This window comes from Saccostrea cucullata, unplaced genomic scaffold, assembly GCF_032062105.1.
Source record: "Saccostrea cucullata isolate Sc308-1 unplaced genomic scaffold, CSIRO_AGI_Scuc_v1 ctg741, whole genome shotgun sequence".
Classification (NCBI taxonomy): domain Eukaryota; kingdom Metazoa; phylum Mollusca; class Bivalvia; order Ostreida; family Ostreidae; genus Saccostrea; species Saccostrea cuccullata.
In genome coordinates, this window is record NW_026927006.1 from 1,046 (window position 1) to 73,134 (window position 72,089).

General features: G+C 32.0%; 3 protein-coding genes across 4 annotated transcripts; 1 reads left to right on the forward strand and 2 right to left on the reverse strand.

The window, feature by feature from the left end:
- Nucleotides 1–18,278: 18,278 nt before the first annotated feature.
- On the reverse strand, nucleotides 18,279–27,997 carry LOC134273233 (uncharacterized protein DDB_G0283697-like). The gene is made up of 6 exons (XM_062755428.1): nucleotides 27,874–27,997; nucleotides 24,143–24,210; nucleotides 22,093–22,132; nucleotides 21,014–21,846; nucleotides 19,337–19,417; nucleotides 18,279–18,306 (listed from the first exon to the last, which is right to left on the reverse strand). Exons 4-6 carry the CDS (start codon nucleotides 21,703–21,705, stop codon nucleotides 18,279–18,281), a joined length of 801 nt encoding a protein of 266 aa, XP_062611412.1. The 5' UTR covers nucleotides 21,706–21,846; nucleotides 22,093–22,132; nucleotides 24,143–24,210; nucleotides 27,874–27,997.
- Nucleotides 27,998–39,752: 11,755 nt separating this feature from the next.
- LOC134273218 (fibrinogen-like protein 1) lies at nucleotides 39,753–42,412 on the reverse strand. Its single transcript, XM_062755408.1, has 5 exons — nucleotides 41,959–42,412; nucleotides 41,572–41,652; nucleotides 40,821–41,135; nucleotides 40,284–40,425; nucleotides 39,753–39,991 (listed from the first exon to the last, which is right to left on the reverse strand). Exons 1-5 carry the CDS (start codon nucleotides 42,371–42,373, stop codon nucleotides 39,826–39,828), a joined length of 1,119 nt encoding a protein of 372 aa, XP_062611392.1. The 5' UTR covers nucleotides 42,374–42,412; the 3' UTR covers nucleotides 39,753–39,825.
- Nucleotides 42,413–49,664: 7,252 nt separating this feature from the next.
- On the forward strand, nucleotides 49,665–60,149 carry LOC134273219 (uncharacterized). 2 transcript variants are annotated; one of them, XM_062755409.1, is made up of 4 exons: nucleotides 49,665–49,819; nucleotides 56,586–56,731; nucleotides 56,931–57,437; nucleotides 59,685–60,149. In XM_062755409.1, the coding sequence occupies exons 1-4, from the start codon at nucleotides 49,758–49,760 to the stop codon at nucleotides 60,146–60,148; spliced, it is 1,179 nt and encodes a 392-aa protein (XP_062611393.1). In that variant the 5' UTR covers nucleotides 49,665–49,757; the 3' UTR covers nucleotide 60,149. The 2 variants fall into 2 exon arrangements, with proteins under 2 accessions (XP_062611393.1, XP_062611394.1); XM_062755410.1 differs by lacking the exon at nucleotides 56,586–56,731 and having other exon boundaries at nucleotides 49,670–49,819.
- Nucleotides 60,150–72,089: the final 11,940 nt, after the last annotated feature.

A 72,089-nucleotide genomic window follows, 5' to 3' on the forward strand; every position in this document is an offset into this window, starting at 1 on the left:
TCTGTCACTCCGTGTTACGCAGCTGTCACAATGCTGGCTACATATCTTCCCCTCTCTCTCTAGTCCCCCGTAATATCATCTGCATCTCCCTTAAACTTTCCTCAATCCCGTTATCTAAATATATATGTATACATTAGAAGTTTGTTTACCTATATTCAAAATCGACATTAATCATTATTTTCCCCCGATATAGATCTGTTCGTAATTTATGTCTTTACTAGCCATTTAATATAGTGGATCAATTTTGCTTTTCAGACTGCCTGCTGCATGGATTTAACTGTCAATAAAATTTTAAGGGGGAAACTTGTATTTATCATTAAAGGTATTGTCTGAATTTCATTTCCATGTCCAAAATAAAATAAAAGATGAACACATAGTCACAAACCCATGAATGATTTAAAGTTTTGTTCTGTTTATCACGTACCACTCAAAGCAAATGGACATTTTTTGGGAAACTCATAAAGGAATTAACCATGGATGATATTGTTACTATTCTGGTAAAATAATCCATTTGTTATGTAATATGAGTGTCTTTAATAATATTTTTTTGGACATGGGCAAGAAAATTGCCTGTTATATTTGTGAATTTCAATTTCTTCCTATCTCAACAGCTGATTTTAAAACAATATGTCTAAAGAGCCCATGCAGCTAGCACACATCCTACACTTCAAAGACTGCACCATGGCTAATCAATTTAAGTTTTTAATAATTGCTTAGCTTGTTATTTTCTACTTCTACTTGTCCAGTGTGGGCTTATGGGATGGAATAGAACAATCCTGATAAATAAGCTATGGTCTTGATCCTATGGTTCAAGGGTAATTTTTCTTTCAAGTGTGACACCTAGAATCCATAATTCATATCTCTCACTGACAAAATCTTATCACACATTTGAAAATTTGTTTTTTTGTAGGATTACTTGAAGTTTGAAAATAATTAGGATAACACTTAAATTGTAAAAGTGTTACAAAACTTTTGTTGATATTAAGGCTGTCTAAAATTAAAACTATGTTTAACGTCACCCGCGCGCGTAGGTTTATGAGAAATTCGTCTTTGAAAAAACAAACAATTCCCTCTATGTCGTTCCGGTTTGGTTCTACAATTAGCGACTAAATTCTACTTCCCGTAGTGACAGAAAATGTGCTTTGATAGCCGCAGTAAAGGCAGTTGGTTTTTGAGAAAACTACTGAATTAAAGAGCTTACCCATACCGAAAAAAGTTATAACTTAGTTATAACTTTTGTAACTAAAAAAAGTTACAAAAAAGTTATAACTAAGTTATCGGAGTTTGGAATGGCATGTTTTAAGTGAGGTATAATTTAGTTATAACTTAGTTACAAAAAAGTTATAACTTTTACATAACTTTTCACCTTTTATTCAACATAAATACAGCAAGTATATAAAAGTTATAAAAAAGTTATAACTACAAAAAGTTATACTTATTAAAAGTTACACAAAAAGTTATAAAATAGCTACAAAGTTATACTTTAGTTATACCCAAATAAACAGTGGAAAAGTTACAAAAAAGTTATACCCAAAAAAAGTTATGAAAAAGTTACAAAAAAGTTATACCCGTAAAAAGTTATACCCAGGAAAAGTTATAACTAAATAAAGTTATACCTATTATAAAGTTATGAAAAAGTTACAAAAAAGTTATACCCCAAGAAAGTTATGAAAAAGTTATAGAAAAGTTATACCTAAAAAAAGTTATAACTGCAAAAAGTTATAACTATAAAAAGTTATACCTATTAATAAAAACTTTGTAAAAGTTCCAGTGAAATTATACACTGTATGTTAACCTGTTGTGGATTTACTCAGTTATAAGCTTTTAAAAAGCTACTCATTAAAATTTAAAAAAAAAAGATTTTTGAAATTTATACAAAAAAGATTATTTAAAACATATTAAAGGCAATAACAATTTTACCTAACAAACACGATAAAGATAGCTTGGTTTATTGTCAAATACAACTAAATGAATGCACATGCAATTGTTTTCAAAATTCAAGTGTACCTTATTTTTCATCATGTCATCTACAACAGATTGAAATTTCTCTGGTTGTTTTAAAGAATACATTTTTAGCATATAGCAATTAGGGTCTGTAAAATTACCTAGCAAACTGCATTCTACTCTTGCTATTTGTATAAACAGACATCACTGATTTTTAAATATTAACACCCTATTTATTTTTGATCTAGCTGTATTTCAAAAAAAAGAAAGGTTCTAAACAGTGATTTCAGTTACAGTTTCTAGCTGCATACCACCCTCCTTGCACAGGTATCCTTGCAGGTGTACAGTTGTTTATCTTTATTATTTGAAGATAGGCTGCACCGAAAGTTGGCTGAGTTAGCTGACAGACTTAGCCATCGTTTGACAGGCCGCACTGGTAGTAGACCAAGTTAGCTGAAAAAATTAGCCATCGTTTGACAGGCCACACTGGTAGTTGGTCAAGATAGTTGACGGACTTGGCCATCCCTTGACAGGTCGCATCTGTAGTTGGTCAAGTTAGTTGACGGACTTAACCGTCCCTTGACAAGCAGCACTGGTAGAAGGCCAAGTTAGTCAACGGTCTTAACCGTCCCTATATTGACAGGCCGTACTGGTAGTAAGCCCCTATATTGACAGGCTGTACTGGTAGTAAGCTGAGCTAGTTGACGGACTTGGCCATCTCTTGACATGCGGCACTGGTAGTAGGTTAAGTTAGTTGACGGACTTGACCATCCCTTGAAAAGCCGCTCTGGTAGTAAGTCAATCTAGTTGATGGACTTGGTTGTTCAATGACAGCCGCACTGGTAATAGGCCACAGTTATGTACCAGGACTTACAGGCTGCACTGGTAGTCAGCCGAGCTAGTTGATGGACTTGGTCATCCCTTGACAGGCCGCACTGGGTCAGCCGAGCTGGCCGAGGGACTTGGCTGGTGGTCTGCGTCCCTCATTTTAGCTGGTCAGACGTCTTGGCTGGCAGGCAGTGTGACTCAGTCGGCTAAGTTTTCGTTGAAATATGCTTTCAATTTTAACCTTTTCTTCAATTCTGCAAAAAATTGTGAAGGTTAGAAAATTTAGATTATAGATATTTAGATAGTATATTTCCAGCACTCATTTGCATATCAAATTTAAAAAAAACTCTTCCATATCAATTAATTCAAATTCATTAATTCATCCAAAACATGGAAAATACAAGACTAATTTAAGATCTATACTTACAGGAATCAGTTTTAGATTGAAAGATTTATTGAATTTTGAAATGAAAAAAAAATTTACTTTACCTAAAACAAGTAATATTTTGAAGAATTTCATGTACTCCAGGTCAGGACAGATTCAGCTCATGGAAACATCATGTACCAATATTCTGCTTTATAAAAAAAAAAAGAAAATTAATGTTAAATTACTCATTTCATTGCATTAATTAACGTTGCAGCTGGATCATGTTATTCATGCTTGCGTATAAGGCTTCACAATATTTTAACAGTTCAGGGAATCTATAAACAATTGTGGGAATAAATATGACAAAGAACAACATATTTGATTAATATACTAAATGCTGAAAAATATTATGCGTTTCAAATACTTTCAATTTGTTTACTTCAGTCTTTGTCATTCGACATACCAATCAAAACAAACAAGAAATCTAAGATTCACACGCCTAGAAATTCCCAATATTTCTTCTTTTTGGAATGTTATTCCAGAGGTACTAAGTATACTTTACCAAAATCAATAAAATGTTAGCATAAATATCGCCTTACCAACTGGTTTTATCTCCTTTTTTTCTATCAACACTTTCAACATCCAAACATTCAAATCGTCCATGGAAAAATCCGCGCTCTGTTATTGACCAATCATAGAACTCAAAAACGTCATCAATTAGAAAAAAATAAATAAATAATTAATAATTAATTTATTTTAAATGCAAATAAACCTCATTGTGTAATTTTAAACTTAAATTAAAAATATAAATACCAGTTGGTGTTAAAATTTTGAATTTATCTTAGTATCAACAAAACGGACATCGGAGGCCGCCATATTTTTTGTTGCCGCCATTTTGAATTTAATATTTGTTTATTTGTGAAAATAACTATTATAACTGGGTTATTTAATTATGCAAACAATAAAATCTACATGTACTAGTCATCTGCTTAAATCTTAATATAACTGGCAGTCTTTATTCACAACATCGTAATATATGTTCAACATGAACATGCACATACTCTATGCTGTTGTTTATCTTTTTAGCCACCCATATTACGACTGTTTTTTCTATAGATTTCAAGCAACCTGTGTAGAATTGTACCATTCAGAGATTGTGTAATACCCAAGCTGAAATATTTACGATGTGTTGGCCACAAAGGTCACCTAGTACAAACACCTGTCTCACAGAAAACAATAGGGAAATTTACACAGTTTTGCACACGAAGAATCCGTGCAAAATTCACATGACTTCATGAGATTACATTTCATACTGTTTATATCTCTTGCAGTACATTATGAAATATATTCATTCCCAACTTCAGATGTAAGTGCATTATTATAATTTACAAGACAAATATTATGTCTCATCAGGGTCTCAATAAATACGTATTTTCTAAGAGAGAGAGAGAAGGAGAGAGAGAGAAATTAATTATTCTCAACTTTAGTTGAAACTTACATGACAAATATCAATTTAAATGGACAATAATATTTATTACACACATATGACATGTACTGTGTACACACCCTCAAACACCACAGAGAGAGAGAGAGAGAGAGAGAGAGAGAGAGAGAGAGAGATTCTCATTTATAGATGTAATTTACAAGATTTTATTTCACATCCCTTCTGTTGAACTTGACATGGCTGTGGACAGCATTGTTACAACGCACTTTGAAAAATTACGCACTTTGAAAAAATTTTTCAAAGTGCGTTAAATTTTGGGACCAAGTCAACGCACTTTGAAAAAATAAAATTTCTTTTCAAAGTGTGTTAATATGGACCATATTAACGCACTTTGAAAAACTGTGTATGGATTTGTTAATATTCATGCAAAAGGTATGATAAATAATTGAACCTGTTTGATATTTCTTCTGTGAAGAGGTCACATCAGGATATGAAAGTGAGCGATTTTGATTTTTCCATACTTAGAAAATTCTTTCTCGCTTAAATGCTTTACTGTCCTAAATTTTTTTTCAAGTTTGCATGCATTTTATGTAAACTTAAATTTATTGAAAGTTTTCAACGTCATACCAGTTATGTAAACACATATATTTGGGTGTAGCATAGGCAACAGTACCGGAAAGGGGGCTTACATGTAGGCACATAAATATTTTGCAAAGATATACATAATATATACATGTAGGCATTAAAAATTGGGGCTTACCTGTGGGGTCAACTTTCAATTTGCTACCGACGGCTATGTACAATGTTTAAGAAAAAAAGAGTTGGGATGAGAGACCTTCTACTCGTCTTCTCCTTGTTCTCAATGAGGTTAAATGAGTTCATGTAAATTTAAAAAAGTTTTTCGAAATATATAATTATTACAATTTGATTTCCTCTATTACTAAAATCTAAGTCTAGAATTTTTATTTTCATTCATATCTTTTTTTCAAAGTGCGTTAAATGCCTCCATGGTAAAAAATTATTATGTGCATTCTTAACGCACTTTGAAAAATTTTTTTCAAAGTGTGTTGAGTGTGTCCAAAATTTAACGCACTTTGAAAAAATTTACGCACTTTGAAAATTTTTTTCAAATTGCGTAATTTTTTCAACGTGCGTTGCCACACAGCATATTTATTATGAATGAGAGGTCGATCACTGGTAGTAAACAATATTATTGTTCAGGAATTGACAAAGTTTTCTGCTGCAGTGTTTGAAAAAAAAAACAAAAACATTTTGAACATGATCAAAATTCATTCAAATTAACACTTGGTTATAATGTTATTTTTGAAAAAAAAAAAAAGTGTGTCAAGTAGTATCCATTAAATATTACCCCCAAAACTTGTAAATTTATACTGGTAATGCTTGAAAATGGCTAAGTTCAGAAAAGTTATGTTTTAGTTATACATGAAAATGACAAAGTCCAGAAAAGTTATGTTTTAGTTATACATGAAAATGGCTAAGTCCAAAAAGTTACATTTTAGTTATACATGAAAATGACAAAGTCCAGAAAAGTTATGTTTTAGTTACACATGAAAATGGCTAAGTCCAAAAAGTTACATTTTAGTTATACATGAAAATGACAAAGTCCAAAAAAGTTACATTTTAGTTATAACTTTTTTGTACCTCACAGGCTAGGTATAACTAAGTTATACTTTAGTTATAACTTAGTTATAATTTTTTGTATGGGTAGAACCATAAATGTAAGTAAAAAATAGATGATTTTATGATTGAAGTTAATGACAAAGTCTAGTTTTTTTTATTTTTTGTCAGTCTTCGAATCACATGATTGTACAGACTGACACTCTCAGTTCGTGATTATTGGCTGAACTTTTCATTGTATTTTGGAGAAAATCGAAAAACTTTTTTACTGAGTGGAAAGTGTGTCAAAAACCAATATTTATATACAGTGAAAAGCATCATTTAAATTTTATTTACCGGTAATTTATTTAATATTAAAAAAATATTTCTGTAAAAATCGAAAGAAACAGTAATGAATAAGATAATTGATTTCTTCATAATTCATGTATCAGTACAAATAGCTACAATTTTTGGAAAAGATAATACTTGTCTTAACCATTTGAGCAGGGAGAAGCTTACTTCCAAGATAGGGCCTTTCAAGTGAAGGAGAGTAAGGAAAGTGGTTTGAGGTATTCCAAGACGTGAAGAATCCTGTCTTTTGTGTGGAATTCAAGGTGCAAAGATAATCTAACAGCTATCAGTATGGTCCTAATATATACATGTATTAGTATTCACACTTTCAAAACTTAATGCTAGTAGATCTAGTACTAAGAAAAAATACGACATAATTCAATTTGAGGATATTTCAACATGAACAGTTTTAAATATTATCATCAATAATTTTAATTGTAGATATTGAGCAACTATTCCCACAAAAAGAAGCATTTGCCTCCAGGGTACCATGGACGTGTGGCAATATAAATCCAAAGGACAACTGAGGCCTAGTTAAAAGCCACTTTCCTGCACATTCAGTCATAGACTACATTTTTTGCTAACAATAGGACTCAAACTGATTTACATACTAAGGAAAACTCTGCTAGGAAAATTAATCTTAGGTGTCATATCAATTAAATGCTCATATTACTTAATTGTAATGTTTTTAATGTAATGAATAGGTTAATTTGAATAAATTCACAATTGTTTGAAAATTTTGTTTGTTTATTTTTTTCCTCCCTCCCTCGTAGGTTTTGAACTTTAGATGTGACGTTAAACGTAGAATTAACTTTAAACAGCCTAATTCAAGAAAACAATTTTACAAATATTGAATACGTGATATTTCATTTTTTAAATCAAAGCCCTCTATTCTTGATATTTTACTTTATTATAACCTCCTGCAAAATAATATTGAGAAATCTTTTGCTTTTTTTCCCAAACTCTTGTCATTAATTAAATCGCCTTAATCTTTGAATATTTTACCCCTAATCAAGCTGAGTCTTCCTCCCATGTATAGCTAAGAGGTAAAAAACAGCAAAATATCAAAGTTCCTTCATTTCCCTTTAACTTGTGTATCTCCAAGTCTTTGTTCAATCTGACAGTGCACTTGACCTCTTCAGATTGAGTTTATTACAGTCTTCACGATTATGACACTTGTTGACTCTAAAATTGATATAATTCTTCTTCTGATCCCCTGGTCTTAAAGCAGCAAAGATTTTTCTAATACAAAAAATTCAAAACATACAACTTTTAACATCTACACCCTTGACCTTTGACCGTAGAAGTAACAGGCCCCTGTTTAGAACCATTTCTGTAGCAAGATACTCTGTGCATATAGGCTATGCAAACAGGGGGTACTAACCATTTTTGTAATTTTTCATATAGAAATTCACATTAAATTTAGTTTAACCTATTTATAAGTATTGAATTTGAAAGCATAAAACCAGAAGTTTGATCCCCATTGTCCTCCAGAGACAAAAATTATGAGGAACTTAATAGTATTTGTGTAACATATGAATTGGAAGTCTTAAATGATGACTGAAAATTGATCTTGGCATTATGATACATGTATTGTCTTTGCATTTGAATGCTTTGAATTTGACACTGCCTTAGCCAAATATGATTTTTTTTTCTTCCTCTCAGCTCAATTCACATAGCTGTGAAAAGATTTACAGTCTTGAACAATAAGACAGTTAAAATATATTACAAGTTGTACAGAAAATAAAAAATTAATCCTTTTGACTTTGCCCAAAGGGAATATGATTTTCTTGGGTGAATCTTTTTTTCTCCTTGCTCTGAAGCAATAAATGTATGTATAGCATTCCCCAGTCTTTTACCATACACGTTCAAAATCTATATGTAATTTTTGAAATCAATTTATTTTGACATTTCAAATAAATTCATTCATTAATATTTTCCTCATTCCAAATGCCCCAAAATTAAACCCTTTATCAATTTCTCCTCAATTGATAATTGCTACACATTATGTACCATTACATTTCATAATAAATCTCATTTTTAATCAAAATCTATTTTTGTTGGAGTGACATTTCAATGCAACATATGGAGGGTCTATTGTCACTGACTGATTCAATGACTCATTCTCTCAATACACAAAATCTCAATACAGCTGTTACATGCTTTGCATTTGATATTTTATGATACATGGAAGAATTCAAATAAATGTTCAATAGATAAAATATCAAGGTGATTCTTTTTTTAACAATGAAAAATAAAGGAGATGCTAATATTTTAGCCTTGTTATGTTCCCCAAACGAAGTTGGGGAACATATTGTCATTACTCTGTTTCTTCTTGGGTTAAGGTCTTCCGTTTCACGTGAAGACCTTATAGTGATTCTACTGTTTCTTATTATTCTTATTATTCTTTTTTTTGACAAAATTTTGTGCAGGCGATTTCTCGAAAACTATTCAGCAGTTTTTCATGAAATTTTTACAAAATATGTCTCATTATATGAAGTTGTTACATCCGTAGAGAAATTTGGAAAATTCGCTTCTGGTGCCAAGTTATTGACAATTTCCTGATTTTAAAATGCAATTTTGTCGTGAAATGGCTAAAGAATGATCTGGAGACTTATTGGAGACGATAGTTTGTCACTTTGTGGTTTGCAGAATCACCTTCTCGTGACCTTGAAGTTCCCCAAATGACCTTGGGTCAAATTAAAAAAAATCGTATTTTCTAACTTTTTTGTTTTTCAGTATTTTTAATTTATATTTGGTATGGTAGTAGAAACCCTCCAAATAATGCTTACTTTTCAATTTGTTTGAATGTTGATATATCTAAATTCTAGATATTAGCATTCAAAAATTTTTCTTCAAAATGGCGGCTGTCTCTGTCAACGCCGACATTTCGCAATAGGTGTTTACGGAGGCAGACGAGCGTTTGCTTGAACGAAAGTAACATAAGAATAAATGAAAGACAAAGGAATACATGGATTGTCACGTCGTATTTACGTTGCAGTTCTGTGTCAAACTAACGTCTTCTATAATTAGTTTTGGCTGGTTTTCAAAGTAGAAAAAGAAAAGACTAAATGTGCAAATGAAATTCGATACCTAATATCTTTGTGGGGCCGAAAAACAGATCTTAATCATACTTATAAGTAATACTTTCTCAAAAAAGAATATCAATTAATTTTGTCAGTATAAATATTAACCACTGTTTTTCCTATGCACACTTGTGTCATATTAAACTAATAAATTAGACAAAAATAAGAAAACGATTTTTTTAAAGATCGCTTCATGGAGTTTTTGCTAGCATTCTTGTTTTAAAGACCTGATTCAAGTTATTGAGCATAAATGATCTGGAATACTGACAGTCGTAGGGCGAGCCATATGTTTTCCGGCGAAACTTTTCAACCTTTTTCGATTAACTATTCGGGATAGTTCACTGGAGAGATATGGAAATTATAAAAAATCATATCCGTTTCACCGCTTTAGTGTTACATGCATATATACAATATGGCAATTGTAAAATGTGTTGAACATACTTTCTAAACTTCGAATCTTAGGCTATAAGAACGTTCTTTTTATTAATTTCATTGAAGCTATCACAACTATTTAATAGAACATTCCAAAGAAAAGGGGCGAAGATTAACTCGTGGCTTTGGCGCTAAAATTTGAATAGTGACCCACCTTTCATAATTTGAGAGAGAAGCACTGTTTCCTTGATATATACAAGTAGATTTAGTAGAGGTCCCGATAGCGTAATATTTAGTGCGTTGGAATTTCATGTGGCGATGGTTCAATCCCCCTTGTGTGCAAATCTTTTTTTTTACTTTTCAGCTCGATTTTACGTTTTTTTCCTGAAAAGAAAGATCTGTATCGCAACGAGTTTCATCTAGTTATTATTATTATTTTTCTTCTTCTTCTTCCTGGGTACTTTTTTGTCCGGGAATGATCTTGTAAACTGTTCGTCCGAGGTAGGTAAAACCTTTTTAGGGTAAGTAGACATGTTATGCAGATTTGCGGAATCAAGGTCATTTTGCCCGCCCGTCCTTGCAAGAGCGCGCACGTGCAACACTTGAAATAACCAATATAATAGATATAGTCGGAACTTTTCTATTTTTTGATAAAATGCTTTGAAACTCATAATGTAAGGATACATTAGTGTATAGACAAGATGGCATGGTCAAAATAGCAAGATCTCACGTGCATGCACGTGCGCTTTACAAGTGATTCAAACTAAAGTCTCAATATCTTTCTTGTTTCTTGTCATAATCTTTTGAAATTTTGAACATGGTCCTACATTATGAAGATCTACAGCATGATATATTAAAATTTTAATAAAAGCATGCGCATGCGCGCGTGCTGTAATCTGATTGGCTAAAACTTTAAATGGCTATATCTCGTTTGTTTGACGAAATGCTTTGAAATTTAAAACATAGTCATGCATTACGATATCCTAACATATGATATAGAAAATATTCATGAAATCACGCGCATGCACGGGTGCTGCAATCTGATTGGCTGAAATTTCAAATGGCTATAACTCTTGTTTTTCAACCAATCAGGATGGGATTTAGAACTTGGATAAATATAAGGGACTCCTACAAGAAGGTGTAGTCATTAACTCATTATGCACGTGCTTGCAAGTGAAATGAGTAAAATAAAAAATACACTCGAATGAGTGCATTTTTTAATACTTTTGGATTAAATGCTTTGATATTATTAAAATTTTAGATAGTGTAGACAAGATAATATGGTCGTTACGCACATGAACACGCGTGCAATGCCTATTTTTTAATATATTTTGTATTTTTTTTGGAAGACCTTGATTACCCCCTAAATTCCATAAAGTATTTCTTATTTAATAGAGATAACAGGGAATATGGCACCAAAAGGGAGTTGGGGAGCGTTTGGGGAACATCTGTAACGGTCCCCGTTACAATTAGCACTAGTTATAATCAAAATCATTTGAATAAAAGGAAAAAATTTCCCCCACCATCCCCTTTTTCATTTTGGACTGCATGTTGAAAAATTTAGGTATCATGAATGAAACTGAAGAGCATTCAAAAAGACAATCGAAACTCAGTTCTCACTGAACAACCATTATTTTTTAAAAAATTTATACATTTTTAAGGCTTTTCCTGCCAATTTTCCTATTCTACATATAAATAAATAATATCTGTTCTCTTTCATACCTTTTATTCTTATGGAAAAAATAAGCTCAAAAACTGATCACAAGAAAATGATTTTTGAAGAAAAAGTGCTGAAAGATATATTGCAATGCATATAAAAAATATCTGAAGAGTCAAATTTTCAGAAGCCTTAATTTTTTTTAATTTTGAAACTTGAGCAGGTTTAATAAGAATCAATATGAGAAAAAAAAGAGAACTCATCAATTTTTCACAATCAACCAGTTAAATATTAATTGTCTGTCTGCAAAATAAATATCAATTTCAGTCTGCCCTAACTTCCTAACTGTCACCTTGGTAAACTTATTGCAGTTATCAATACTTGAAGTGAGGGGTTTTACAGTGCACCTTGCAGACTAGGGAACCTGCATGTATTGTTTACAAGTATTAATATATGACAAAATGGGTGTGCACCGGCCGACATTCGAAAAACAAGCAGTATCTACATGCAGTCCTGATTTTTTAAGCACACAATGCATGTTTGTCTAAAATATTAAAACTATATTCTATGAAGAAAATCTGAGAAAATCACAAGAATGGTAAGGATTAGGAGACCTTTATGGTAAAATTGTAGCAAGCTCTGTAAATGATGTTTGGCATTCAACTAAAAGTAGCCCCAGTATTTCTGGGGGTAATGCAATTATCCATGCATCACAAGGCCTGGGGCCCTAAAACTGAGACACTTTTTTTCTTACTTTTGATCTTCGTCCTACTTTTCCCAAAGGCATTAATAGCAGAAAAGTGGACTGCGATCCAAAGAGAAGCTTCTAAGATTTGTGACCTCCAGGCCTGCTGCCCTCTAAGCTACCTAAAGGTCAGGTGAACAAAACTAAGAGCTGTGTATCAGCCATTCAAGCAGTGAATCTAAATTGCAATGAAAATATATGCATTATTCATGCTACAAGTGTCAATATTAAATCAACCAATCTATGATTTAATTGCGAAATCAAGATCTTCAACCTGTTTTAACATATCTATGCATAATGTGCACGATAATTATTGCAACAGTCTTTTCAGTGACAAATTAATTTAGTACTGTACATGTACTTTTTCTTGCAGTCCTTTTCTAACATACTTTCTATTACTATTCAACAATTTGTCTGCCAAAATGTTCTTTGAATCAATTTTGTTTGAATAAAGACAGAAAATAATAAAAGATCATTGTTTGCATATCTGTTAATTCTACTGCCAGTAGTACATATGAGCTTTTTAAGCTTTGTTACAGCCACTAACTTCTTGCTTGAATTGTACACACCAAGCCTTAAAAAAAGTCAGCATATTTGACTTCTAAAGACTATTTACTGCCTGCTAAAGATATTTCCATTTACTCACTGAGGTGCAATAGCCCAAAGGCCAGGACTCAAAAGGACACATTTTTGTTTAATCTGCCTTGTAAAGATGACCAGTCTTCCTTTACTCCTGAATTCAACCTTATAATTAAATCCATATGACAGCACAAGACCTTTGATGCAGATTTTGTTCTCTGCATGCAAGCAAAATGTTTCTCTGCTTTCTAGTATTACCACTCATTTAGAATTAATAAGATCAATCTTCAAGTTGCATAAATGTCACTGACCATATCATATTCAAATGAGAGATTTTCAGAAACTTCTGCCCAAGGTTTGGCATTTCTATCCAATTTCCAGCAGCTTTCAGCAACATATATAACTTTATCTCTTAAATCACTTTGTACAGATTTTTTTCCAAGGATAGCTTTACTTGACTCACTAAGTCACAGCAATGTTCAATCTCATTTTGCCTTATATATCAAAGAAAATCATATTTCAATTACAATCAGGAAGTAATTTTTCTGAAATAACATTCAGAGAGTATTAAAAAAACTTAAAATTTTTCCGAGTTATCTCTCTAGCAGACATATGATGGCAAGATTTCGATATCAATGAAATATATGGAAATAACGAACAGTATTTAAGCTCAAAGGTCAAAAAACAATACAAAATAGGAACAGGGCAAACACAGACCTCAAAAACATCAGAGGTGGGATCATGGTGCCATGGAGGAGTGAGCATCCCAAGTAAAAATCATGTATCATAAAGAACTTTGATAAAAAGAAATCTATGTACTATGAAGTTCTATTTTTTCCCCAATTCCTTATCTCGTAACATTTAACATCTCTTTTTTTTTTTAAAACTAATTAGCATGACTGTTTAATGAAGCATCATTCTTCATCTTCCAAATCCTTCAGATCCTAAATCCATCCTCTGATCTAAATGTGGATCCTATGTCATCCTCATGGACACAAACACGCTTTCTTCCTCGGAAACCAATGGATCGTCTCAAAATCCAGTGTGATCTTCCGTGTTTTGTCTTCAAATTTACGATGAAATAACTGAAAGTCTGCCATTCATGCATACGCAATATCATTGCAGATCAATATCCCTTGGTATTGGAGTCTTGATTCAATGACACTTGCAAGCTTCCTAGATGTAACTGAACATGGACACCAACCATTTCAGAAAGGTTCCATTCACAAAACCTCTGCATCACGCTTATTTTAGAAGTAACTGCTCAAGATCTCATAAGGCGCACTATTTTTTTCCTTCATAAGTTGGGAATTAACATTTAGTACTTACTTTCATTATATTATCTAGCTCCATCCTTTCTCAACATTTGGTATATACTCATATTCAAAATTTAAGTTTAACTCAATTTTTAATTAACAAAGGATTACCTTATTAAGCTCTGTGTTAATTCTCTTGACGACCTTTAAAATTTTGGGACTAAAAGCATCTCATGGTATTTTTTACTGGTAATCCAGGGGGCTATCACTTGCTCCTGTTCACTTTGACGACTAATATCTGCTATTAATTTGTTATAAAAGAATCATTACACACATTAACACAATAAATTGAGAGAATGAATAGCTTCTGAAAGGAATGGGTTAATTCTCAGGAAAGTTTAAAACCCAAATATTAAACAAGTAATTGATTTGAGTCTGGATTTGGGGCTAACCAAATAAATTTAAGATGTACATGTTACACCATGAAATTACCATCTATTTGCTTAGCAAGTTCATAGCAGCATTTGAATTGACCTGGTTGACCTGTTTTACAATGAATAATGACCAGATATATCTAAAGTGTTCCTTTTGAATACACATATGACACATCATTAAAGATGTAGATAGAACTAACAGTTGAATACTGGCATTATAGTTCAAACAGCAAAGATTTACCTCTCAAAGTCAAGGAATACATGTAAAAATGGTGTATGTTGAAAAGTAGGTCAAAGGTCAAATTTAAGGGTCGCCAGGTCAGTGACCTTGGTATTTTACATTGAGCCATATTTTCAAGAAGTGCACCAAGAAATGTCAATACCCTAGCTCTAACATTCTTCAAAATACAAGACAGATAGACAGACCGACAGATTATGCCTGACAAAATGATTTATAGAACTGTTGGATTTGTTGGTATTAAGGATCTCTAGACAGGGGATGTTCACTCCGCCATGGCACCTGAACCCACCTCAGATGTTTTGGAGGTCCGTGCACCTGTTTGCTCTGCTCCTATTTTGTATTCTCTTACGGACTTTTGATCTTGAATATTGTTCGTTATCTCCATATGTTTCATGCTGAGAAATTTTGAAATTGGGCATTTCTGGTATGAATTTTCATAACTGGAGAGATATGGACTATAAATAACTTCATAATATTAAGCAATGGACAGCAACTATCATATATACAGAGTTGTTTATACAAAGAAAAATTTCAATACACCTTCTGTGAAATATATTCATGAATGCATGGGTCCCTAATGTGGTAAAATTGAATGAATAATTGCTTTGACTTTAGCCTAAATCTATGTCTATTGTCCATCTGCATGTTTGAGAATGCAGGCTTCTTGCCAAAGTCTATCCCCCTGGCATAACTATTTATATATGGCTTCATTAGCATATAAAGTTTGTCCATCATCTAATCATAATGCACACTTGATCTTATAGTACAGTCAAGAAAAGAAATTAAGATCTGTACGAAAAACAATATTAGCTTAAATTACCAGTGCGTCCTACAATCTAAGTTGTCTTTTAATTTAATTGAAAGAATTAATATGAACTGTATGCTTACATTTGAAATTATTTTATTTCTCAGTTACCGTTTGACTGAAATCTGTATTGCATGAGAATATTACACATGTTTTTATATATATTTATCTTTTTTCCAACTGTTAAGTGTTCAATTAGCATCCCAAAATATTTCAAATCTACGAGTGATTCAAAGTAGCAGTCCATTGGATGCATTTATAAATGATGTAATATAGTACCTCTAATCAATCACAGGTTTACCCATTAAATCCACAAATGATACACATTTTCTCATCATTTAGAGAAGTTGATCTTATATCATTAAATGATACAAATGCTCCTTCATTGCATTACATCATTAGAACTTTTTAGATGTATGTTAGTCTTGTTAGAGGTTTCATTCGAATTCTTTAAACAAGAATAATTTCACCCTATCCCACCTCAAAGTACAAAGTATTATGGTTTGATTAATCTTAATGGGAATAAAGTTTTGTGGTGTTGACAGAAATTTTAATTTTTATGATATGCACGATTGAACAACTATCTCTACCTTGTCCTACTCTGTAGTTAGCAAAATTTGTAGTTCCCTGGTCATCTAGTTTTATGTCTGGCCAACCATGAAAACAAAGATGGTGACAGCAATTGGGAGTATAAAATTCATGTGATTTGAAATTATGCAAGCCCCCCCCCCCCCCCATTTATAGACCTTTTTTCTTCATTGGTACAAACTTTCAGATATCAACTTACTAATGTGTACTTATCGTTAATTCTCCGATTTTGTCCAGAACAGAATGAGCAAAACTGACCACCAACTATTATATAAACCTTTGATCTCTGACTTAAAGGGTTAGTTAAACATGCTTTATATGAAATAAGTACACTGTTTTGAAATTTTAACCGTAAAGACAATTGAAAATCAATTTTAAGACACTTATACTTGACCAAAAACCATTTCTCCACATTACCATGATAACAAAGCTAGAAACTTACTATGATAGAATGTCTAAACACTTCAAAATACATTCCATAGTTATATATAAGCTTTCTCTCACATATAAGCTAATTCCGGCAGTGTAAACTTGACAGAAATTCCATAATACGACCTTTAACTTTTCACATGATCCATGTTTTCATTTGAACAGGGTAAGAAAAAAGTTTATTTAAACCTTTAAAGTACACACAATAGAGAAGGCCGTATATTTGGGACTTGTCACACCATTCAAAACCCAGGAGTTATTTATCCATTACCTAAAAGTTGGAAAGAACTCAGTTAAGAAATAACTCCCTCTGTTCATGAAGTCACGAAAGCTCAGCATAAATTTTCATTCAGTGCAACAGGCTGATTTTCTGGGACTAAAGCATCAAGGGCCGAAATTGAACTGATATAAATCCAGTATTATGACTTGTGGCACTTTAAAGACGAAGATAATTACCTCGTTTTCCATGCCAGAGTAGCTTATTTAATGACTTTCTGATCCATCAATATGTAATTTCATTTTTCATCATATGAGGAAATGGAGACCCAAGGACCTTCAAAAATAAAGAGCAAAAACTGGTGTTCGTTTCTTTGGCTCAGTGTTTCACATATTCTGTATTCTTTATTAAGCAGACTGAAAAATGTGCTTAAGATGTCTATTCAATATGTAATTAAATTAACCTTGTTCATAGAATATTAATCTAACTAATCAATGTTGAAATTCCATTATACCCCTTCCCCCTTACCACCGACAATTTCAATACCGGCCAGCCTGTCTTTGTTTGATGAGGGCCACCGTGAATGTATACTACAAAGTTATGTATAAACTTACTGTACTGACGGACCTAATTATTTTATTGCCATTGGCGCTCATTGACACTTATTTAGAAATTTGACCCCTAGCTTAAACAGAACTTCATGCTCGGTGTTTTTACAATAAAATTAAAGTAATGGTCTTATTTCAAAATGTGAATATATTCAGTGCAACAGGTATGAACAAGAAGCCAATTAAAAGCCTATCCTAAAATGTGTTTCATTGTTTTTTTATAACTTCTTTTATTTAAATGGCAACATTAAAACAAATCTTTATGACAGCTATTGACTGCAGAATGTAGATAAGCTATCATCTAGCAACATACATGTGAGCTAGATCAGCTATCATCTAGCAACATACATGTGAGCTAGATCAGCTAACATCTAGCAACATACATGGGAGCTAGATCAGCTAACATACAGCAACATATATGGGAGCTAGATCAGCTAACATACAGAAACATATATGGGAGCTAGAGCAAATAATATCTAGCGACATAAGTGGGAGCTAGATCAGAAAACATCCAGCAACATATGTGGGAGCTAGATCAGCTAACATCTAGCAACATACATGGGAGCTAGATCAGTTAACATCTAGCAACATATATGGGAGCTAGAGCAAATAATATCTAGCGACATAAGTGGGAGCTAGATCAGCAAACATCCAGCAACATATGTGGGAGCTAGATCAGCTAACATCCAGCGACATGTGTGAGAGCTAGGTTAGCTAACACCCAGCAACATAAACATCCTGCAACATATGTGGGAGCAAAATAAACATCTAGCAACATACAAGTATGTGGGAGCAAGCTCATTTTGTAAAAACTGCTATTACATCAAGTCATAAAATGAATGCTTTCCAAATATGCTGAATTTAGTTCCATGATAGCTATTACTCTGTGAAAAATTGACAGAATCCTATAAAATGTGGTCTTAATCTTTACCTCTCCTATATACCCTCCAGGGTTCTAATTTCAATCAAACGCCATGAAACTTTAGTTACAAAATAAAACAGAAAAAAGCAGAATTAGCCTGGGTTTCAAATCAATATGAAGAAAAAAAAGAGATCCCAATAGGAAAGAAAGAAATTCTACTGAACTGAACTTAAAGTGAAATAAATTAAATTCTTTCATGCAATATGCATTGTTCAAATTTTAAATCAAATTAATGAAGAGCTAAAATACATTTTTTTTTAAAATAAAGTTAATGCAATATCTTTTTATTTGGAGACCTTTAAAAATTTGTTATAAAAGAATGTCAATTTTTTATTAATCTATACATGTCAGTTCACCATTGTAATATCTGTTAATTTGTTATAACAGAATTAGTTATAACCATTAATTTAAAAATAATTGTTTCCCTGGGGATTCCAAAAAGCTTTGCTATATTATTCCTGAATTCTCAATATATTTATGCCATTACAAATGAGAGAACTACATGTACAAGTATTGTTTTGACCTTGACCTTTGACCTCCTTTTCAAATATTAACCTTAACTATAATACCTTTTGTGCCCAAAAGAATGAGCTTTTCATATATTGTTACAAGTGCATTAAAATAAAAATGATCTTTCCAAAATGTACTATTACTTTTTACTTCATGACATACAAGTTTGACCTATTTTTCAAAAGATTTTTTAAAAGGGGAAGGCGGTGTTTTAAATGTTTCAACATCAAAAACCCAAACTTCTTTTCAGAAACAAAATAAATTTTGAAATGTCCCAAAGTTTTGCCCGATCAATCGCGTCTAATTTACAGAACAGCCCACATACGATTACCTTACCTGAAATCCTGAGTGCTGATTTTACTGGTGTTGGTCATGTTTGTAGTATTGGTCAGGGAATCTCCACTTCTGGCTGGGCTTCTGTAAGACAAGAAAAATGCCAAACAATTATAATTATACTGTACCACTTCACACCTATTATATATACCAGTATAGTCATGTTACTGTTGACAATTGATTTTTTGATTATCACTTCAAATCATATCTTCCCATTTACATCATGGAATTTCTTATTCACCTCAGGTACGTAATTGCATCCTTCATGAAAATGGCATTAGAAATGGTGATGATTATTTAGGGCTTTTCCTATTGGCAATTTGTTCTCAAGATGTTGGAGAGAAAATTACTAAAGATTGGGTCAAAGATCCCAACGATCTGAGCTCATCCCATAAAGTAAAGTTTGGTTGAAAGTATTGCATATTTTTTTCTTCTGACATTTTGCCTAGTTTAATTTCCCTTTAAATTGATTGCTACCTTCTGCATTTTTTTGTTCCTGCTTTTATAAGAAAGAAAACAAATATGTCATTTGTAGTATTTCCACTAACATTTAAAGTTTCAGAGAAAATGAGAAAACTTTGGTATCTCCGAAAAATAAATTTGAAAAAAAAATTGATCATAATGCTTTAATCCTATTCCAAGTCAATAAAGTAATCTTCAATACAGAAAACAGTTTTAATGTCAATAAAATTGCCTAATCTCCCACAGAGGGCCCCCATTGTATGAAATTGAATGACTGGTCTTGCCTCTGGGACTGACAAACTCCTGTTCATTGCGGCCTCCTGTGTCTCTAACAATATTGTGCCCAGTTTCTGGAAATACCTCTTCTGTGATTCAGCCCAAGATATACTATCTACCCTAAAGGTCAACTGGGCATGTTCTTCCGAATTTGGCCCCAGGGACAGAATTACGCATTCCTTGTTTGCATTTTTGAAGGAGACCATACACATTCTATTGTACTTAATGAAAATTTGCATACCAAATGGGTCGTTATCAGTTTTGCAATTTTTAAGTTTCTACACTATTTGTCATCCAATTCTGTATGATATGCAATCTTCAAAATGTCTTCATTCATTAGGTTTTCTTTGAAGTTATACTAGTATCATTTACATGCATTGATTAGTACATCAGAAATTTTTGACAAAAGTCAGAAACAGCACTTTGGGACTTTTAAATTGCTTCAACCTATCAGTATTCAATAGCTTATTAGTTAAAGTTATTTAATTCTAATCAGAAATTAAAATCACAAACAAATAACAAACAATAATCTAGCAAAAAATGTGTCGCAAAAATTAAGTGATATACTGTAAATCACTTTTTATTCACGAGAACTTTATTTTCGCGTAATTACGCGAGACAGTGTAGTCGCGTAAATTTAATTCTCGCGTATAATAGTATTCCTTAAGAATATATAGAGCAATAACCACAATTCGTGAAAATTTTGTCTCGCTTATCAAGAGTCAATGACTATCTCGCGAAAATAAGGTGTCGCGAAAATTTAGTGATCTACAGTACAGTATTTCTGTTGTTACAGACTATCGATTTCTTTTTTAATCTGCCTATTGGTTAACATATATGAAACCCACACCAAGCTAAAAATAAATGAAAAAAAAAAACTTTCAAGAAAGAAGAGGAAGATAATATCCTTCCTGTGAAATCCTAGATGAAAATGGTACCTACCCTCTGTTTGTATAGGAATACTGCCTGCTCTTTCTTGGTCTGCTATTATAAGACATGTGCTCAGATTCTGTGTCACTCCGACTCTGAACATAAGTGGTTTCTTCATCCTGATAGTACTGATCCCACTCTCGACCGAAGTCTCTGTCCTTCAAGTCATAACCACCCCGATGATTGTGCGTATAAGAAGGCCTACGATCCTCCTCCTGATCGTAATATTGCTGTCTCTCTCGACTGCTGTCTTCACTGATCGTTCTATCCATTGAGTGTCGATCTCGGTTGCTCTCCTCGCTATACATTCTGTTACTCTCCTCACTGAAGGCCCTATCATACATCCGTCCTCGACTGGAGGACTCTTCTTCACTGATTGTCCGACTCATCACTCTTCCTCCCGAGTAACTCCCGTCCTCCTCACTGAAGCTCCTCTCATTCAGTTTCGGACGTTCGTAGTCGTCGTACTCCTCCTGGTCGTATTCGGATCCCTGTAAAGAGTAATCCTGATCCTGATCGTAATCCGGGTCATCTTGACTCCTTCTTTCAGAACAGTGCGTCAATTCTTCTTCATCGTAAGATTCGTTATCTGGCTCCGGAGATAAATCCCGCTGATAAACATCGTGGCAATGATGATCGTTGTACGACTCCTCTTCGTCAAAACTTTCAAATCGGTCGAAAGATCCTCGCCGATCATCATCCATACCCCCTCCGTCAAATGAATCAAACTGTCCATTATAGTAGAAATCTCGACTAGGTTCATGGAGAGGAAACTGTTTGACGGACACATTGTGTTGGTGAGGATATATTGTCACTCTTATAATCACTATCTTCAGACATCCCAGCTGTCAAATTAATGTTACAAGTTATATATCATATGCAAAAAAGAGATGGCAAACAAATAATCAATTGACTAATATGACAATACTTTAGAAAAGTTAATTTTTTTCAATTCAATAAAATTGACTACGAAACCATTTTGAATAAAGTGATTATTCTGCTTGCAAACATGAAAGCTTTAGATGCTTCTTTTTCTTTATAAACTACAGATTGATTTAGGAAGATTTTTCCTACATATCTGTCTACTTAACATTGAGTGGAGTAGGTATTTTGGCGCTGTATGGTCATTAACTGCAAAATAACACACAAAATACCTGTAACAACTAGATAATAGTGCTAGTTATCAACTTTACACAAAGCAATCCTATAAGGCTGTTAATCTTTCACAAGGGTATAAATATTAATAATTATCACATTTTAATTTGTTCTTGTTTCACTCATATTGAAATTCAAATGAGAATATACATTTCATGACTTCAACAATATGGAATACAATTTACATATTACAGTAATTATATTACAACTTAAAGTAGAAACTGACAGTTACCATGCTGGTAATCAATACTATGTGTAAATCATTTTTAAATTGAAAAAATATCATCTTCTTGACAAGTAAACTTTAGCATTCAAGTATACATGACCAAGTTATGTAACCTTTTGTACTCTTGTGCCATGGATTAACAATTATGTCTTGATACATACCTCTAGAATTACAGTGTTGGAATTTAATAAAAACTTTAGAATGGAGGACTCAACACTTTACTATCTAGTCACTAGTACTTTACTGAAACTGATTGACATATACTTCTTGGTATCTAGTATTGAGAATTTATCACATATCTCTTGGTCTACCTACTCAGTCTATAGTGTTCAGGACTTCACACATACCTCTTGATCTGTTGTGTTGAGGACTAAACGCATACCTCTTGATCCATAGTTTTGAGGATTGAGGATTAATGCATACCTCTTGGTCTAAAGTGTTGAGGATTGAGGACTTAACGCATACCTCTTGGTCTATAGTGTTGAGGATTGAGGACTTAACGCATACCTCTTGGTCTAAAGTGTTGAGGATTGAGGACTTAAGGCATAACTCTTTAGTGTTAAGGATTGAGGATTTAAAACATACCTCTTGGTCTATAGTGTTGAGGATTGAGGACTTAAGTGACATACCTCTTGGTCTATAGTGTTGAGGATTGAGGACCTAACACATACCTCTTGGTCTATAGTGTTGAGGATTGAGGACCTAACACATACCTCTTGGTCTATAGTTTTGGGGATCAAGGACTTAACACATACCTCTTGGTCTAAAGTGTTGAGGATTGAGGACTTAACACATACCTCTTGGTCTATAGTGTTGAGGATTGAGGACTTAGCACATTACCTCTGGGTCTATAGTGTTGAGAATCGAGGTCCTAAGACATACCTCTTGGTCTATAGTGTTGAGGATTGAGGACCTATCACATACCTCTTGGTCTATAGTGTTTAGAATTGAAGATTTAACTGACATACTCTTGGTCTATAGTTTTGGGAATAGGACTTAACACATACCTCTTTGTCTAAAGTGTTGAGGATTGAGGACCTAAAACATACCTCTTGGTCTATAGATTTGAGGATTGAGGACCTATATAACGCATACCTCTTGGTCTATAGTGTTGAGTATTGAGGACCTATATAACGCATACCTCTTGGTCTATAGTGTTGTGGATTGAGGACCTATATAACGCATACCTCTTGGTCTATAGTGTTGAGGATTGATGACCTAACACATAAAATTGTAGCTTTGAGGATTGAGGACCTATATAACACATACCTCTTGGTCTATAGAGTTGAGGATTAAGGACCTAACACATACCTCTTGGTCTAAAGAAAGTTAAGACTTAGCACATACCTCTTGGTCTATAGTGTTGAGGATTGAGTACTTAATGCATACCTCTTGGTCTATAGTGTTGAGGATTGAGGACCTAACACATACCTCTTGGTCTATAGTGTTGAGGATTGAGGACCTATATAACACATACCTCTTGGTCTATAGTGTTGAGGATTGAGGACTTAATCACATACCTCTTGGTCTATAGTGTTGAGGACTTAATGCATACCTCTTGGTCTATAGTGTTGAGGACTTAACGCATACCTCTTGGTCTATAGTGTTGAGGATTGAGGACCTAACACATAACTCTTGGTCTAAAGTGTTGAGGATTGAGGACTTATCACATACCTCTTGGTCTATAGTGTTGAGGATTGAGGACTTAAGTGACATACCTCTTGGTCTATAGTGTTGAGGATTTAGGACTTAACACATACCTCTTGGTCTATAGTGTTGAGGACTTTTAGTTTATTCTCCAGCTCAGCAGCTTCAGCCTCTGGGAGATCTTCAAGTAAAAAAAAATTAAGAATCAAACATAAATAAATTATTCAGTTATTATCAATTTCTATTTTTTTAAAAAAAATTCAATGTGCAGTAACTTAAAAACTACAGTACACTTGATACTACAGTTGAAACAATTCTGACTCTGTGTCCATTATTTTTTCCATAATACATGTATCATTTTTGAAGTCTTTCACCCTTGTAAATTGAAATTATACTGATTCCACAATAGCAATGCAATTTTCTACGTTCTTTTTTTCAGTGAGGGTCTAACATAACTGTCTTTCTATCCCCTTTCAATTTTTAGTTACATAACAGTCATACACTTCAAAATCAGAAATGTTACATTTATCTGAAAAATTACACATCACTTAACTTCCTCCAAAAACATTATATGCATCAAACATTAAAATATTAATCACTTGCAACTTACCCTGAGAATTCAGACCATTATTTTGTTCTATAAAAACTGAATTTAAATCATTATTGATTAAAAGGAAATTCAAACTGGTTTTCTAAAAAATTTGTCAGGCCATAAATATTTCTGTATCAATAATGCATGGGATGTTGATTGGAACAATCTTATATTAATGCACCTGTTTATATGAATAAGTCTCGTATTAACTATAATAGCTATGGGAATCACATTTATGAAAATTGATATCAATATTTTTATATTTAGCTTCGTGTGGAAGGGGTTAATAGGTCTATAATGTAAAATCATTATTTTTAACATCCTTAAATGGACAATAGAGATAATCTGTATAAGCAGATATATTGTGATTTTATTGATGTCACAGGAGAAAATGAATAATTTACATGTAGACAAAAACATAAAGATGTAATGTCATCCTTAAAGCTCAATCAAGATAGACTAAGTAACAAGGTAAGAGGGGGGAAAACAGAATTTGATCAAAGTAATGTATTTTTTTATGCTCTGTTGCATTTTTATTGAAACCTGTGTCTAAACAGTGTTTTTTTAAAAGTTTTACAAACAAGTAAATGTTCAAACAGCTATCAAAAAATACAATTACTAACTCCTCCTCTTAAAAACCATAACCTCCATATAAGAAATCTGAAATCAATACATGCATGAAACAACTAAGGTAATTTTTCTAAAATATCCATTTTACTTTAACCTCAAAGTGTCTCCAGAAAGGTCATGAAAAATATATGCCAAAGGTTGCATTTATACATGTTCAATAGAACCTAACTCAATACCCCCCTCTAGCTTGTATATATTAGACCTGATTGTACTACACAAAAGAAAACATCAACAGCATATTGATAAACTTCTATCATCCTTGGCTAATGAAACAGAAATCCAGTCTAGACAAGCAGTCAAGCAATCAGACTTAGTTTCATTGATTACCATGTTCAACTTTATCCCTTGTTGGTCTTAAGGGACAATGCTTAAATGGAAATTTATGCATACATATCTAACCCAATTCCATCTGTGGGCATTATATAGCAAATATTATAAAAAAAAAAACAATCTTTTTTTGAAAAGGGACCACAGAGAATGTTCTGTTTTTTCTCAACTACATTCTGTAATGTTTTCTATGGGAATCTGGTCAAACTCAAATGGTCCCTGCAGAAAATTGTACGCAAGCATCTCAAACATTAATTGCCCATTCTAAGGGAGTTTATCTGGGGATCTCAATGACCCACTCAATATAGACCTATATGTCAAGAAAATTTTTGACTTTCAGGGAAATTTTGTCATATTGCTAAGAAAATGCATGAAATAAAGCTTTTAAATTATGTAAATTAATTCATTTAATTGGCAAGTTTCATAATTACTATTGATAACCTATATCTGTGCTATAACTAAGTAGATTGTTGATGGCTTAATTATTGCATATGTATAAAAGAATTAAGGAAATTTTTAAATAAAGTTTTTAATTTTACTTTTAATTTTAGCTCTTCAAATTCTTTGAAAAACTTGAAATTCAGTAATATGTCCGTGTTTCCAATTTGATCTCTTTATAATTAAGAAAACAAATATCAGTATTTATGCTCATAGCATATGCACCCTAAGCAATTCCAGTTGTGGAAGATGCATGTATTAATGGGATTTTTTTTAACACAGACCCCCCCCCCCTTAACCTTAATTGTATAAATACACCCTGTCTCAATAAAGTATTTATCAGAGACATGAAACATTCAGTTCTTTCATTTCTATAACCCCCTTTTCCCTTCCTTTTTCTTCATTTGCTCTGAAAAAAAGGTCCATATCTCCTTTCATTCTCTGCTTATCTTTTCCCATTCTGTCTGATTACAGACTCTAAATGATAGCATCCTGTTCTTGAAAGGAACTTGTTTCAATACATTAACAGAAATCTGTAAGAGTACACAATACCAACTTTCCACAGATGATCATTATAACTTAATCCTAATTGCTTTTTTATGAATTACTGCATCTGATGAAAAAATGGAAGAGTTTACCAAGAATTTTCAGATCAATATTTTACCATTTGCTGACCTACATATTGGGCACCAATGAAAGCTGGGGGAAAAAATTTGCATTTCATCAGAGAGAGAAAAAGTTCTATAGTTTATTTTTCTCCCGATTTCTTTTTCCCATGACAGTCATGAATCTGTCTTGCACAGTTTGTTATGAAATTACAAGCCTCAAAATAAATCCTTTTTTGCTCTGTTAATTTATGAAGAAAAAAATCCTTCGTCTTCCTAAATATGGATGGTATATTATTTTGTATGGTTCATTGGGGGACTCCAAGACGATAATGAATAATAGTAGGTCAATACTTCATTCCAAGAATAATTCAACCTTAAGGCACTGACTACTAAGTGCAGACTAATACATGAAAATGCACTATACAGGGAAATATAAATATGTACTATCTTTAATGATGATTGCATTCAATCGATTTTGACATCTGCAAGTGGTATGATCTGTCTTTGAATACTAGACCATTTACCTATATCACTAAAAGTTCAATCAGCAATACAGCTCTAAATTCAGGCTGTATGTTTAATTAAAACTAAATTTAAATATACCTAATAATGTGATTTTTTATGTAAAAAATTGAGGACGAATGTAGAAATGTTGCATAATATCCCCAAAAATATAGAAAGTGATGCATCTAACAACATATCATGTTATGAAATCATACAACGGACACTTTAGAAGGTGGCTGAAAACTCCATTTAGATCTTATATAACTGTCAGGAAAAAAGCTTAAAAATTAGATCTAATGTAACATTTTATTCTTCTAGTCAACATAAGTATCTAATATCCAAAATTGTATAGGCCAGATTGTCATATTTATTAATTTGGGGGGACGGGGTAGTATTACACTACAAAAGTGGCAATTTTCTATTGAAGCCATGCAATAGGCATGAATTTAAAATTATCATAATGTGGTTGAAAATTTAGTTGAAAATTTTAATTGTAAGCTGGGCAATTATTATTTAGGCAAATTTAAGCTCAATACAACTTGTAAATATAAACCATATTATATTTCTTTTCTTTCTATATCAACACTGGGGTATTTAAATCTTTCCTATTTGTTACACCTGGTTGCTTTTAACTTATAGCTGCTCTGTGTAGTATAACTCAGTATCAATTATCCTTTTTGAATCTGTGCAGTTTATTTATGATTCTCCCCAAAAATATAACCTTATTATTTTTAAAAAAAATTACCATAAGGTAATTCAAATCTGGCATCTAGAAGTATTGTGTGGCCGGTGGGGAACCTTGTTCCTGTGATTTTGCCGCTTCTCATTATCAGCTCACTGTCCAAGGACAACCACCTTCCTTCTCCTTCCTGAAATGTAAGAACATCTGTAACTAGTGCTAATTGTAACGGGGATCGTTACAGATGTTCCCCAAACGCTCCCCAACTCCCTTTTGGTGCCATATTCCCTGTAAGCTTCATTAAATAAGACAAACTCTATGCATCTGAGATTTTAACAACATTTACAAAGAAGTGTACAAAAATCATTTAAACTTTAGCATTTCACGCGTGCACATGTGAATGCATTTGCGTCATGACCTTATCATCTTGTCTGCACAATCTATATTTTATTACACTGAGTATTAAAGTATTTAATCCAAAATTATTAATAAAATACGCTCATTCAAGTGTATGTTTGATTTTACTCATTTCGTTAGAAGTCCATTACATCTATCGATGTTCTAAATCCCACCCCGTTTGGGTGAAAACTAAGAGAGTCATAGCTATTTAAAGTTTCAGCCAATCAGATTGCAGCACTTGTTCACACACGTGTATGTATGTGCATGGTGAGCATACCTACTTGTAGAAGTCCATTATATATCTATGTTCCAAATCCCATCCTGTTTGGTTGAAAACCAAGGGAGATATAGCTGTTTAAAGTTCCAGCCAATCAGATTGCAGCGCACGTGCATGCACGTGTTTTCATGATAATTGCTTTATTTCTTGTTGTAGGATATCCTAATACATGGCTATGTTCAAAATTTCAAAGGATTTCGTCAAAAAACAAGAAAGATATTGAGACTTTAGTTGCAGCCAATCAGAGCGAAGTGCACGTGCATGCGCGTGAGATCTTGCTATTTTCACCATGTCGTCATGTCTATACTACTAATATATCCTCACATTATGAGTTTCAAAGCATTTCATCCAAAAATAGAACAGTTGTGGCTATATCTATTATATTGGTCATTTCACGTGTTGCACGTGCACGCTCTTGCAAGCACGTGCGCGCAAAATGACCTTGATTCCGCAAATCTACATAACATGTCTACTAACCCTAAAAAGGTTTTACCTACATCGGACGAATAGTTTACAAGATCATTCCCGGACAAAAAAGTTCCAGGAAGAAGAAGAAAAATAATAATAATAATAATAATAATAAGAAACAGAGTAAAAACAATATGTTCCCCAACTTCGTTTGGGGACCATAATTAAAAATCAACAACAAATGTAATGTAATGTCTTATGTAAAAAGAAAACCCCAACCAGATATACTGGGGTGAGCTTACAGAATGAAACCACTACCACAATCTTCTGTAAATTGCTGGATTCAATATTTCTACTTTAGACAGTTACAGAACCAACATAAATTATACATTTTTTTCTGCTATTGATCTGAACTTGTCTTAGTGCCCTTGAATTAAGGTAGTAAAACATTTTTAGGACATAACCAATATGTGTCAATTACAATATAATAGCTTCCAAATCTTTTCACTAACCAGAATATGGCCAGGACAGGAATTAAGCATATTTCTAAATGTGACCTTGAACTTGTACAGATGACCTTGAATCATGACAGCCAGAGACCCTCTGGTCATAACTATATAATGTGTATGTGTTAAGTGTGAACTTCCAGTGATTCTCCACTAAAAAGTCATGACCAGCTAAGATAAATTATATACTTTTTCTGTCAATAATCTTGAACTTGCCAAAATTACCTTGAGTCAAGGTCATGAGATATTTCTGGTTATAATGAAACTTGCACAAATATGTATCAATGTGTGTGAATTTGATTAAAATATCATGAACCACTGAACTCAATGTATTATGAAAAGTCAGAAGGACTGGGAAAAACTGAAGACAAACAATACAAACTCTACATCCCACATTAATTAATGGTGGAACATGAAAATAAAATTCCAAAGACATTGAACTAAATTAGTTAATAAAATTCTTTCTGGACAGGCAAAGTTGATATCTAAATAATTCAGTGAACACCCACACATTAATGGCAAGACCCTTATAATGCTACTTAAACAATTTGATACCAAGTGGGCAGTATGGAAAGTGGAAAGGTGTCAACTTTTGGACATACTATGACACTTTTATATTGTTTTCATAATATGAGATGAACACTCTTTATGGATATAAATTTAAATTTTTACAAAAAAAGAACTTTGCGCGTAATGGCCTAATTATAAAGATTTTTCCTGTATTTCCTGTGTATTAGTGTTTACTGAGTAAGTAAATTTACGGGAAAGGGGTGCCCATAAAAATTTAAGAAATTTAACCCCCCATCCCCCATCAAAAAAAAATTTAAGTATATCTTTAAAAGTCTGCTATTGTTGTTGTATAGAGAAAAAAAATATTCTTAATAGTTTGTATTCATGGAGCAGTGGTTCGAGTACTATTTGCTCTAGAGTTGAAGAGTAAGGAGTTGATCTTGTGTTGCTGGTTTGAATCCCACTGCAGGACTTGGTTCTTGGGATATCACCATATCAATTGAGTTCTGTGACACAGTAGGTGCTGGCACAATTAAAAAAAACATCCTGCACTGCTTAATGGCCCTGAGTGCTGAATCTTAAGTTTGTAGCCCTCATGGCATCTCAGTATGGGTGAAAATTTTATAAAAGGGATGTTGAACAAACAAACAAGTAGGGATGTGCGATTTTATCGGTATCCGGTATATCGCGATTTTTTGTTGCGCGATACGTATCGTGATACGGAGACCTAAATACCGGTCTTAAGGTACATATTATTAAGTCTAGAAATTATTCATTTATTTGTTCAATCTTTCAAATTACAATTACAGAAAGTATAAAAAATGTTGTAAAAAGTGAAAAAACGGCATTTTACCGTCCAAACATAATTGACTTTATATACATAAAATTTTCAAGAAAGTAAAATTTTGTTTTTCTAGCATATTTTTTTAGAAAAATAATGACTTTTCAAGTAAAAACATTGTAAAAACTGCTTTAAAAATATCATGATATTATCGTGATATTGTGGGAAAAAATCATGATATATCGCGATACGAAATATTTGGCGATGCCCATTCCCTACAAACAAGTTAACTAAACAGTGGAGTTGGATATATAAATATTTTGATGAATCTATGAGTACAGTCAAACAAGTTAATCAAATGATTGATTGAATCAATCCCATGGTCCATTAAACTGGTTAAGTTTGGGTCTAATAATATTCATCAAATCATTAATTACCAGTGACATTAGCTTGGATATGTCAGAAATGGAACCTAATTCCAATTAACCAGACTCTATAGTGAGTATATAGTTGTATTCATATAAATTGTTTGACAAACATGATCACTTTGGCTTTTCCATCGTCAATTTTCTTTATTTATGTAGTCGTTATAATTAATACATGTTCGCAAATATTACCTTTTAACTTGATCACATGTGTTTGTCCTACCAATTGTTAGACCTATGATTTTACACTGAATTTGAAGGAAATATATGGAGATAAAGAACAGTATTCAAGATCAAAATTTCATAAAACAATACAAAATAGAAGCAGAGCAAACACAGACTTCTACCCCAAGAAATCAGGAGTGGATCAGGTGCCATGGAGGGGTGAGCATCCCCTGCCGACAGGTCACACCCGCCGCGTGCTCCTTGTCAAAATCGGGAAATAACGGGATTTTCCGTCTGTCTGATCTATATATTTGGCTCAGAATGGGTGTGAACAAAGTGTACTCCTTCTTTGCACCCGATTCTATATCTTGAAATTTTTGAAGGTTAACTAATCAATCACTGTTCGTTAAAATATCTTCAATTTTTCATTACTTTTACTTTCATATAGAATAGTTTAATTCTATGTCTCTCGACCAATAGAATTAAACTATTCTCTATGAAAGTATAATACTGAAAAAGTTAAAATATCTTCAACTTTTTAAGTATTATACTGTCATCTAGAACAGTTTAATTTTATCTGTCGAGAGAGGGCCAAAAGCTATATTCTTTAAGGGTAATATTTTCTAGCAATGATAAACATAATTTGACAATGTAAAATATCATACACAAGGGTTTTACTTTGCATAGGTAAATAAGGGCTTATGGTTTACGGCATGAATTTGTACACCAAGCATGGTAAAATAAAAAGCATTAAAACAACACATCCTCACTTAAAAAAAACTTTGCCACCTCATTTGAGAAAAATCAGAGATGATTTCAATATACATGCAACAATTATGTAATGGCAAAGTAGAATATTTGTCAACGTTTTCGAAAGGCTAAATGTTAATTCTATATTTCTATAGGAGTGCGCAATTGAGTACGCAATCCTCTTAAAGACCAAAGACAGTTTAACTAAAAAATGCAAACATCGATGTAGTAATAAAAGACCACATAAGAGGAAATAGAATATCATTAATGTATGATTAAATACAGCGGTTTTTCTGATCGTCATGGTCAGTAAACAAATGATGTCCTAAGAAGGAAAAAGTCAACAGAATTCCGAAAGTCAACACTCCCACATAAGGAGGGGATAAATTAGCGAGTTACTCAGAATTAAGTCACTTTGTTGACTTGTACTTATATTAACACACAGGAATAGTTAGTAAACTTTATATACGTAAACTGGTCTCTAATTTTTGGGATGTCAAATTAAAAATAAGAATAATAGTTGGAACTAAAAGAAAACAAAATATCCATGAACTTGAGAAAGTAGGATTACACATTTAATACAGATGAATATATAATTAAAAAAACAAAATTATGGTCAAACTTTGTATGAAAGAAAATTCTAATCACCTATTTGAAGCACTTAACGGGAAATAACTCTAATATGTTTTAAGCGAGTTAATTGTCATACATGAAGAGTTATTTTTTGGAGTTATTGTTCTTTTTTTTATATAGCTCCAGCTTTAATTTGTAGACTTTCGTTCATTTAAAAAAAATTGATGAACCTGTAAAAAGCTACATACCCACTCATAGAAAAAAGTGAATGTTTCTTTCTCGATGAACTGGGATTTAATTATACTAGTGTTAATCAATCTTATACCCATAGTTCCCTTTCTAAGGAGAAAATTCTTTAAAATCATATATCATTTTTAAATATTTTTCATATTCCTAACAACCAAAATGAATTTGAATCACTATAGTTAATTTGATTCCAAAACTTCATAAAAATCCTCATAAACAAAGATACAAAGTGGTTTTCAGTAAATATGTTACCAAGCCTTCTTTACTATTAACTAAAATATTAACGGTAGTGAAGGAGAAACTTCAGGAGTACTGTGCATCAATATATACAAAATGTGGTGTAAATCAGATGTGAATACTAAAAAAGATCATAGGAACTTCTGGAAAATTTGAAATCACAAAATTTTACCAAAATCAATGGCATAAACATTAAAGACTTTTCAACTTCATATACAACCATTCCAGATTATAATTTAAAAAAAAAAAATCAGGCTTTTTGATATTAATGACAGCTGCTTTTTCAATAAAAATTGAACTCGTAAATTTACTAACCTTTTCATCGGTCATTGCTTATTTGAAAAATTATTTTGTTGAAAAAAAACATTCTTATTGTACAGACAAGTACACTGAAGTTGAGATTTAAAAGATGCTTGATTTTCAGATTGACAATATTTATGTGGTTTTCGGAGATCCGGTCTTCCAACAATCTATTGGAATTCCCATGCGTCCCGTTATAAGCAGACCTACTTTTGTATTCATATGAAGCAGATCTTATTGTGAAAATAAGAAACACTTGCTGTGGCCTTCAAGTCGACATTTAGATACATATATATCGAACATTTTGTCAAATAACAATGGTTATTTCGATTCTTATGCCGATATAATATATGCCGGTGAGCTTGAAATAAAAGATACCACAGAGTCTGACCCATCTGTTTCAGATTTGGATAATTTACTTGAAAAAAAAACGTTTATGGTAATCTAACAAACCAAGCTTTATGTTAAACGTGATGACCACCTTTTTAATCGTCAACTTCCCTTATGAGGATTATATCTCTCGGCTAATTCGATACGCAAAAGCATCCTCCACGTATAAATAATTTCTAAATCGAGATAAAATATTGACAAACAAGTCTTAAACGAGGTAAATTATATTATTTACAAACAAGTTGGTTGTTAAAATAAGAATATCAGCAGTCTCGTTTAAACAAAATATGGGAATATAATGATCAGTATTCAAGCTTAAAAGTCCACTAAACATTACAAATTCGGAGCGGAGCAAACACGAACAACCAAACAGCAGAGGTAGGGTCAGGTGCCACGAAAGACATTTCACAAATCATTTCATAAATTCTCTTCTTATTCTCGTATGGGATAAATCAATAATCAGTCAAATCGTAAGTTCTACGGTCGATTCAATGACCTTGTCGGCAAATACGATTTACCAATAAGTCAAATGCTCACAGACGTTTTTCATACTAATTGCTAGGGCATTATACGAGGGTTGTCCAAAAAGTTCGTGGACAATGACGTTTTGGTTAAAATAAATGGTTTATATGCATCTATTGTATATCAAAATATTTCTTAAGAAAAACCAAGTCAGACGGATTTATTTATTATTGATGAAACTTACTATTTTTGTAAAAATCGGAGTCTTGAAAGATCGCAGATTGTGCGCACGGAACAGTCTGACGTTAAGGTCCAGATCTAGTAAATGAAAGGTGCCTACAGATTTATCAAACTTGAGAAATAAATTCCTTTATTGATGCTTTACAACTTTAGCTTGGTCAAATAAGGTGTTTCGGGGCATAAGTTGTAGGTAAACAAGATGAAAAACTGTATTTCAAGCTGTAATTTTCATTGAAAAATGAAGAAAACCAGAATATGAGAGCTTTTTTCATATTCAACAAAGGAAATGTATCCAGATTGCCTACAGCCTCTCAAAAAACGGTAATTAGTATATGTTTATGGCCTCTTCTTTAAATCAATATTGAATATAATATATGTATCCGGTTTACTTTTCATATGATTTCAAATTGAATGTCACGAAAGTACCCTATTTTCTACATAATTCTGCTAAAGCCGTAAAGTGCGGGAAAAAGAAAGTTGAAATTGAATATGATGGATCTAGCATGAAAAATAAGTCTCAAGTTATTTACGAGATCTTGACTTTAAGCTAATTTCATTTAACACCCATTCTCAATATAAGGGCTCAAATAATGTCGCCTCACTTTCATTTAAAAGAAATACCACTGATGTAATTTCTAAATCAACATTATAAATAGTCATATAACAATGAATAAGAATTCATATAATTATCGATCTGAAAGGGTATTTAAGGAGTTCCAAATTCAAATATAATAGCCTATTTGAAATGTACGTTACTGTCGCCTAGGCAAATATTATTCTGAATCCCCTCTGTGTAATACATAGTTTTGATTCTTAAGTAAAAATTTTCTGATAAGTTAAACCTTGTATCATATATATTTCTTTTCATAACAATAAATACATTTTCTTTGTGATAATAAATAATTTTTATTGCGCAATGTCCATGTCGCTTAATTCTATTTCAACCACATTACAAGCAAACACAAAGATTATACACCTGATAGTTTTGTTCTCCTTTATTTATTGATGGGCTAAATTTGAAATTTCAATAGCTTAATTACTCCTACTTAGATAATGTAACATGAAATTGAATAATTTGAGCAACTTTTATAAATATGTTTACGGAATGAAAGACATTTTCAATCGTAGAGATAAGAAAGAAATGTACGTTACCTATATTCTTCCATTAAGAACATATATTAAGTAGAAAATATGAGACGACTCTGAATAAGCAACCCCTTGTATCCTGTAAACTGGCAAAGACGTTCTGGTTAACACAATTAAAAATTATTTTTTACATGAAAAGTGATCATTTGAAATGTACGTGACTGAAATGTACGTTACCATGAAATACGAATTAAGTGAATCTCGCACGAATTTTCATTTATTCTCATACTTTCACACACTCGAATGTGTACACAAAGGAAAGTTTCAAAGGTTGGAGGTCGGCTAATTCCCAAAATTAATGAAAAGAAACGTTTCTGCTGAGATAAAAAAATATATTAAGGTCAATTATATGTAATACAATTTTGATACCTGGTATATATTTCTGAATACGAAACCTGTATGATGCATTTCTTATGATATGCAAGTTCAAATAGTATCAATATATTGCGTGTCTAACGTACGCTTGTGGAAGAGAATTGATTTTTATATTTGAAATGTACGTTATGTATGGTAACGTACATTTTACATATTTCTAACTGACATTTTTTTAATTTAGTCAATGAATTGCGTTTACACGAGCGAAACAAAATTATCGTTACAATCCATTTGACAACTGGCCACATAAATCCATCTAAATGCACCCCTAATCCTCGTAAATGTTTTAGACTGTTACCACATGCTAGAAAATTTATTTCTAAGAGTCTTAAATTTATCTTTGGCAACCTTTTTGCAGTTTTTTTACTTTAAATATGCGACTTTTCGTCAATATTGATTTAATATTAATAATTTAATTATTGTTGTTGATAATTTAAAACAAGGTATGCATAGGCTTATAATTGGTAAAAAAAAAATTAGAAACAAAAAAATAGAAAAAAAGAAACAAATAGGCCTAAACCCAGAACTCAAGATTGTCACGTACATTTCAAATACTGAAAGGCACACAATACTCAGTTTTGTTTGAATCATTGCATTTTGGTTACATTTTTCCAGATCTGCTGAAAAGCACGTATATTTGCGTTTTGAAAAACGATAATGCAACATACTAAATGAAATTGTTAACAAACTGTCGATGGATATATTCGGAATAGATTTATGTTCAGTTTCAATGGCCACACACGTGCATTTGTTAGATGATAGCAAAATACGTCTGACTCTTATATTTTTTTTGTCTGTACCTTTGCACACAGGTAGAAGTAACTAGGCTACGACCGGTGTCAATTTCAGCGAAACAGCACAAAAGAATGGTAATGAACTAAGGTGTGGGGGACTCTCCAAGAATATGTGAAATGAACGTTACCGAAGTGACGTGACATTCATGTAGTTGATGACAAATAACCTCGTTTGTTACATTATGATTTCTTATATTACTGCCTTAAAACGCTTCATTAAAATGATTTTTATGTCAATAATTGCTTTTTTCAAAATTTTCTTATTACTAATTTACATATTATTACAAGCTTGAAATGTACGTTTCCTACTCATATTCTGAGGCAATCGTGTTTTTATAGTGGTGTTTGCGACACATAACACAATGTGATTACATAGAGAATCTTTTTTTTAATAAATTGAAACAAAACGATGAATTTTTAGATGAATTTTAAGCTTTTTATTATACAGAAATATATCTTGAAATGTACGTTACATTTACGTATTTTTCTAAATCGGCATGGATATATGTTAAAAAAGACAGTAACTACAAAATAGAATTTTACTACATGTACATGTTAGGTTCCAGTATCTATAGAAAATGACAAGATTCCAAACTTATCGCTCTAAACAAAATAGAGAGAAGAATTTAAAGCATAAATTTTAAAAACTGTAAATACATCTGGATCAAAAAGTAACCATTGTTTTTGGAAAGGAAAAATCAAACGCAAGTTCGTATGCCGAGAAAATATGTTGCTGACAGAGTTGGTAGGATGTGCTGGTGTTAAGATGAGCTATTCCAATTGTCATTTTAATGACTATATTTTTTTTACATATCTTTTTGGACATTGAGGAAAGAGTAACGTACATTTCAAGCTACATTTCTGAATAAAATCACCCTCTGCTTTATCGTCTTGTCATTATTCCATGTATTAAAATTTGATGAAAAAAAATCTTGAAACAAAATCTTCAGATACTTTCATTCAAAGGTAATTGATAGAAAAATGGTTTTCTATAACTTCATTTTTTTAAAAAATCAGAGAGGCATTTGTGCCCTTATATTGAGAATGGGTGTCAAACGTCAAACATTTGCCTTTTGACTTAACACATGTTCATGGACACACACAGTGACTATATTTCTTTTTTAAGGCGCAACATACTTCCATGTTTGCTAGCAATAATCTTTATGTATAGATAATAATTTATTCAAATTTTTAAAATTCAAAACAAGGAACAAAAATTTACGAGCGTCATCTATATAAATAGCTTGTACACACAAATTGCACAGTCACGCCCGACGCTGCGTTAGATTTATAACAATGAATAGAAACCTCCATTTTCAGTAAATTACATTTGTTTTAAAATTCTTGTAGTGTCTTCGAATTTGTACACACCGTTGAAAAATCGTATATATCAATCTCAAATCAATACACTAGATATATTTCAAAAATTTTTGATTGTTTCAACAAATCTTTTGTCTCTTACCTCGTTTCAACTTCATCAAAACATATTTTTTGATCGGAAGCTGCCCCGTTTGGACGGCAGACGTCGCTTTTTCTGTCGAGTTTTGACATATACTTGTTTGGATTCACTGTCTCTATAGCAAACGATACTTAAGAAATAGCCTCTTTATTTGTGTTACATAAAATTTTATTAAGTTTTGACTTGTTTTATATAGAAAATATTCATTTTAATCCGAATACAATTATATCAGAGTTAATGTCATTTTAACCTTGGTTCGTGCACACAATCTGCGATCTTCAGAAACCCTGATTTTTAGAAAAATATTACGTTCCATCAATAAAAATAAAATCATTCTGACGTTTTTGCATAATAAATATTTTGATATATAACAGATTTATATACAACCATTTATTTTCACTAAAACGTACGTCATTGTCCACGAACTTTTACACACTAAATAATCGACGGATTTTCCCCATTCTTTCCCAATCATGACAAGGAGACCGGTTATGAGGGTAATATATAATTTGTTGGACCTGAGGTAAAAATATTGCCGAGAGTTGTAGATCTCCAGGTTCAACAAGTCGTTTACTCCATTACCCAGACAACAACAGTAATTGTTTTCTTATACTCTTCAATTTAAATCTACATGAAATATAAGTGGAGAGAACGAACAGAATTAAAGCTCAAAAGTCCATTAAACAAGACAGAATAGGAGCAGAGAAAACATGGACCTTTCAAAGATTAGAAGTGGGATCAGGTGGCATGCCATGGAAAAGTGAGTATCCCCTGCCGACCGGTCACACCCGCCGTGTGTTTCTTGTCACGATCGGGAAAAAAGAAAAATTAATCCGTAGACAATTCACTATGTAAATAATGAGCTGACAATTAGTATGAAAAAAGCATTTGACTTAATGATAGTTTGTATTTGCTGAGAAAGTCATTGTATCCACTACTGAACTTACGTAATAGACTGCTGATATTCTTGCATCATCGACTTGTTTGTCGACAACAATTAAGTATTGAGTAGTATTATGACTTTAAAAATGCAATTCTTTATTTCATGTGTCCAAATATTATATTAATATTGATACTGTTATACAGAGTTATATGTTGTCTATCTGAAAAAAAGATTTGTTTGTAAAACATTGATAACCATGCTGCTCCGAGAGTTTTTTTCAAAGTAGGTCAAGGTCAGTGAAGATACCTCAATGCATTCAGATGTTATGAACCAGGCTAATTTTTTTTCAAACGAAGGACAAACATAAAGAGATCAACAAGAAAGGTAATTAAACTAAGATCATAGGTTTTATTACAAGAAATGCAGATAAGAAATATATATGCCCCAACGCTATTTATTGTAAAGTACTGACCACGTTTATACTTGTAGTTTTAAGAAGTTATTCCAAGGTCAATGTTTTGAGGCCAAAAACTGTCGAACTCAAGAACAACTTTTTATCACAAGAAATACAACTTTGAAACATACTTTCAAATACTTTTTGTTTCAAATTTCAATCTTATCTAAGAACATTTAAGAAAATGATACAACTATTTTCTTGGAAAAGAAATGAGCTTTAGTTGTAAAAAAATCCATTATGCTGGTCTAATCTTCATCTCCACACGCGCCATTGAGTACTGTTTATGTTTCCATGGATACCATTCGATACCAGTTCCCTCAAGTGTGGGATCCCCAGCAATTTCCCCCGTTGTCCTAGGCCCATAAGGGGATCCTTTTAGAAATTCGCCATTCAGATTGGAGCTTAAATATATATTTTTATACAACTAATTAATGAAATAAACATTACAAAAGTTACATTAAAAATAATTCATTTCAATCTGTATTGTATTTGTAATTATCAACATTCAGTGTATTGTTTTAAGCATCTAATCGTTCGAACTTGACACGTTCGTTTTTTTTCGTTTTATTTTTTAAATTTTATAGTATTGGTTTTCTTTTCTTTTATTGTTTTTGTTTTGTTTTGTTTTGTTTTGTTTTGTTTTTCATATTTATTTTTTGAATAATTTAAACTTCATCATGATATTTTATGTACCTGTAGCAGGAATTAAACCACCATCCCGATTTCAGACGCTTGGCACAGTTCATAAAAGAGTTGTCGCGATCCCGATCCGGGGTGCTGAATCTCTGATTGTTATGACGTAGAAGATTGGACTGAGGGTAGTTAAGGGAATCCCCTATAGCAATAATATAAACACAAAAATAATCAGTGCATTACTTGATATAGCAGAAAAAAATATTTAAAAGAAAAGGTTTTTGTGAAAAAAAATCTTTCGTAAGACGGAGATTGGGAGATTAAGATAATCCTCAGCATCCTCTACGAACAGTGGGTCGTTAGTTCACATGCATTAAACGACCATAAGTAGAAACAGGACCGTGATTTATTTTAATGATGAGCTTCATCGTTCTCTCTCTTACTGCTTCATCCTTATCAATATACCATTTTGCAGAATGCAATTACATTGTAAAATTTCTGTGAATAGAATTATTAAAAATAATTTAACTACCTCCAGTACCAAGTACTTTGTGAGAACATAGGAAGAACAGGTTTTTTATTTTTAAAATAAAATACCCGCATCTCCTGTGTATTTCCCAACCGAGAGTCTGTAATCCGTACTCTCTGGACTCAAACGAAAATCCCTGTATTCTGCCGTCACGATGTTTCCCGACCAATCCATCAGCTTGATGTTGAGGACGTTATTTCCGGCAGCTGTTAGTTTGTGTATAGCCTCATTTCCGAGCCAGAATTCTGAAGTTAGGTTCCCGAACCCATCTCTGTAATCAGTCCAGTTTCGATTAAAATTGACTGATGCATCCTGGCGTCGTTGTATAACCGTCCAACGTCCGTCGTCATGATATAAATCACAATAGACTTCTTTTGCACTTCCTGAAAAAATATAGTTGTAAGATACCATACAAGATGAATTATGTTCAAAAGTCCGAAATTATTTAGTATGAAGATTCCAGTATGAATTGAGGGCAAAGCGGAAACCTAAATATAAAACCATCAGTTTTGAAATCAGATGCCATAAAGGTGTAAGTATCCCCTATCAAGCAGTAAAGAAATATTTAAAACACTTCATTCATTAAATGGACCAATTTCACATTTAAACACTATATTTTGCGATATCCCAAATAAAACTTTGGGGTGGATACTCTGTACGAAAATTTTATAAGTACAATAATTACATTGTTGTATATCGTATATCATAAGAAAACATTCTGCTGAAACACGGTGTTACACTTAACACAAACTACATATTAACATTTATAGAGAATGATAAATCTAAAAAAAATCAAATAAAACTGATTCCTGTACAAACCTCCTAGCTCTATTTGGTAGACCCCGCTATTTGTCTCCCCTTTTGCTGCCCAGTCGGCACAATCACGATACGTGAATGGAACTATAAAAAAATTAAATATGTTTGCATAGCATAATTTCAGTCATTAGTCGTTATCAATAACGAAATGCAAGAAATCTTGAAAAGCACTAAAATTTAACATTTTTCAAGTCAACATTGACGTCATTTCTGAAATCTCGACGTAATATCTAATATCTAAAAATATATCATTGATGTCACAAAACAGCTTTCAAAATTATGTTTTACATACAGGGCAATATCATTTTTCAAAGTATTTCTGATGGAATAGTATTTAAATGAGGTTTGATTTAACCTGGTTTACAAACTTGAACTTGAAAGAAAACCTGCCTGCTGGAGTGGGCATGGTAGATGTTGTTGTTGACATCGGGAGTGTAGGTGGAGGAGGAGCTTGTGTTGTCATGGTTACTGTTGTTGACTCAGTTGTGAAGGCAACAGCATTTTGTTGAAATGCTGCCATCTGTATTGAAAGATTTTGCACCAATGACATTAACTGTTGGTTTTGAAGCTTTATCAATTCATTTTCCTTTTTGAGTGCACTACAGCAGGACGTTGCATTCGCAATGGAAGTTTCCAGCAGGGATATTCTTTCTTCGTGTTCGTCCAGGTTTTGGAATAAGGACACTTGGCATCGTGAAACAAGTACAAAATTTGTTAGAAAACACCAAATCACAACAAAGGTGGCCATTTTGGCATTACTGTTATGTTTGACCTTTGTTGATAAGAACATTTGATACAAGAACATGTAATAAGCTATCAATAATATCAGAAGGTGCGCCCATGCATGTTTCTCTTTAAAGTGCATATACTTACGTAACAGGAAAAAATTCTCAGTTTCTCAGAAGAAAACACCTTTTCTATTAACAAAATTTTTTTGGGAATAATTAAAAATTGGCAAGAAAATGCAACCATGGTTGGTGCCTAATAAACAATTTAAAAAAATTTCACTGTAAATTTACTTAGATAGACAAAATGTTTACCTTCTCTCAACAGATGCATTGTTAAGTCTCCGACTTAGGGTGCCATTTAGTTATCGGTCTATCCATCCATCCGTCCGTTTCATTTCATTTGTCTGTGATAGAGGGTGTGAAATGACCTAAATCTAATTTCCTCGATCTAAAAAGAAGGTCAAAAATCCTTTCTGTATATAAACATTGTCTTGTGGCATATTAGTTCGCCCCTTGGATGATTAGGTGACCTTAAACCTCAAACATCTTCACTCCAACGATACCTATGGGCATAAGGTGTGCAGTAACTTTGACCTTATTTTCTAAATAAATGGCCGAACACAAAAACCTATTTGTATTAAATCGTTATTGCCTCTAAGTTTTTTTTTATTGCTAACAAAGAATTTTTCTTACCCTTAAAATATAAATGTTGGTTTCATATCTTTGAATTTTAAATATAAATATTACAGACATCATAAAAATCAAGCCAAAATCTATACACATTAAATAATGATTACACATAAGAAAACATATGTACAGGGTGTTTCACAATATATGTCACACATCTAAATGGGCATAATCTGAATATCGAGCATGATACCAAAAATATCAAAACACGATAGTTAAGCACATTGATCTAAATTTATTATATTGCATAGTATCGGGAAAATTATAATAAACCATGAAGTAACCGATGATATAACCAGTGATGTCATAATTTCTGCTATTCTCAAAATTGCGTAAAACTTGCAGCAAAAGTTTGTTGTAAACTTTTATTATAAGAACAGTTTACGATATCTTTAATATTTTACAGGGGGTGATGATAAAAAATAACTAGACCAGCAATTACTGTCTATTTTTCTTATATCAATAATAAGTAGAGGGTTTAAATTAAATTAAAATGTAAAGATGAAAGACAGAGACCCTGCCTCCTCTTTACCCTACCCTACCCATCCCCCAAAAATCAAAAAGAGATGAGAACAATATCAGAGGGAAGTCAATCATTGAGAAAACCTCATGAAAGTCTGATCTGAGTTGAAGGAAATGGTTTGTAACAATGCCAGTAGGTGTATCAAGAGTATTTCGAAATCTTAAAATTTTAGTTAGGTGTGTCTGCATACAAGATTTCAACGTTTAAAGTCAAATGATATTCAGAGCAGGGGTTAAAGTTTGCAAGATTGACTGAAAGGAAGAGCGAAAGGAGTGGACACCAATTAACTCATACCGGTAGTTCTGAAACGACACATTTATTTAAATGCAACTTTAAATAAAAATAGATTTGCACTTTGGGGGTTCTAAAAAGCCAGATATAAAACAAAAAAAGTCTCAGAAATCTTGGGAATCTTGGGAAACTTACAAAACAGCTATCAGAAATTTATAAACATCAGTCTCTTAAGTTATTTAGGAAAATGTTTGGAAAACACTTGGAGAATAACATTTGAGGATTTGTTGCCATAGTAACTGAAGTAGAGAATTTTGGATACTTCTGACTCAAAAAAAAAATAATTTTGAATATATGCTGATTAAAATGATATATAAAATGTATATGTAGCTTTACTTGTCATTTATCTATCTGTCTTTAGATGTGTGACATATATTTGAAACACCCTGTATGTACATCTACATGCAATCATCAACCCCGCTCCCGTAACCAATAAGTAAGGATGGGGGTAGAGAGATGTAATCTTCTCACACATCCTTTTTCATAGTCCTCTTTTATAGATTCCTGTTAAACCTATCTACCTCTCTCCTCAGGATTAATCAGTCGAGTAATACATATGTTAGTTTAAAGTTAAAATGTTTTTGAATGATAAGTCAATTAATAGGGAAAATTTCAGATCGATTTCCCAAAGAAAAAAGTTTTTTTTTTAAATTTTGTTTTTAATTTGTTAATTAATTAAAGTAGCATGTTTTATAAGGTACCACTGAATTTGCATTTTTATAAAAGGAAAAAAGTAAATTTCTATCAGCAACTTTATCATAAAATATTTTTTCGTTTAAAAAGTTCAACTAGAAAGGATAGATGTTGTTCCAGAAACAACCGTTTTATTTTTCATTTAAACATAAAATGGATGTTAATCACGTAAATAATTATTGCTTAAGGATCCTCTCTACACTGCACACTAAAAAGTTTCTTTCGGGGATTCTGCATTTTGAGTAACCTGCCTTTAGATCTTAATTCTAAAAACAAATAGAGATTTACAGTATATCACTCAATTTGTAATCAATTCAGGTTTTTGAACATTTTAAAAGACCAAAATGAATTACTTGAAAATGTTAATTACATGTATTTTATCTGTGGGAGTATTCAACTGTAATACCGGTATCTATTTACCGATATTGTGTTGTATTTGAACATTTCCCCTGGGGGTAAATGCCAGGTACCATATAGTGAAAAGTAATAAAGGAAGCTCAATATTAACATCTTTATGCAATATGTTTTCCTCAATGTCCAAAAACATTTTGCACTGGAGTAGAGAGGCTCCTTTAACTTGCTTTGTGACATGTACATGATTTTGGAAAATTATGTAGGCACATTCTCTTAAATACAGAGTAAATACTAAAAAATTGCAATAAAAAACAATTTCCCATTTGTTCATTTTGCCTTTTTTATGAAACTTAGTTCGTAATGTTTCCGTATTTCAGAGTAAATGCAGTTTAAATCTGCAAGTGGTAATCTAGCTTATAGCCATAGCTTCCTTTCCAAGGAGGAAAGTTTTTGAAATCCTCTGCATGTTTTTAATGTTTTTTTAATAACAATCAAATTGAATTTGAATTACCATACCTTTACTTTTATAGCCTTGATTATAGAAAATTAAATAATGAGGAAAAAATAATAGCTTCACAAGTAATACTCTTGTATTTTGGATTGGAACTTACACTTTATTTTAAATAGCTTTACGATTTATTATAATAAGATAACGTGCACTGCAGGTTGAAGAGTATAGCTTGGAAAGCTTCTTTAAAATGTAAAGATAACGAACTGTAGTCGATATAAAACAAATCCTTAAGGTACATTGATACTCTGATAAGAGAGATAACTCTTAATGACACAATTTTCTATTATTCCTGTATAAAGTTGTCAAGTTTAAGTACATTTTTTGGTCAAATTTTGCCCCGCACGCCATGCTATAATTGTTTGTATTTTATTCAGCATATACATTTGCATTGGAAAATCATAAAAATTAAAGATAAATTTCATATGAGTGAGCAGAGGGTTTATGAACCTTAAATATTACAAATATTGTATCAAAAAGGGCATAAAACAGAGACCTCTGGAAATTCTAGAGATGGGATCAGGTGCCTAGGAGGAGTAAGCATTCCCCCTGTTGACTGGTCATTTCTGCCATGAGCCCGATGTAATGACTAGAGGTACTGTGAGCAATGAACTCACTAAATGATATCCCCGGATCCCATATGATTATATAATGGAAAAGTTCATGTTTTGCTGTGGCCGGGAAACCCAAAATATATGTCGGATCAAAAAGTAAAATAGGAGGTGCACAATGGCAATATGTAATAAAGATTCTGTGAAAGTTTCATTAAATTTCACTCAGAGGTATAAGAGGAGGTGTGAATAAGAGATTGGTACCACAAAGCGTAACAGACAGACAGACGGACGGACATACCGATTACAGTATACCCTCCCACTTTTCAAGCAGGGGTATAATCAGGTAGATGTTACTATTCATATATTCAATAAATTTCGACTTATTTAAAGAAAATTTTATTTGAAGCCTTTGCGTCGGAAGCAAATTAAAAGTGTGTGTGCAAAAGTGTGTGAGGGAGGGTTTGTGTGTGAGGGTGTGTGTGTGTGTGTGTGTGTGTGTGTATGTATGGGAAGTGGGCTGCTAAATGAAAGAGAGCAAAAAAGGAAAATGTGTCCATTGACTACACACGAAAATCCTACTTCGAACGTGGGGTTGGTGGGGTGAAGAAGCAAACTTTTTTGATACCAAATTTTTTGTCCACACACTAATAACTTACACTTGTTTTTACCTAAACTGCAGGTAACTTTTGAAAGCGGGAGGGGGTGCTAATCCTACGCCCCGATGTTCAATGCCCATGCCACCCGGCTCCGATGCCTATGGGAAAATACATCTTAAAAGAAACTCCTTTAACAAGTTTCTTTAAAGTCTATTACTTATTATGTAACTTTTGGTGGATGCTTGAAATCAAGTGGACGGGAAAAATGTGTTTTTAATTGATTGCATAATTTACTTCCTCCATTACACTGTACATGTATTCCCCATTTTCAAAAGTGAGTTATCTCCCCTCAAAATCGGAACTCTTCAACACTAGCATAACTTCCGCGGACTACATGTTACGATAATCCAACAAAAATAGTGATCAACTTACACGCTGTATTTAAAAATTTTAAAAGAAGGAAACGGTTTGCATTTTTTTAGATAATAAATTATTTTATGAAGGGTCTGTTAGCCCCCCCCCCCTTTCTAGAAAGCTATACGAATTAGCCAGGCACCTAGCATCGTCTTTAAAAAGGGGGGGGGGTTAGCCAAAGAAATATTTTTTTCTTACCTGGAAAAGTTGGCAAGCAAAGAAAAACCTTGCCCAAAGTTGAAAAAGCTAATACTTATTTCAGTACCAGTTCCTTGGCATACAATACTGCATTTCCCTTATATAACTTTACCGTAACTAGTATAAACTGAGTGTGTGTGTGTGGGGGGGGGGGGGTGGGGGGGGTTGACAACCTGTCTATCAGTGAACATTTTCAATAGAAAAAGTAATATTGGGAAAAAAGTGGGGGTTGGGCTAAACCCCTTGACCCTGCACCCCCCCCCCCCCTCCGTGCGTACAGGTACAGAGAATATGTAAATGGGTTGAACAGTTGAAAATGAACCAAAGTTGTGAAAATTAATATTATTTCCCCTGAAGGGAAGTCTTTTACTGTGTTTAATACGCATGCGCTATAGATAAAGTCACATCCGCGGACGTTCTTGATGTAAACATGTTCATGGTGTATGCCTCTGTCATATGGAAAAATGTTATTGTGTTTGTGAATAAAAAGAAATCTTAACTGATTCGTATTTTTTTTAAATTGCCCACTCATAGTCTCTTTCTGGATTTGTATTAATCTGTGTTGTACTATAATAAGGTGCTGTGTGACCCCCCCCCCCCCCCTTACAAAAAAAAAAGAAACAAATTACTATTAAAATGCTGATACATATTCGAATAGGCCTATTAAAAAAAACACAAACAAAAAAGCTAATTTTCGGTAGTGGATATTATATTAGATACAATGAAAATATGGCTGCAGCAGGCTAGATTAATTCGTAAAAACTTTATAACTAAAAATTTGTTCCGCACATTTTGTAAATAATGATGATCCGTCTGCAGAACATCCACTACCGAAAATTAGCTTTTTTGTTTGTGTTTTTTTTAATAGGCCTATTCGAATATGTATCAGCATTTTAATAGTAATTTCTTTCTTTTTTTTTGTAAGGGGGGGGGGGGGGTCACACAGCACCTTATTATAGTACAACACAGATTAATACAAATCCAGAAAGAGACTATGAGTGGGCAATTTAAAAAAAATACGAATCAGTTAAGATTTCTTTTTATTCACAAACACAATAACATTTTTCCATATGACAGAGGCATACACCATGAACATGTTTACATCAAGAACGTCCGCGGATGTGACTTTATTTATAGCGCATACGTATTAAACACAGTAAAAGACTTCCCTTCAGGGGAAATAACTCACCTTTTGAAAATGGGGAATTGTCAAACAACAAAAAGAAGTTGAATTTCACTTTTTTTGAGATCCAGATTTTACTGCTTTTTATATAAGTAAACTCTACTCAATATTTTCTATAAAAATCAGAAAGTTTGCGGAATAGGTTGTATTGATCGAACCTACATTGAAAGCAGATGTACAGAATTTAAGCATTTTGAAAGCAAACAAAGATAGCTTTTATAATAGTTTAATAGGCACTATTATCTGTAAATATAAAAATTATTTAGAAAAAAAAAGATATGATAATCCGCCATAACAAAATAATAACTTTCATATTTTTTCTAAGGTAGCATTTCATATTGACAACATTTCCCGTTACCATTAATGAATCATGGAGATAACAAACAGTATTGAAGATCAGAAGTCCACAAAAGCAATACAAAACAGGAGCAGAGCAAACGAACAGTATGCAATATCAAAGTCCATTAAACAATACAAAAATAGGAGGATCATCAGCAAACACGGACCTCCGAAACATCAGAGGTGAGATCAGGTGGCATGGAGGAGTGAGCATCCTCCACAAACTAGCATTTTTTCTCAAACCTCGAAAATTTGACCCCATGAAAATATTTGATATTACAGTATCCAAATGTAGAGTTGAAGACCACAGCAAGAGTTTTTTTTCCTTTCAAGCATAAGATTTTGAACAAATTCTACTTCCTATGAATACAAAATTAGGTCTACTAATAATGGGGCGCAATTGGTACACATAGGAATTCCAATAGATTGTTGGAAGACCGGGTCTCCAAAAACTACATAGATATTGTCAAACAGAAACTCAGGCACCTTTTTGATGTCAACTTAAAAGTACTTGTGTGTACAATCAGAATGTTATAACAAAATAGTTTTGCAAATGACCTATGACAAGGTAAGTAAATTAACGAGTTCCATTTTTATTGAAAAAGCAGCTGTCACTGATATCAAAAGCCTGGACTTTTATTAAAATATGAAAGTGGTTGCACCAATAATTATTATCCCACTTTTATCTCATTCAATTTGAGGGAGTTAGGGATCATCTGTGTCAGTGCATATTCTTACAGAAAACATACCTTAAAATATGCAGTGTATTTTTTTATGTTACAATACTTTCTAACAACATTAAAATAATAATAATGCAAACTTCAAAATATTGTTTCCATTTTTTATGATTTTCAATTAATAACTTTTTAAAGAACTCTCACACATTTACAAAATGATTATAGCTGCAAAGTGGATTCTTAAGCCGCACTTGAATTAACCTGTGATGTGTGTTTTTCGGCTGTCATACTTTGCACCGCCATACTTAATGTATTCATGCACGTCTTTAAACTGTATTTAATTAGGCATGCATAACTTTTCTACACTAAAGAGGAACAATATTTCTATTCGATATGTGAGCATTTTTTAAGTTTGTGAGTGAACATGTAGAAACAACAAATTAGATGCTTTGTCAGTTTGGAAAAATTAGAGATAAAATAAGCATGAATGTCCTCAAAAAGTACAGGTAAATACATTTTAATTAAAAATTACGTAATTTAGATCTGAGAAACAAATACCAACAAAATTCTAACGTAAAATTTTACTCTTTGAATTGGTATTTCCTAAAAATATACATAAAATATGCATATATTATTCTTGCTCAAAAGTTGATGTTTTGTTTTTTATTAATATTATATTGTTATTGGACTGTTTATATGCAAACTCACTGCATGGATCGACTTCGTAATTAACTTTACAATGTGAACGTTTCAGTCACCGGACGCCATGTTCCTAACATGTTCGCTATAATTATGTACTATCTGTGAATCGTTTTTTTTTTTAAATACGTTGCTACACATCGCATTCATTGAATAAGTAGAAAAATGAATAATATCAATTAATCTTATTATCAAGCGCTATATATTAATTACCTGAGGCGCTTCCCTTAACGTTCAATCGTTTGTTAATTTTCTGTGACCAAAGTGCATTTCATTTTTTGAAGTTCAACCCGCTCATTCTCAAGGACGATATGTATAGTAAAGAAAAAATATATAAAAAATTGTTGAACCTGTGTGTAAATAACCATAAAAATCAAACGAAAGAAAAATTGAAAAAACTAAAATAAACAAACCCAAAAGAATATTGGAAAATAATAAACCCTGGGCAAAAAAATAGAAAAAATGTAAATGCATCTGCTGAGGAATTATAGGATTTTTTTAAAGATTTAAATATGGAAAAAGATTATGAAATACCTGACTATGTTTTATCAAATGAGGATATAGATATTCTTTCTAATTTACAGTGTAATGCGTCTGTAAATGAACCGATAACTTGTGATGAATTAATGCAAAGTATAAAAAGTCTTAAAAGAAACAAATCATGTGGAAGTGATGACATATACAATGAATACATTAAAAGCTCATGCAACATAATGGTGCCCCTCTATCAAAAAATATTCAACAAAATTCTTGACAGTGGTTGTTTCCCCTCCGATTGGTTGTGTGGTGAAATAATTCCTATCTATAAGAATAAAGGTGATGATACTGAACCCAAAAATTATCGCCCAATAACTTTAATTAGTTGTACTGGAAAGTTATCTACATCCATTTTAAATAATAGACTTAATAGATATTCAGAAGAATTCAAAATAATGCCAGAAAACCAAGCTGGATTTCGTAAAAATTATGGTACAACTGATCACATATTTACTTTGCATACAATCATCGAAAGATTCAAAAAGATTTTTAAAAAAGAATTTATTGTGCTTTTATTGATTTTGAAAAAGCTTTTGATTCTGTATGGAGAATAGGACTCTGGAACAAAATACTATTTGATTGTAATATAGATGGAAAATATTTTAGAATAATTAAGAAAATGTATGAGGGTATCAAGGCAAAACTTAGAGTAAATGGTGTTCTTTCAGATACTTTCCCTTGTCAACTTGGTGTAAGACAGGGTGAAAATTTATCCCCTTTTTTGTTCTCGCTCTGTTTAAATGATTTAGAATCATTCCTCACCATGAATGATATAACTGGTTCAGAGAAAATATCTGAAATGATTGAGAATGAACTTCATGTGTATATTAAGCTTTTTGCTCTGTTGTATGCTGATGACACTGTTTTATTTGCTGAAAACCCTGAGTCATTACAAAATATGTTGAATTGTTTTCATGAATATTGTATAAAATGGCGGTTAAAAGTAAATGTTGACAAAACAAAAATAATGATTTTTGGAAGAGGTCGAATAAAACAAGATTTGTATTTTACATATGATGGTTTAAGTCTAGAGATTGTTGATAGTTATAAGTACTTAGGAATATATTTTTCAAAATCAGGTTCTTTTAATCAAAATATAAAAGAACAATACAATAAGTCTGTAAAAGCTATGTATGGAGTGATATCAAAATGTAAACAACATTATTTTTCTATGGATTGTCAGATAGATTTGTTTGACAGAATTGTACAACCAGTTTTGTTATATGGATGTGAAATATGGGGATTTACAAAAAATACTTTAATCGAAAAACTTCACTTAAAATATTGTAAATATATACTAGGTTTGAACACTAAAACGCCAAACTACATGGTGTATGGGGAACTTGGCAGATTCCCACTTATCATTAATATTAAGGTGAGAATGATTTCTTTTTGGGCAAAACTACATTTTTCTCAAACGATGGATAAATTTGATACAAAAATGTATGTTCTAGCTTCAAAGCATAATTTGCCTTGGGCTAACTATGTTAAAAATATTTTAGATGATTGTGGATTATCTTATTTACGGACAACACAACAAATGTACAATGAAGCATTGGTAAAAAAATGAAGTAAAAAGAATACGTGTTGACCAAAATATCCAAAACTGGCAAAGTAATGTTTTTAACTCATCAAAGGGTGTAAATTATCGTATTTATAAAGAAATACTAGAACCAGAAAGATATCTCGTTAATCTACCTAGAAAATTTTCAATTTTGTTATGTAAATCTAAATGTAGCAACTTTAAACTCCCCTTTGAAACTGGGAGATGGTATGGTATTCCAACAGAACAAAGAATTTGTACTTTATGTGATTTTCATAAGATTGGTGATGAATTCCATTATGTTTTTGAATGCACACAAAAAGAAATTAAAGAGGCTAGGTTAAAATATATTTCAAGCTCTTTCTTGTAGACCAAATATAGAGAAATTTAAGCAACTTTTACAACAACAAACTGTTCAGCATTGAAAACATTATGTAAATTTTTATTGATTGTCAAACAAATTATAGATGAAAATAATTGACATGAACTTGAACATGATACTTTGTACTGTTTATAATGCATGTATTATATTTTTTTGTATGTGTTTGTACCTTTTCCTACCTCCTCTCTACAATTTATGTTTGTACATTTAAGAGAATAAATCATTGTCATTGTCATTGAATATTTTTGGAAACAAATATGAATTTTTGTTGAACTATTATTGATTTTTTTTTTTTTTTTTTTGGTCAAACTGGTATACCTGACTTTAATATAAGAAATGTAATTATTTCCTATCTTGTAATGGAAATAGGAAAATGGACAATACCTGAAGACATTCTAAGTAATACATAAATATGTAATATACATTTTATCATCATCCTCAGATCAAAAGACATGTTTATCAAAGTAAATAAAAATCTTGCATATTTGTAATTTTTTTTCCTTTCCAGCTTTACATCATGAATTTTGCCATTTGAGTAATTTTTAAGACTCTTTTTAAAAATTTACTGTAAATTCGTTTCATCTCAGATGAAAATATCAATAAACATTGTATTATATAGAGAATAATATATACCCTTTTCCATATCACATCCTGTATCAGCCCGAGACACCAATATCAGCCAGAGGGCCGAAGGCCCGAGGGCTGATACAAGATGTGATGTGGAAAAGGGTATGTATTATTATGTTTATTACATACTTAGTAATAAAATACAGCACACATTAAGTTGAAAAGAAAATAAGTGAATAATCATGCATGGACTTCTTACATACATGTACATGGTCTGTTATGTACATGGTCTATTGTCTCGTACGGTTTGGGTTTGTTTCTACTTCTATTTCAATGCACTCGATCCGTAATTTGAAAATAATCTATTACATATGTATTTGTAAATTAGATTATCCTTATTTTCAAAAAGAGAATATGAACCCATCAAAAAATTATGTATGATCACAATTACTGTTTGTTTGTTTGTTGTTTTTTTTTTTTTTTTGTTTTTTTTTTTGGTTTAATTTACTTGGAGTGTGATATTGATCAAAGATCATTTAAATGAATCACCAACATGTACAAATTGTGGATATCAAAACGAGAACTCACTGCATTTTTTCTTGTATTGTCAACAATATGCCTCACAATGACAATTACTTATTAAATACATGAATGAAAATAACATACCAATTAATATAGAAAACATATTATATGGTGTAGACTCACTAACTCTGGATAAAAATTATTCATTTTTTGATCATGTACATACCTTTATAAGAACCTCCAAGAGGTTTTCATTGAAATTTTAGTTTATTATGATATTCTATGGGAAATATATTATTCTAGGTAAACTGCTCTGTTAGGGAATTCTTCCTACTCTTGGTCAACAACAATTGCTCAAACATATGTTTTTGTTTTTTGTCTTTTTCTTATTTTTTGGGGTTTTTTTTCCCTTTTTTGTTGTTTATATTTTATTATATAATTATTATTTTTCCTATCCATTTGTTAAATTATTTTCTCTCTCTCTCTCTCTCTCTCTCTCTCTCTCTCTCTCTCTCTCTCTCTCTCTCTCTCTCTCTCTCTCTCTCTCTCTCTCTCTCTCTCTCTCTCTCTGAATTAATTCTAAATATGTACCAATTGATAATCTACTCTTCATACATTTCTTTCAATGTTTACATGTACTTGTAATTGTACCTTGACCTATGGAGAGAACGATCATAGGCATTTATGCCTGCTGTTCAATCCATTTCTTTATGAATAAAATATATTTTAAAGTATATTGATCCGTATCAGCCCAGCAGGGCTGATACGGCAATTGTGACGTCAGGCATATCGCATATGCAAAAATTCTGTATTTATTACTAAGTGTGTAATAAAGTATAATATACTATTAAACTATGAAATATAGAGATAACTAATAGTAATAGTATATATTCAAGCTGAAACGTCCAAGCAAACCGTCAAACACGAAGTTTAACCTTTAAAACTTCAGAGTTGCAATTAAGTGCCATTAAGAAGTGAGCATACCCTGTGGATCAGCTCGTAAACAATAATTTGAAAGTGAGAAATATAGCCTCATGTACAAGTAATTGGAAATATACATCTGTAAAAGACAACATAGAAACATGATTTAAAGACAATTATATATATTTGTTAGCTGAGATAATATTACTCTCAATGTGGATTACTTTGCAAAAACAGCCAAAGTTTTTTTTCTTATACATATACTTGAAACAAGATTTTAGACTTAAACTGATACTTCTAACAATTCACAATCATCATAATCATTTGTGCCTATATATATGAAGATGGGTTATTAATCACAAGAGGTGCATTACTTAAACACCCGCATTAATATTATTCGTCAGAAAAAAAATTAATGAAAAGGACTTATTCAGTAATATTTTTGTTGCTTACATTATACATTACCTACCCTAGCCTCTATAATTTCAAGACTTAATCGAACTTGGATTCATACAGTTTTGGTACACTTAAAATATTTATGTGCATGACCCTAATATCTATAATTACCTTTACAAACACCAATATTTTTGTGTTCCCAATTCTGGAGAATTATTTTGAGCGAAAAGTTAACCGTCATAGACGACGGAAAGAATTCGATTAGTAAAGGTGTCACAACAGTATTAATTTCTGCTATATATTCTTACCAAAAATGCGCAAGTTTGAGTAGATGTAACTAATTCAAAACAAACTTCTGAGAAGTTTCCTTTTCAGATCTTGTAAAACCATTCTTTATAAAGATTTTAGTACCAAAAAACACATAGCCATCCAGCAAGGCACGCAAGTTTTTTTTCGGTCGAAGTCGAGCAGGTGCTTGAAAATCTAGTCCAGGGCCTAATCACTCCCCACTCTTGGCAGTATATAGAAAAATCAGCACGCCCTAAATTTTAATAAATCCGGTCAATACAGGAAGTTTACATGAATTGTTTTTCATCTCATAAAAAAATTCAGCTCCAGTCTCGTATCAAAATGCCCGAATCGGAAGGGAAGATTCCGGGATTATTTTGCGTCAGCCATGATTTGACGTGAACCAAAGTGTAATACTGTTATGACACCTGCAAACTGTCTGAGGCTAAATTGAATATTTTGACTTATTTCCAAAATTTTATTGTGTATATATATATATATATATATATATATATATATATATATATATATATATATATATATATATATATATATATATATATATATATTATGTCCTGGCTATGAAATATTTTAGGTTTTAATAATTGCATTCCTTTATGTGAAAGTTTTAGTCTGATTTTTAGGGGGTTCATTTTGCTCAACTTTCGATTTGTGTTGTTTCATTTGACTTTTCACCTTCATTGCCATTTTTTATCTCTTCATGACATTAATTAGAATGAAATAATTAATTAACAATTATTTGTGTAAAATATCGTCACTAATATATTTTGTCTAACATGTTTCATAAGGCATGCTTAAACAGTTTATTAGGAATTAATAAAAAATATCTTAATTAATTTATTTAAATGGATACCTGCATGCGGAGTTTTTGTATCTCAGTTGATTCGATATGCAAGAGCATGCTCTACGTATGATCAATTTATAAAACGAGGTAAGTTATTGACAAACGAGTTGTTGAAACCAGAATTTCAGCATTCTCGTTTAAAGTCATCATTTCGTAAGTTCCGTGGTCGATACAATGACCTTGTCAGCAAATACATGTACAATTTATCATTGAGTCAAATGCTGACTGATGTTTTTCATACAAATTGTTATTCCATTATTTATACACTGAATTGACGACGGATTTTTCCATTATCCCGTTAATGACAAGGAGAACACGGCGGATGTGACCGGTCGTCAGGGGATGCTCACTCCTTCATGGCACCTGATCCCACCTCTGATGCTTTGGAGGTCCGTGTTTGCTCTGCTCATATTTTGTATTGTTTAATGGACTTTTGAATACTGTTTGTTATCTCCATATGTTTCATGGAAAATAAGGTAAACAGCGATCTCAGGTTATCTGTATATGTATGTGCAAGATGTTTTACGCTTATTAATTTATTTAAAATTACAGATTAGTGCTTTCATATGGATCATGTGGAAGTTTTCTTTTTCTACTAGTAGTAATCTTTTTTAAAAATGATTGGGATTCTACGGATATTGTGATTCAGGAACAATCATGTGACAGTGAAATGGATTCTTATCATAAGTTCCATAGAAGTATGTAAATGAAACTCATATGAAAATATAATTGCGACTAACCTTTTGATATCTGAAACCGTTTGCATTTGGAAAGAAAGTACTTTAGAGGAAACTAAATACTTTAAACTATAAAACTTTTTTGAAAAATTTCTTTCACATTTATTTTCATAGCATACATTTTCATTCTTTTATATGATTTTTTTTCAAATTGATTTAGATATCCCTGCCATAGGTGGGAAAGATTGGTCATTTAAATCACTTCAACGGTGCTTAGATAAAAATTCTGGATTCTACAAACGTCCGATAGATAGAAGGGAACAGCTTGTTCCAATATGCAACGGCACTAATGTGTCTATTCACACCGTGACAAATTTCAACCAATTGCTGCCAGTGTTTGAGTATCCAGACAGTTGCCTTCACTTGATCATTGACAAATTTTGCTTGGGTGAAGTTGTACCGAACATAATTCACTACATCTGGTTTGGAATACAACATTTTGAGCTTATCCATTTTGTTAGCTTTTACAGTGCCTATCAAAAGCAAAAACCATGTTTAATTTTACTTTTTACTGATTTTTTACCATTTGGTGACTTGTGGAATCTTTTACTCACTGTCATTCCAAACATAATTCATATTAGAATTTCAGTTCCGACACATATCGCAGGGAAACATATATCTTGGGTGCAACATAAATCAGACATTGTTCGACTTCATATTCTGAAAGGTAAGACCTATAATTTGTATGAAATGAATATCATTATTAATTTAAGGAAGCTCTAAACACTAACAGAAACTGTTTTTTTGGACTCAGGGAAAAATATATCATATAAAGATATGCATATTGAGACTTTTCCATTCATTTAGAACATATAATACATGCCTTATTTGCGCAGGAAAAATGTTCAAAGACAATGGACTATTTTTGAGCAGAAATCACTGTTGTTTACTTACATTGGGAACATTAATGAAAATAATTAATTAAATTACTTACTCTTGGTCTTAAACAATGCTAAAAATATTTTAATCTATAATATGTTATGTAATTAATGGTAAATAACAATTTCTATAATTTACGTCTAAGGGCAGATCACTCTAACTGCAAAAAACTACCCAAAAAATTTAGTTCTTTAAGTGTGCAGTGTTTAGAACGTCCTTAATGAAGACATTTTATAATCTAGACACATAATTATCCAAACATTCCATTATATCCCATTAAAAAATAGCTAAATTATAAGCAAGAAAGAGCAACAAGGCAAACGGGCAATTCAGAATATTTAACCAAAAAATATTTGCATTTTCCTTTAAATATAGTTTATAGGCATACATAAAGCATACATGAATCATTATTAACTTTAAATTCTACATACAAATCATTATGTATGGTATTCAAAGACAAAATACTTTGTGGAAATATAAACATTTGAAGCTCCACCTATATTTTATGACAAGGTGTATTTCCGATCTATACAAAATTTCATTTTTAAAAAATCATTTATTAACAGGAGATTGCCATTTTCTTGGAAAATTTTAACGCACCTCAATACAAAAGCACATCAGCAAACAATTTACCCACTACAGCTTGTTGCATATAGTGAATACTTTTGACTTTAAGTTTAAAGTTCAAAAGGTATATTCGAAATGAATTCATTTGCACGTTAGTGAACAGTTTGCAATGGAAGATTAATCATTGCCGTGCTTCGTCTATCAAAATTATCTGAGAAAGGAAAGGGAACCTATTTATTTTACTTAAGATTTACTTGAGATTGCACTGCTCGTGTAAATAGGATGTTTGAGTATTTAGTCAAAATTAACCTAGAGAGTATAATTTTGCAACAACAATATGTTTGTTACTCAGTATAGAACTCAATATAGAATTAAGATAATCATATAAAGGTTTTACCGTCATTCTTTAAATTTAATTCTTTTTCTTTGAAATATTTGAAGAATGCAAAACACATTGATTTCGGTTTACTGATTACAAATCCTTACATTGAACTATTTACATGACTTACAAACCGTGATATTTATTCAGAAATATTTTCATGACTAGCTATAGCAAACTGTGGTATTTATATTTTTATTTATTACATACTTAGTAATAAATACAGGATTTTTGCGTATGTGATATGCCTGACGTCACAATAGCCGTATCAGCGATGCAGGGCTGATATGGATTTGCGGGGCTGATACGGATCAATATCATACCCTTAGTAAATTAAACCTAAAAACAAACAGCACTTGTAATCATACACATATTTTGGGAGTAACATAATTTTCTATTTTTAATTTTTGAATATAAGGATAATGTAATTGACAAATAATTTACAAATTACGGATCGGATACATTTGAAATAGAAGTATAGAAACAAAGCCAAACTGTATGAGACAACAGATTGTGTGCATGTATGTAAGAAGTTCGTGCATGATTATTTACTTAATTTCTACTCAACTGATAGTGTTCTGTATTTTATTACTAAGTATCTAATAAACATAATAAAACATACCCTTTTCCACATCACATCCTGTATCAGCCCTCGACCAATATCAGCCCTCGGGCCTTCATGGCTGATATTGGTGTCTCGGGCTGATACAGGATGTAATTTGGAAAAGGGTATGTGTTATTCCCTATATAAAAATCAACAATGTTCTAGTTACGAAGTTTAATACTAGTATATACAAAACACATTTTGTATCATGGGGACTGACATCTGACTTACAATGAGTTAAAGAAACTGATCTATTTCCAGGACAATTTGGAGATAGGCAAGGTACACATGGTAACTCTTTAGAAGCAAACAAGTAATAAGAAATGCACGCCTGTTAAAAAGATATAACATACACGTAGTAAAAAAACATTAATACCCTGGAGAAAACTTGGGGGTTATTGGTTAAATATGATTTTTTTAAAGAATCTGTAATATATTTACACCATAGAATAGATTTACATGACTTGCAAACTGTGATATTTCAGAGTATGGCGGCATATACTGTGACACAGATCAAATAATCCTGAGATCACTGAATGTCTTCAGAAACGATGAATGTACAATGGGCAATGCACATGATGGCTCTCTTGGGAGTGCATTAATTCTGGCAGCAAAGAATTCAAGATTCATTAACAAATGGATTGAAAGTTATATAACTTATGACCCAACAAAGTGGGGAGACAACTCGGTGACTATGGCCATGAAGCTCGCTAAAGAGAATACGGATTTAATCAAAGTGCAAGATCATCATTGTGTTTTCTTTCCACATACAATGGTTTTGTATAACCAGAATTACAAATGGTCTCACAGTTACGGGCTACATGTCTATAAACTTGGTCATATAGAAGAACTAAAGAGGCTGAATTTCACAAATATACGACGGCTTAACAATACAATAGGTGCCGTGATTCGGTTCATTTTGTTTGGGAACAAAGAAATGTGTGAATAAATACCACTTGTGATATAATCTATCAATCTATCATTAAAGCTGAACACGATTCGTAAAAAAAATGTCGGCCATATTTGTTCGAGCTCTCGCTATATCTGCAGACCCCTATGAATAGAGCGAATCACTTAGTCACTGTTCAGTATAAGGAATTGTGATCGGTGAACACGGAAGTGTACTATACAATACTCAGTAGCGACAAAAATAACTGTGTTCTTCCAGTGCAGGAAAGTAAGAGACAAAAGACACTTACAACAGTTGTTGGCATTGTTTGAATGGATTTTTGAGCTTGAATACTGTTCATTATCTCTATATAATTCAAATATATTTTTTAGAAAAATACCGATGTGAAGGACTCAAATACATGTAAAATTTAGTAATTATTTAATAACTAGTATAAATTTTTTGACATTCTCTTGGTGCCAGATTTATTATGAGACGTCATCATATTTTTCTCGTGCTTTACAGGTATCGTTTGATTAAGTAGAAAATGAATCATTTTCACAATTTCAATTTGAAATGATGCGAAATGTAATCTGGATACACATAATATTCAATATAATATTATCAATAAAAAAGAAATTATTATTCTGTGCCAAGTAGTACGCTTTTAGGATACATACGAAAAAGATTCAAAATTTGAAGATGATTCTCTTCATTTTTCAATGTAAAAAGACAAATCAAAATACATAATTTTGTTGTCTTTACTGAAAAACTATGCTCCGATAAATCTGATTTAGCCGAGATATGGTAAAACACAATTAAGGAATTCATTTCTCAAGTTTGAGAAACTGGTTGGTTCCTTTCATTTAGAAGATTTTGACCTTCAATTCAAAATATATGTACTACATTAAAAAACTGAAAAAAATAACTTTTAAGAGAATTGTAGTGTATGATTATGTATCATTCCTGTAAATCATTTTTGTCTTTTACATCAAGGGAAATTTTTACATTAATGATCGCATGAAATGCATATAAAGTGCACTTCAGCCCTTGACCTATAAAAATGAATATTTACATTTGCCAATGTCTTTCCTTATATGACAATACTAAAAAAATGAAATTCAATTTTCGATGACATGCAGTCGGTCACATGATCTGACGTTCTTGCGTATGGAAAGCAAACTGCACGAGACATTTGGAAAGTCTTAACTGTGACGTCATGTGACGTCGTATTTATACGTTATGATGCATTCAATAACAATGTCTAAATACGGCATTTTATCTTTGTAACGTGAATAGAAATAAAAATATAAATATAAGAAATAAAATATCATTTTTAGAGTGTCAATGGGATATGACATGAAGTCGGTACGTGATAAAATCTACTATAACGCCCTTCGGGCGTTATAGAATTTGATCACGTGACCGACTTCATGTCATATCCCAATGACACTCTAAAAATGATATTTTATTTCTTAAATGCGAATAAAAATGTCGCATCTCATAATAGCATACATGTACGAGGGGTTATCAAAAAGTTCGTGGACTGTGGCTACAAAATTAGTACTATGTAGTGTGTGCTTTCAAAATTTATATGGAACATAAAGCAACAAAAAATAAAGAAATGTTGAAAATTTTAGCCTGATACGTTCATTATTTGCCAAATCATTACAAAATATAAACTACATTATATGATCACCCGGCGCTGTCGTCGTTTATTTTCATGACGTCCGATAACGTCATTGTTTTTTTAATGTCCGATTCTTCTACCTCATACACTTTTTTGATGAGATTCCCTGGAGCTGAGTAAGGACTTAAACCCGCCTTGTTTATATGACTTTACAATGTCATGAACAGTGGCCTTCAATGAATATAATATTCCAAATGGATTAATACATTTGGAGAGATTCGCGCTTGATTGTGTCGGCATATTTTGCTTTTGGGAGTTCAATATCTACAACGCATGATCAACGTCTTTTTTGGCGTGATTGATTTTTCACACCTTGACTGCAAATCGACTTTTCTCTCAGAATTTTTTTTGACATTAAAAGGCAAGTACTCTGGATGCATATTATTTCTTTGTAGCCAGTTTTAACATATTTTAAGTCTATACCAGTTTTTTCAGGGGCAAAACTTTGTAGAATGTTGGAAATGGAAACCCCTCCCCCTTTTGACGTCATTTTCAAGGCCTCATTTGTTTGGACATTCCGTGTAAAATTTACGATAACATTTCATAGAATTTCCAGAATGAAGTGAAAATTTAATATTGTATGAAACAATTGTGTCCCGACACATACATGAATTAACGGGATTTTCGGATGTCAAATGATCAAATCAAAAGAGTTTCTCTCAGTTACACATAGGTCGCAAAAACGTCGTTTTCGAGGTTGCGCCGCATGGACATACCATTGCTTACAAAAACATTACTAATTTATTAAAAAATAAAATTTATAATTTATGGTTTATTCTTTAGATAGAAAAGATAATGCTAACTAGATATTGTAAAATTCATTGATGTGCCTAAAGCGGTTTTAATTTTATGACGCTAGTCCACGAACTTTTTGATAACCCCTCGTACATGTAACATTTACTTTGTGATTAATATTGCAAGAAATAAAAAAAAAATGACAAAAATGGAAAATTAAAAATTTAGTCCGAATTTCCTCTGCATTACCATACATTGACTTTTGTTCCAGTATATTTTCTTTAAATAATAAGATATTAAATTTTCAAATTGATTTTGATTTAAAACTTGCGTATTTTATCCATTTAGAACAATTTTTGATTTAAAATATTATACTTTATAAAATTCCCTTTCTTTTTTCTGAAACCTGAGTAAGTGTCATCCTTAAGCATCCTCATGCATTGAAGATTTAAATTTATTCAAATAATGGCCCATGGCCCTTTGGGTATATTGTCCTGATGAAATTAAATCTGGCTTATTTGAAAAGACAATTCAATTAGATTTTGAAGATAAAAAGATATCAAATAATTTTACATAGTGTGTTTTTATTGATGTGTCAAGATAGTATTCAAATTATTATGAAGTTATATATAGGAAGAAAATGTTTTTAAAAAATCTTTTAATCAAGCTGTATTAATATGAAGACAATCTCAAGTGGTATTAGAATTCAAGCCCCCCCCCCCCCTTCAGTGAACTGTTTCAGTTCTGATCTGATTTGTGCTTTTTCCTAGCTGATTTGCTCAAGTGAGCGATGTGGCCCCCGGGCCTCTTGTTTGATAAACCTATTGTATAAAGAAAATGGAAGGCAAAGAAATTCAAACTTATATGTTCAAGAATAACATTGAAAGAGAGATCTATCTCACTATTGTTCATATTTGATCAGAGGAAAAGTATAATTAGACTCCGCATTTCTTTTAATTAAGCTTATATTGTATTGAAAAGGAATGATGCACAGGCCATCCACTAAAATTATTAGCATGGTTTTAATGTTCAGGATCTTAGAGATGAACAGCATTTGTATGCCCCCAGAATCGAAAATTTAGGGGTACAGTAAAACTCGGTTATAATGAAGTCACTGGGACCTATGAAATTACTTCGATATATCCGTATTTCGCTTTATCAGTGTAAGGAATTCATTAAATTTATATAGATGGGGATCAAAGATATCTTCGCTATATCCGTGAATTTGCAATATCCATGTTCGAACTAAACGAGTTTTACTGTTGTATATAGTCTTTGCCTGTGTGTTCACAAACCTTTAACCTCGCCCATAACTTTTGATTTGGAGGAGTTATGTCTTTCATATTTCAAGTGTGCATACTAGTACCTTGTGACAAGACCATAACTTGTTCACAAGACCTTTTAAAGGATATCAAAAAAATTTGACGTTGTGGCCTTGACTTTAGAGTTTGATTCAGTTCCAAAAACTTAATAGCCTTGAACAAAAGCCTTTATCTTTTAGAAATAGCGCCTTAAATTTATATTTCACAGGAGTATTCCTTGTGACGAGACACTGGTTGGGATACCAAAAGTTACCTACTTTTGAAAAACTTTTACCTTGGTTAACTGATTAAACTCTCATACTAGTATTTTACAAGTATATTCATTGAGACAAGTCTCTCAACTTGATGAATATTTACTAATTACTTTGGTGCTCCAAAACTTCATGAAAATCCGTACACACAAGGATAAATAGCAGGTTCCAGTATTGTTCTACTTAGCCGCTTTCTTTACTCTTTACTAAAATATTAACAACAGAGAAGGATGAGAACTCTACAACAATATATATGAGAAGTGGTGAAAATCAGACGTGGATACAATGTACATTAAAAATCAAAGGAACTTAAAGAAAATTTTAAATCAAAACTTTTTGATCAAATTCATAGCATCAAAACGTAGGGCATTTCAAACTTTATATAACTATTCTCCGCTATATCATTGGCAACTGCTCTTTAAATAGAAATGGACCTCGTAAATTTACTTACCTTGTCATTGGTCCTTTGCAAATTTTATTTTGTTAAAACACCCTTCTGAAACCCTTAAGAATTCTGAAGTTGACATGAAAAAGTGATTGAATAATTGTATCTTCACTACCTGAGGAAGCTTCCAAAGAAATATGACCATTCATGGCTTTTATGTTCTTGAGAAAAAGATTTTTAAAAGATTTTTCTGATGTATTCCTGTGTAAAACTTGGATTGACCATATTGTGACCCAAACCCTACCCCGGAGGATCATAATTTGAACAAAATAGACCAATAACAGCTTTGCTATTCTAGAGAAGATTTTCAAATGAAAAACATTCAGAATAAATGACCAATGACAAAGGAATACATGACATATCAGGCAATTAACACCAAAGAAATTAACCTGATAATTGCATAAACGTGGGCACTAGTCTCAAATAGTTTGATTCAAAATATTTTTGAAGTTCAAAACAAAATCAGTGTTTATATAACAAATAAATATTAATTGCTTATGTAGACTACTCCACGAAGTGATAATTGTATTTATCAGGAAAGGCTCCCTTTGTATTTAAACAACCGACAAAAATTGTCACAACGATTATCAAAGTTAACTTTTATAACTTTAAAGAAGTTTGTTAGGAATATTGATTTGAATTTATTTTTTATTAATATAAAAAGTTAATTTTAAATTTGAACATTTCTCTTTTTTACTTTTACAGAAGAATGTACATTAATATTTCCTGAATTCACATCAATTTTGTTTAGAAAATCAATACAAACTGCACAAAGAGGGATTTAATCAAAGAACTGAACTATACGATTTCCATTACATGATACACATAGAATCCTGTAATACCTGTATGTATCGACAGGGTGAATTTAGAATCTGATCCATATAAGCTATATCTATTTAAATGTACACATTCTAAAGAAAATTTGGGGATACAATCGTTATCCTGATCCGTTCGTTCTTCGGCTACACTTTCTTCATCCTTTATTACTACTTAAAATTTGAGCAGCATAACCAGTCCCTCTTATCTTTGGAATATGATGGATGGTGTCCATAAATGTACAATAAGATTTCAGAGTTTTCATTTTCATCATGGGGGTCAAATCGGAGTTGTAAAGGTTTTCTACCAAAAAAACCTATGCCATAATTGCTGGGGTTTTATTTTACGCATAGCCAAAATATTTTTAACAACATGTGGTATGCTATATATGTACTATAAACACGATAAATATTAATATGGGTAGAAAAATGACGTTTTTAGAACAGAAAACTAGTTCCAAAAACTCCTTTATCTCAGAGATAGTTTTTGAAAGTCATAGGAAATCTGTAGATGGGCATTTAGGTTTTTGGAATTTTCATTAACTTTTTTATCCTGGAGGTCAAATGGTAATAGAAAAAGACGCCTATCAATTTACTCATTTTACAAAAACCTAGTTTCCAAAACTCCTCTTTTTACTTGTATATCTATACTGGCTTTGCTGTTCTTTTGGAAAAAAGATTTTTTTTTCTGCTTGCATAAAAAATATGAATGGTGATCCCCGAATTTACAAAACTTGAAATATCTTGACTTGTTGAATGTTTCCTAAACTTCATGAAAATCCAAATTAACAGCAGAAAGGGAGAAATCCTCTAGACCTACAACAATTCTCTATTTGAGAAGGGGTAAAAATCAGACGTTTATAGCTATAATTGAAAGGAACTTCTAGAAAATTGTCTCAAAGGATATATTAAGAACTAGTGGTCAAAATCCTCACCTGAGTTGCTTTTAAATAATTGAAGAAAAAAAGCAAAAAACGAGAGTCTTTTGATACTATATCCCTAATGTTTTAAACATATATAGCTGTATTGCTGATTACACGAACGACTCGAGATTATGAAGTGGACAAAACAATTCTTTCTACCAGGAACCTGAGTTTTACACGTGGTCTTGGTTTAGGGTCATGACACATGCTCAGATCAAAAATATTTTTAAAAACTAAAGTATATAATGTCAGGGACCAATATAGTATATAGGTCCCTGATAATATCGCAAAAATGGCTTTTTTTAATTCTGCGTACTATGTATTTTATTGATATATATATTTAACATTCATTATGTGCTGTTAAATACTGAAACTGACAATTTATTAGTTTTGTTAGGTTTATATGAACCTGACACATTTGCAACTGTTTTCTGCAGCAAGTAAAATAATAAATATGATGCTTGCGTATAGAGCATTTATTATAAATGTCAAATGAAAAAAAATCATATTCTACAATATCAGAATGCAGCAAAAGGTGTGCATTTTATTGTTATATATTTAACATTCATTATCTTAACCTATCGTAGTTTTAGCATTCAATCAGAAAGAGCTGCTAATTGGTTTGATAACAGCCTCTTCATATGTCGTCATTTGCCAGAGTAAGTTATAAGGAAATGTTTTCTACTAAACTGGAAATAACCAGCACTTCCATCTTCCTCAGAATTCTGGCAAGGGGTTTCAGATATCGTTTCTCCGGCACTTAAATCTGTACTGTTCTTACAGGTATGTTAGAAGTATTGTCATTTTATTAATTACTTATATGAAATGATAAATTATATAATATCATTTACCAAATGTACTTGTAATAAGATAAAAAATATAGTAATTCATAAAATGCCAATTTGGCGTCAGTTTCAACCTTTTTGGGGGGACTGAACATGCCTACGGTACTTCCCTACCATTTATGTTGACAAAACCGTTAGAAACCATAATTTCCTTGAAGTAAGTTTTTTTCCATATCGATGTGACATTTTCTTCAAATTAATTTTAAAATAATTAAATTAATAATTTGAAAAAAAAATAAAGTAAATTTCAAGGGTCAAATAAAAGAAGAATGCTTGGTACTAAAACACTTTTTCAAATTAGTAGAATTGCTTGCTATTAACATCTGATTTTATGCCTTTGTAGTTTGCCAGTATGCAGCTTAATATTAATCTCTATGAAAACATGCAAATTACTGGTATTTATGTTGACAAATAACCAATTACTTACTTCGAAATGAAAGACAACAACATCAAAATGCTATGATAGATGCATCACTGAATATATCGTACTTTTTGTTGCTAATGATCATGAACAATTTTGTTGCATAAAATTAATATCAAAGTAAAGTTTACAGGTGTCATTGTAATAATTAGGATATTGCCATGTTATAATGGAATTGAGTTTGACTGCTGAATGTAGACTGACTGTTTTGTTTATATTTTTCCAATAATTAGTTCCACACACATTAATTATTAACTTTGAAATATAAATTCTGTTTTAAAAAACTCTGAAGTTGATAATAAAAAGATGCTTGACTTTCTGATTGACATTATCTATTTTAATGTTTGGAGATCAATGGGAACTTATTGTGCCCCGTTATTAGCAGTCCTTTTTTATTCATATGCAGCAGAATTTATTAAAATTTTCTAAATAAAAAGAAAGATTCTCTTTTTGTCAACCGTCTCATTTAAAGTTAACATTTTGCAAATTCTAGGGTCAATACAAGTTGATACAGTTGAAGGTTTTTTTTAAATACAAATTATTTTGTCATTATTCACACATTGAATTGTGTACAGACTTTTCTGTTTGTCCCACTTCGACAAGGAGCTTTGCACAATTATTTTCTCATGAAATAAAATGTTATGATTACACGTTTGAAGAATGGGTGTTAACATTATTATTCACATAAAATGTACAATTTTTCTTGGTGACATATACATGTACTTCTCTCCACCTATTTAGGTCTCCTATCTTAAATGATATGTCAACCTATACATTTTTTGCAATAATTGGTAAATTTAAATTATATTTAATGAAAATAAATGTAGTTTTTGTATTTTGAACCATTAAAATTGTGAGGGTGGAAAATCCTTAACGTATTGAAATACTGATAAGAGGGTTGTTCGGACAGTTCGTGGACTTCTGTCGTATCTTTCTCATTTGTTGTCATATGTTACCTAAATTTGATAGAAATATTTTAACAATGAATTCAAATGATTTATATTAAAAATTCTAAAAATATCATGATTAATTTCAGACTTAAGATGTGTTGATTTTAAAATGAAGTAAATTTATTTCTATTAAATCGAACGGAATATGAAACTATACACATCAACCAAGCAAATATTTTTACACATGATTTTGTGTTTATTTTAAAATTTTTGAAAGAAGCATAACGAAGATTGACATCGTCCACGAACTTTTCAAACAACCGTCCTGCACGTATGACAATAAGTTTCTTTACGTGAAAACAAATTTAATATTATTTAACGCTTGTGTTCAAGAGATGGAACAGAACAGCACAGCTTTTGAAGAATATCCGAATTGTCAAGGAAACGACAATTTTACATCCAACATCTCAAGCCGTACTAAACAAAACAGACTGAATTCTACACACGAAATCACAGATCTAGACATTTGGAAACTTCTGCCGTGCGTTGAGGAAGAATGTGGACTTAAAATGTACTGCATATTCGCTCTGTATGGAATGGTCTTTGTTTTTGGTGTTAGTGGAAATATTTTTGCTATTGTGAAAATTGTCAGATCAGGCTTATACAAATCCACTACATTTGCTTGTATTCTTGTTTTGTCGATAAGCGATCTCCTTGTTCTAGTACCGTGGCCTTTCAAATTTGTTCTCGCTAACAACGTACCAACTAATATATCTTTAAAGTGTTTAACCCCAATTTACCATCAACAGTGGCTTTAGCTAACTTTGTTTTCGTTCCGTACCTCTGGTCGAAGATCAACACATTGTATTTTGCATTTGAGCGCTTCTATTTGATCAAATACCCCCACTTATACATTACCAAACACACGGCAAAGAAAGTCATCCTCCGATCTCTGATAACACTGCTTCCTTTGATCGCCACTTACTCAACTTCTATTACCCTAAATTTTCTGTTGGGTAATAAACAGTCGGATCTTACAATGCAGAATATTCCTAGAATATTTCGATGTATCATCCTGGTGGCTGTTTTGGCATTATTACCTTTCTTTCATAAGTCAAAGCTTGAACATCTAAGGAATCAAGAAATGTCACAAATTAGACAGGAAACTGCTAATTCAATGACTAAACGAATCATAGCCATTCTGGTTATTTTTCTTATTACACAAATTCCTCTTTTAGTTTATTCATTTTTTTCTGAAAAGTGTATTTCCGAAACACTTTGATCGTCGCTTTATTTCGCATATGCTCAGTATTATATATCATTTAAATTACTCAATCAATCCATACATTTATTTCGTATTTTCTTGTAATAAACGTCAAGCCTGTGGCCCCTGCTGTTTTTCCTGAAACCTTCGGATTCATTTTGGTTATCAGTTGCGACAATTCATATTTCATTGATTCTAAGCGATACTCAATTAAGGAATATATCATTTGGAACATAATTTGACTCTTTTTTTAGTTTTCTTTTCTTCCATAAAAGTGAAGGGATGTTCCGATTACGAAAATGAGGTTCTAACTGTATTAAAGTTAACTGTTTAAAGGTATTTGGAAAAAAAAAACAATTCAGTCATAGTTTTTGCGTTTCCCGTTCATCTACTTGGGTGATCTACAAGAATTGCATCAAAAAGCCACACAAACAAAACAACCTAGATACTAGTTCACATTTTCCTTTAAGTCTGCATTCTGGGATACAATTATGAAGTACTTGTTGTGTTTGTTGTTCTTATTTAACGTCCCTCGCGAGAATTAATTTCTCACTCAAATAGAGACGTCACCATCTGCCGGTGGAGGACTACAAAATTATACCTATACTCGACACTCAGGGCCATGGCATTGAACAGCGAGGGGAATTTTTCGGGCAAACACATATTGCGACAAGGGACCTCGGTTAATACTGCCTCATCGATCTGAAGAACCGTTCTCCACGTCTCGCAGTGGATTCGAACCCGCGAAGTAAGGATCAGCTCCATACTCCGCGACTCTAAAGCAATGAAATATAGAGATGTATGTGTATGTATATAGAACATTTAAACTCAATATTTATTCATATAAACAAGTAATAGATGTAACAATAAAACTATTTGTTTTCATTATCATTTAAATATTTCCAGTCGTGGATATAGGTGTCGATTTATCTAAACATAACCAGGTTAATCTTATCTTCCAATTTAAATATTTTATCCGAAATTGTGATCATGATTCATAGATTATCCCATATTATGAACGCTTGCGTCACACTATAACTTGCACCCATCTAATTTTTATAAAATTGGTAGGTCCAGACACGAGATTTTTTTTAGAATTATAATTAAGAAATCGGGTGTACTAACCAAAGAAATCCATAATTACTTCACTTTCCTCTGTCACTTATTTTGCAATTGTTTTCTAAACATGGAGAGACCCACAATTTATATCCACCATAAAATCAAGAATGCCCTATATTTTATTACTCCTCAAAAATATTCTATCTCAATGGAATTTGACCTCCACGAAGTCATGGTTTCCCTCAAAAGTCAAAACACGAAAAATTGACCCTACGTAAAATATCTGATTTTACAGTATTTTATTAACAAAGATTCTTTTGTTAAATCGAGCTATATTTATCTTTTTTAAAGTTCATAAACCCTCTGCTCACTTATATGAAATTTTTCTTTAACTATTATGATTTTCCAAAGGAAATGTATATGCTGTATAAAATACAAACAATTGTATCATGGCTTGCGGGGCAAAATTTGACAAAAAAAGTCACTTAAACTTGACAAATATATAAAGGTATTATAGACATTTATGTCATTAAGAGTTATCTCTCTTATCAGAGTATCAATGTACCTTAAGATAAGATTTTTTTTATGGAATAACATGCTTGGTTTCAAATAAGTTCTTTAAAAAAATAATTTATGGAAGTTTTATGATAATCTTTGAAGTTGCGGGGAATATAATTATGTTCTGTCATTCCACATTGCAGCTGGTTCGAATGTCATGCACTGTGGGACGTGGAGAGCGGTCCTTCGGATGAGACCGTTTAAACGAGTTCAAATGTCGCAGTACACTGTAGGTGTTTGCACGAAAAAGTTCACTCACTGCTCATGGCCATGAGTGCCGAGTATTATGGTCTTAATTTCAAGCCCTCCACAGGCAAAAGGTGGAGCGTTATCCCTATAATTTGTTTGCTTATCCTTTCATTTTGTATTTGACGATTGTAAATCTTGTATTGTGTACATGACTCCGTTTAGATTTGAATTTTGTAGTAAAAATGACCTGTCAAATATTTTTTTCTCAATCTAAAAATTAATATGTCTTTTCATTTTGTGCGTATTGTTTGAATAAAATTGATGTGAAAATGAGATTGTGTTCTCCATTCCTGAACAACAAAAATAATATAGGGAAAAAAAAAGAAAAGCTTTTGAATTACTGTATTTAAATGATGCGTGTAGAAGACAAAATAACACAGTGTAAATAATTTACAGTGATCATTGGGTGCAGGCTGGAGTCTGGGGATGGAGGATATTAACTAACCCCCTCCCTTGCAAAACGGGTATACTGGTGGAGATATCTGTCTGCCTGTCCGTCCATTATACCTCGGGATACCCATCTCTTATCTACAC

Bases quoted from the DNA above. Each gene is read 5' to 3' on its own strand.
- LOC134273233 (XM_062755428.1), bottom strand. From the start codon at position 21,705: ATGGATGATGATCGGCGAGGATCTTTCGACCGATTTGAAAGTTTTGAC. The intron at 19,418-21,013 runs GTAGGTACCATT...CTTGTCTTACAG, and splicing joins TATTCCTATACAAACAGAGG to AAGCCCAGCCAGAAGTGGAG. The intron at 18,307-19,336 runs GTAAGGTAATCG...CATATGTTGCAG, and splicing joins ATCAGCACTCAGGATTTCAG to GATGTTTATGTTGCTGGGTG.
- LOC134273218 (XM_062755408.1), bottom strand. From the start codon at position 42,373: ATGTTCTTGTATCAAATGTTCTTATCAACAAAGGTCAAACATAACAGT. The intron at 40,426-40,820 runs GTATTTTATTTT...TTATTGCTATAG, and splicing joins GAAATACACAGGAGATGCGG to GGGATTCCCTTAACTACCCT. The intron at 39,992-40,283 runs GTACATAAAATA...TATATATTTAAG, and splicing joins TGGTTTAATTCCTGCTACAG to CTCCAATCTGAATGGCGAAT.
- LOC134273219 (XM_062755409.1), top strand. From the start codon at position 49,758: ATGCTTTGTCAGTTTGGAAAAATTAGAGATAAAATAAGCATGAATGTC. The intron at 56,732-56,930 runs GTATGTAAATGA...AAATTGATTTAG, and splicing joins TTATCATAAGTTCCATAGAA to ATATCCCTGCCATAGGTGGG. The intron at 57,438-59,684 runs GTAAGACCTATA...GTGATATTTCAG, and splicing joins TCGACTTCATATTCTGAAAG to AGTATGGCGGCATATACTGT.